This window comes from Helicoverpa armigera, chromosome 1, assembly GCF_030705265.1.
Source record: "Helicoverpa armigera isolate CAAS_96S chromosome 1, ASM3070526v1, whole genome shotgun sequence".
NCBI classification, from domain to species: Eukaryota; Metazoa; Arthropoda; class Insecta; order Lepidoptera; family Noctuidae; genus Helicoverpa; species Helicoverpa armigera.
In genome coordinates, this window is record NC_087120.1 from 160957 (window position 1) to 233045 (window position 72089).

At 38.2% G+C, this 72089-nt stretch overlaps 5 protein-coding genes across 6 annotated transcripts in view; 2 read left to right on the plus strand and 3 right to left on the minus strand.

Annotated features, from left to right (window-relative positions):
• The first annotated feature begins 9123 nt into the window (after window positions 1-9123).
• Window positions 9124-19963, plus strand: LOC110376558 (uncharacterized). Its single transcript, XM_021335058.3, has 4 exons — window positions 9124-9279; window positions 9621-9679; window positions 18781-19088; window positions 19352-19963. Exons 1-3 carry the CDS (start codon window positions 9262-9264, stop codon window positions 19058-19060), a joined length of 357 nt encoding a protein of 118 aa, XP_021190733.1. The 5' UTR covers window positions 9124-9261; the 3' UTR covers window positions 19061-19088; window positions 19352-19963.
• A 43-nt stretch (window positions 19964-20006) lies between these two features.
• Window positions 20007-23573, minus strand: LOC110376557 (mitochondrial thiamine pyrophosphate carrier). Its single transcript, XM_021335057.3, has 5 exons — window positions 23208-23573; window positions 22855-22949; window positions 22397-22592; window positions 21942-22163; window positions 20007-20622 (listed from the first exon to the last, which is right to left on the minus strand). Exons 1-5 carry the CDS (start codon window positions 23433-23435, stop codon window positions 20392-20394), a joined length of 972 nt encoding a protein of 323 aa, XP_021190732.1. The 5' UTR covers window positions 23436-23573; the 3' UTR covers window positions 20007-20391.
• A 4464-nt stretch (window positions 23574-28037) lies between these two features.
• On the plus strand, window positions 28038-44482 carry LOC110376563 (probable 3',5'-cyclic phosphodiesterase pde-5). 2 transcript variants are annotated; one of them, XM_064039527.1, is made up of 15 exons: window positions 28038-28111; window positions 32756-32858; window positions 33185-33310; window positions 35307-35354; window positions 35452-35579; window positions 35794-35871; window positions 36512-36658; window positions 36925-37092; window positions 37215-37435; window positions 38037-38321; window positions 38535-39099; window positions 41171-41329; window positions 41885-42060; window positions 42656-42848; window positions 43523-44482. In XM_064039527.1, the coding sequence occupies exons 1-15, from the start codon at window positions 28073-28075 to the stop codon at window positions 44069-44071; spliced, it is 2985 nt and encodes a 994-aa protein (XP_063895597.1). In that variant the 5' UTR covers window positions 28038-28072; the 3' UTR covers window positions 44072-44482. The 2 variants fall into 2 exon arrangements, with proteins under 2 accessions (XP_063895597.1, XP_063895905.1); XM_064039835.1 differs by having other exon boundaries at window positions 33188-33310.
• LOC110376561 (MIF-like protein mif-2) lies at window positions 44404-47619 on the minus strand. Its single transcript, XM_021335062.3, has 3 exons — window positions 47459-47619; window positions 46470-46645; window positions 44404-44659 (listed from the first exon to the last, which is right to left on the minus strand). Exons 1-3 carry the CDS (start codon window positions 47564-47566, stop codon window positions 44593-44595), a joined length of 351 nt encoding a protein of 116 aa, XP_021190737.1. The 5' UTR covers window positions 47567-47619; the 3' UTR covers window positions 44404-44592.
• Window positions 47620-69592: 21973 nt separating this feature from the next.
• The window catches only part of LOC110376560 (golgin subfamily A member 6-like protein 25), a 2543-nt gene continuing 46 nt past the window's right edge, over window positions 69593-72089 (minus strand). Inside the window, exons 1-2 of the mRNA XM_021335061.3 lie at window positions 72032-72089; window positions 69593-71259 (exon numbers count right to left, since the gene is read on the minus strand). The exon at window positions 72032-72089 is cut by the window's right edge and continues 46 nt beyond it. Coding sequence (XP_021190736.3) covers window positions 70363-71259; window positions 72032-72052 — 918 coding nt within the window. The 5' untranslated portion in view covers window positions 72053-72089 and the 3' untranslated portion in view covers window positions 69593-70362. The remainder of the gene's footprint in view (window positions 71260-72031) is intronic.

Below are 72089 nucleotides of genomic sequence, written 5' to 3' on the forward strand. Positions count from 1 at the left end.
CCCATTGCAAGGGACGAGTTATTGTTAAATTCCGTGCGTAGGTTATATTCTCCTAGGGTCAGGAAGGTAAGATTTATATATGTCACCGTAAGATTACAAACATCGTTAGATTACAATATATCTCGAGAGATAGACTATAATATAGCGAAAAATAATGCGTTAAATTGCAATCAGATGTTACGGTTCACAATAATTCGACAGTTTACAATCTCTCGAGATAGATTGTAATCTAACGATGTTTGTAATCTTACGGTGACATATATTTGTCCAGGCAAAGCTGCGTTTTTGAGATAAAGTTTTAGATGACACTTATCCTAAGGGCGTAGCTGATGTAGGGCAGTTTGAAACTGCTTATGTAGTCCATAGGTTTTATTAATTATATTTTGTTCCTAGATGGACAAATATTTAAATGTATTCTATAAAAAAAGGATTTGGTTTTTATACTGAAGTTGTCACTTCGCTTACAATATAAAATAACAAAAATCAAAGTTCTTAATGATTTTTAATTCGAATATCCGAGATCCAGTCCGTAGCACACACACGTAAACAGTACCGAGTGATTTGATGATGATATGAGAAAAATATGTTGCACTTTTGTTGGTATATGGTTAGCTAGACCCGCGCAAGTGTTAATCTTTCAGGATGTAATTCGGTCAATTGAACAACTTATCCCGACACGTCGGACTCTACTGCATCATTGGGTTTTCCTCTTTATGGGACCAGTCCCGGCTGTCTCGAGGAACAATATTCAAGATCGTTAGCAACAGCACAGTGAAAGTGAAACTATCACAATGGCCATTTCTGTAGCAGGCTGGATTCACACTGCAGATTGTATACTATTAAAAAATAAACATGTTAAGTAGTTCCATTTTTAAATAGTAACTTGTCGTGCCATGGCGGCATTAATATTTCCAGTGATAAGGCATGCATGTCCGGCTTTTCACTGAAACCTTCAATTTAGCAAACTTTGCAGTCGCTCTAGAATACTATGTGTGAGACGGTAATTTCCAATTATATCGCCATTACCAGCTAGACTTCCTCTTCTCAGTATTAATAATTATTGACGCGGAACTCACCACGCCATGACTTTTGCTTCTAGTCCAAATTGAAGCAATACCTTTAAGCCCCCAGTATTCTCATTGACATTCCACCTTAAGTCCAAGGCCGGAAGGTGCAAACTTACTGGCATCTTTGTGGTCCCCGTATCATGCAAAAATGACTTTTGGACTCTTGCAGGTGAGTTCTACTCTAAGGTGTTGCAATAAAGTCTGTATCGTGTTGGCAAGTAAACACTCTTTGACGGCATTAATTAATTTGATATTTTGTTTTAAAAACTTTGCAGGAAGACGCAGACGTCCCGTCGCGTCGCTCCAGACTCCTTTCTCAACTAATTTCCCAAAAAGGACGAGAAGGAGTTTTCAATGCGACTGTATATTTTGTTTGGACCAAAAAAAACATTTCTGTGTATGAATGAATGAAATGAATGAAAATATGTATTTCTACAGTATAGTATGAAAGCATAAAGCTGGTCTGATTTTATGGAGAAGACAGGGCATCGAGGGAAATACTAAAAGGTGTATCGTAGCTTCCTCGTGTTTGAGCTTACTTCCGCACTGACGAGGATGAAATCAAAATCAAAATCAAAATCAAAAGCCATTTATTCAAAGTAGGCTGAAAATCAGCACTTTTCGAACGTCAATACAAAAGACAGCCCCCAAAACGCCCGCCCTTCACCACTTCCTATGTGTTTTTGCTGGGAAGAAGAAGTGGTGGAACAAACTCCCCAGCAACACAATTCTGTCTGTATGGTTTGAAGAACCGTATACAAATATTTAAATATCACTATACAACATTGTGTACATAAATTTGTATATAAAATCAATTCAAATAGTTAATCATGTTGGCTAGTACACACCTTACCCATACCTATTACTCAAGCAGTTACAAAAGAAATCTATTAAAAAGAGTGAAAAATATAAAAATATAAAGCCTCCATTCAGTGAAGATAGATATAGTTTAGGGTGCACCCACCGACATGTCAAACAGTTTTATGAAAAATTAAAATAAAAATAAAATAACAACATAAACAATGAAAACGGTGAACTAGGACTACCGTTCAAACCAAAATCATATACATTAGGTATATTACGGGTGTACAAATATGTAGTCAGCAAGACGACCTGGTACCACAAGCAGCACCCGTTCACGAGCATAACGCGAGGATCAGCCATCGCCCCCTCGCACATTTTGAGGGAGGGAGGCAACCTGACCACCGACGCTACCGCAAGCAATACCGTCAAAGGGAGCATGACGACTTGCAGCTACACGACAAGAAAACAGTTAATACTAATAGATTCGCAGTCGCTAGTAGACCATTTACAAAATTAAGGAACAACTCATCGTAAAAACAGAACGATGATGGTAATTAGTCAGTATACATAAAAATAAAAAATGTCACGTATAAAATAATATAAATCACATCAACTCATAATGATAACTTTTGAAGCTGTCCAGTGTTTAACATGAGGACCAACTATTTTTATCGTTTATGTAGTCATTAACTGTATAATAAGCTTTCTTCGACAGAATAGATTTGACCTGCACTTTAAATTTATCAAAAGGCAATTCTAAAAACGACTGAGGAAGTTTATTATAAAATCGAATACCAAGCCCCATAAATGTTCCATGTACCTTGTGAAGCCTGTGAATGGGTACGCACAGTTTATGCTTGTTCCTAGTGTTGATACTGTGGACATCACTTTTCTTGGTGTAGTGATGAATATTCTGCCTAATGTTAGCAAGGATGAATTGCGATGCCACAGTAAGGATACCTATTTCTTTAAAAAGTTCCCTTAAGGAATGCTTGCTACCTAACTTATATATTGCACGAACAGCTCGTTTCTGTAATACGAAAATGTTTTCTATATCTGCAGCTTTGCCCCACAGTAGAATACCGTAGGACATAACGCAATGAAAATAACTAAAATAGACTAGTCGAGCTGTGTCTACGTCAGTGAATTGTCTTACTTTTCTGACGGCGTAGGCAGCAGAACTAAGCCTACCCGCGAGGCTAGATATATGTGAGCCCCACTGTAGCTTTGCATCAACTGTTATTCCCAGAAACACTGTTGACTTCACAGTTTCAAGAACTTCATTATTTAGGATTATCTTAGGTCCTAAGTGTTTTACATTAGGCAAAGTGAACTTAACACATTTGGTTTTTTTAGCATTAAGAACTAAATTATTTGCTGTAAACCAGTGCGTAACTAAGGAGAGTGCATTGTTCACGTCATCAAACTGCTGCCTATTCCTATCAACTTTGAAAATGAGAGATGTATCATCTGCAAATAATACTACATCACATATATTTTTTAAATGGAATGGTAAATCATTTATATACACTAAGAATAAGAAAGGACCTAGAATAGAACCCTGCGGCACGCCTAATTGAACTGGTAGGCCTGAAGATTTGACACCGTTGATGTCTACGCATTGCAATCTATGATTTAAATATGATTCTATGACGTTTAAAGCTCCGTTTTGAACGCCGTAATAACGTAACTTGCGTAAAAGTGTGTCATGTTGAACGCAATCAAATGCTTTGGAGAGGTCGCAAAAGACTCCAATTGCGTTTTGAGAGTTTTCCCATGCATTAAAAATATGTTTTAAAAGAGCAACACCAGCATTAGTAGTCGAACGACCTCTAGTAAAGCCATATTGTTCGCTATGGAGGAGGCAATTTACATTAAAATAACTGAGCAACTGCTTGAGTATTAACTTTTCAAATATTTTACTAAACGCAGGTAGAATTGAAATTGGTCTAAAGTTACCAATATCCGACTTGGTTCCTGATTTAAACAAGGGAACGACTTTACTTTGTTTCATGAGGTCCGGAAATACACCCGCATCAACGCATTTATTGAATGTAACAGCTAGATAGGGAGCAACAATGTCAATGATATTACTTAAAAGTTTAGTGGAAATACCCCAGTAATCACCGGTGTTTTTTGACTTAAGAGTTTTGAAGACATTGATGACGTCATGCGGCGTTACATGCTTAAACTTGAACAAGAAGTCACACTTGGGTACACTACTACGCAAAAGCTTCTCAGCATCAGTCGAAGAAGAATTTAAGGAGCGAGTTGTAGCTATGGGTATATCGGCAAAGAACTCGTTAAAGGCTTTTGCTACGTCGTCCGCATGACTAACAAGTTTGTTATCGACTAGGATTTCAAACTTCTTTTCATGACTGACCGATTTACCAGTTTCGTTATTTATTATTTTCCATGTAGTTTTAACTTTATTATTAGACTTTTTAATTGTGTCGCTTATGAATTTAGATTTTGCCATATTACAAACCTTTTTGAATAATTTTGAATATTGCTTAACATAACTAACAAACGCATCATCAAATTGAACTGTAGTGTCGGTGAGCGCAGCGGGTATTATGTGTAAACATAATTTATGAATTTCAACATTCGATTTAAATAATATGGAATAAATCATAATAAAAAACAGGAATTTTAAACAAAATGCGACCAGAACAGGAAGCAGAAGAATTTATAAGCTTACAGCACATTGTGCATTCTCTATTAATCATTGAAGCATTATGCAAACATAATATATTACCGGGAAGATTAGTCTGCTGAGCTACATGTAATGTGTTACGTAAGTTTGGCTAGGTCAGGTACAGTTGTAGTTACTAGACGATCAGTCCGTATTATTTTTGACCTTGGACTTATTCACAATAAGGTCTGTGGGTTTCCATCACTTGATTCATATGAAACATTCGCTACATAACATGTAGTCAAAATAAAAACTAGTTCTGGTATATTTGTAGACTATTTCTACACATATAACCACTTCCCACAACTAGGACACAGTAGTCTGATGTCTTTTGTCAGGCTCTGGAGCTATTTATCTGTCTGCCAATTTCATTTTAATTAGTTCAGTAGTGTTGGCTTGAAAGCGCGCTATGTACGTGTAGGTATAGACAGAATACGTTCAGATAGTTGTTTTCGCATTTATAATATTAAGTAATGATTAGGAGAGCTCTCGGGGGTCCAAAGTCCACTTGTTCTGATTGTTTCTATACAAGACGCGAGACGCTGCGTTGTTGAGCCATCGACAGTCCACGATTGAGAGCATAGCAGAGAGACATGCGGCCACCTTGCATTGCCGAGTTAAATCAGCACTAAATAGGAGTAACCTGTCCTACTCTTTAACATAATAATCATAAGCGATCTCAAACCACGGCAAGACATATGAACTCGGCTAAACCAGCCTTGTATAAGGACCTTAGTCTGTCGAGAAGTGCGAGCGTGTCTCATAAATGATGTATAGCGTATTGCATCAGGTGTGAGCGTGGGGCGTCCGTGCGTCTGTAGTGCGGCTGCACTGTCAGGTGCCAGGTGACGTAACCAGCAGGAAGCCATGCCGACGTGTTGGACACTGTCAGCACTGTAATAAAGGACTTTTTGTACTTTGGAGAGATTCAACCTAGTGTTAGAGGCGGTATTGTTGGCGCTCATTCTATTTTGTGTGGCGGAACTTGTCTTTATTGGGATCTATTAGGAATTTATATGATGATACACGAACTTGCATACATTTTTTTGGAATTTTATTGCGGCTGGGAAAAATACATGTTGTTGTCCAGAAACTATTTTGAGGTGGCCGGGATGCACCGGTGTATGGGCCAACAAGCCTCTGTGTTGAAGATCCGCCATTGAGCTTGTTAAGAACCTCATGTATGCAGCCAGTCTTTTCTAGAGTTGTTGTCAACCAATCTGTAACCAGAGTTGTTTATCACGATTTTTTTCGAAATTCCACCGAACGGATTGGTCTGTGTTCGGAATATTTATCAGAAGCTACCTGTGTACTACAACATGTGACGCCTTCCCATTATCATACAAAAGTACCGAAAAAGAAAACGTTCGAGTGAGCGCCGATGTTTCGCAAAGAAGCGTGATATCACTGTGTCGGGATTAGGCTTAGGGCTTTGCACTACAACTGTTGTATAAGTTAGTAGCTGCTAATAATTATACAGAGTAGCAACGTAAAGGCACAGCTACACGCGTCGCCAGACAATGATCTCAGTTCCAAATGAGGCTCAGAAACTACTGAACCGATTTGAAAAATGTAGTCTTTGTTGGAAAGCTACATTGTTTCAAGTGACATAGGCTGTATTTTACCCGGGTCGGTACGGGCGGAAGTTCGCCCGGGACGCGGGTGAAACCGCGGGAAAAAGCTAACATTAAAATTAAACTCTTCTTGACTGTTTCCTATCTACCGTCCCGTCCCGTACCGTCCGACTATCCGTCTTGGAAGCTTGGGACGTTAATAGGTAAATATTTTAAATCAGATAAGAAAGCTTTCGATTTGTAAAAAATCTAGAACGGTTCCTAGTACTTCAGCGCTAATCCGATAGTAATAGCATTATCAATACATTACACATATTAAAAATGCAAATAGGAGTATCACACACTCCCACCAACTACAAACATAACGAGTCGCGGAATTCGTTATATATTGTATTTATGTAGTTCGCGCCACGTAACTTCACAATTCTGACGTTCCATTTGACACCTTACGTATTTATTACAAACTAGCTTTCGCCCGCGGTTTCACCCGCGTCCCGTAGCCGGATGGTGACAAAAACTATCCTGAAACCTTCTCTCGGGTCTAAGTTACCTCCCCTCTAATTTTCAGTCAAATCGCTCAAGCCGTTTTCATGTTATGTCGTGACAACAGAAAGAGGGTTTCATTTTTATATGTATAGATGTGTAGGAAGCTTTAATTTTATAAGGTTGGCTACTATTAACTTCACAGTAGAAAAAAAACATGATGATAAAACTTCTGTGGATGCGTGATGCGTCAAATGGCTAACTTCAGAGTAGAACAGTGCAGAGGCGGTAACTGTATCTACCTAAATCGGCTTGAAAACAGAACAAGCTAGCTGCACATGCAACGCCTACGTATAGTCTCTAGCCAGTAGCTAGGGCCTAGGTGCTCAGATGCATCGCTCGCTCCGGACCTAAACAACATAGTGTGGGATCCGCCTACAACGTACACTGATAATCGGATAAAAAGCTTTTAATAATGCTTCGAAGAATTATGTAATGTTGTTTTTATTGCGGTGAAAATATTGTATAACTTGTACGGGATTGATCTTAATACCTATTTAATGATGGTCAAGCCAATAGGCATTTTGTGTTGTTCGCAACATACGCTGATTATATAATTAAATTACTATTCAAACGATCTCGCCATAAGTAATGTTGGTATGTTTTTGGCATATTAAGGGACTGAATGCCGAAATTGGCTTGTCTCAAACAATTTTTTGCCCAAATCTATACAGTTTTTGACGGCGAAAAAAAAAAATTAAACTTGAACATATTTCTGAGAACCCTATTAATTTCAAAACACGTTTTCGAAAAGTTTTTCTCGATAGAATTTTTTTTAAACTTACCTTAGCTAAAATGATCTTCAAACAAAAATATATGTAGGTATTTCTTATCGACGTACATTGATAAAATTTGTAACATTAACGAGTCCATAATGTAAATACAGAACTTGGTAAATTTTTATTTTTGATTAGTCATTTTAAAGCTATTAATTTATATATATGTTACGAACGTTACGAAGGTCGTGTCAATCGGGTTCCCTCTCTTTCTCTCTCGTACGACAATCCAGGGAAAGACAGTGTTTTGGGTGCATTCAGCCTCTTAACTAACTACTACTAATGTATCCTTCGTAGGTGTCTCATCCGCTCAAGAGAACAGCTGCCGTGGTCTACAGTCGGCTAGGGCATCATCATCATCGCTTTACACAGTTACAGCTATCATTAGAATCGTAATTCAAGTCATGGTGATTGGCATAGCTCGGGGCTTGACCATCAATTTATTCAGTTTAAAGAAAGTATTTGGTTAACGATTGCGGAAATACTACAAACCTATATAGGTATTATGGTTTAAATTGTGTGATGACGGTGACATTATATGGTCAGTAACCACTAGGCTATTAACTGCAGTTCACACCGACTGGTTTTGTCAGGAGAACAGGCTTGTGCACGTGCCTGAGCCTGCCATTTACGTACATCATGTGATACGCATGAATTATGCAACTGGGGTAACTTTTCATACAAGCCTGAAACTCTTTATTTGCAAATAAAATGTTTTGACTTTGCCTAGTTCTGTGGAAATCTGGTTATACTTACCTCTTTGTGCGTCCTAGAATAGTCTACGTGAAACAAAACAAACGCCAAAGATGTGTGCAATCGAAGAGATGAAAAAAAAACAATGGTACAATAAGAAAACGATTATAATGAAAACAAATAACATTCGCTTATAGCTTAGATTTGATATGTTCGCAGTGCATTCATTCTGTAATTTATTTAGAGGACACGAACCCGACGTGAGAACATGTTTACAGGCAAAACATAAATAATACAGAAAACAATAAACTTCCTCAAACGATATGTCTGAAAACAGATCCTTAAACTTATATAAACAAAAACATGAACCCACGATCATCATCTCATCATCATACAAATAACTATAAATAACACCAACATCAATATAATCATGTTCCACTTGTGAAATATTATTCACTCACAAATGTTTCATCTAACAATAAGCATTTTGCATAAGTACTAAACAATTACTAAAACACAATATTCTGAATAATCTCCTAGCACCTATACGTAAATTCTAACTAATAAATTGAATTAAATGCTACAAAACAATTATATTACGGTGCTATTTCAGGGTAGCAATGATAACACATAATATCATACACAGTAATGCTTACCGGGTAAATAACGTAATTTATCAAATTATTGAGAATATTTGTCGTTTAATACATGCTTACATCTAAAACAGAATGTGTTATTTTTTCCTATGATCGAGTACAACGGTAAAGTTTTAGCGACACTTATCGACACAGATAACTTCACTTTGTCACCTCAAAATACATAGAACTAAAGAAAAGTAACCGCTCCGCTCTCGATGTTTCACCCCACCTGAGGTAACCCCACCCGCATAAAAAGTCTCCTTTCTACGCCCAATGTTACTGTGTGAGCTACCTTTCTAAATGCGTCGGGTAAAACGGGCTAGTAGGGATGGACTAAGGGGCTAGATTATGCAATAATTGGAGTCGCAGACCAGCGAGTATATAAGCTTGTGATACGTTCCGAGGAGTAGAAAGTAAGCCAGTCTTGACAGGCAAAGTGTAACACGGAATCAGTCCAGCAACCCAAGCAACATGTACGCGAAACTCGCTGTGAGTTTATACAAAACAATATATTTTTAATGCATCTATCAAAAAAGTTTTCCCGCCTAATTAACTACTTATTAAAGTTTTTTGTTGACGCGTCCTGTGAAAAGTGTGCTCGTGTTAGATATTCTAATTGCCGTGTGTTTATTGTTCAAATATTTGAATACAGTATTTTTCAACAATATAAAATTATGTTTAACCCATTTTGAAAACATTGCTTTCTCAACACCACAGATTAAAAATGAGAGCAACTAAGAGACAAAGTGCCATTTCTTGAAAATAATATTAATTGAGCAGAGGAAGTTTTCCGTCAGTAATTGTAAACTAGAAACTGTTTTATTTGGCAGCTCATCTCCCTCGTGGCCGCAGTCGTCGTCGCCTCCCCGACTCCCGGCGGTGGCGGACAGTAAGTACTCACACATATTATTGACAACACTCATTGTTTATTTACTCTCCTAACATTTATTACAATAAAAAAACAAACACGCATTACGAATGAGTATTTAGGGAGTATATAAAATAAGAACAAAGTCACATTCCAATCGCGTAAAAAAGAAAACAAAACGCAAATTCGCAATGCATAACATGACGCAACGTACAAACTCAAGTTCAACGACAAAGCAATAAAATGAAAAAAGAGCGCTATTCGACGTTGTTTTTTAAAATAACCGTTTATTCATAGTTAGAGTGCAATTAGAATTGGTTCAGGTGGTCATTTCGTTGTGTCATATATTCAAGGTCGTAACGTAATGTTATATATTTTTATGAAACGTTTTAAAATAGTAATAGTCGTGAGACATGTAAGTGTTAGGTCAAGTCTACATTCTATACCTACTTACAGCATTAATTAGACAAAAAGAAATAAGGATAAATAAACAACCTATTCTATTGCCTGTACCAAAAGATGATGAGGTATAATAACAGTTTTAATTAAAGAATCGATCTAAAAACACGTAAAAAAGACGGGCGGAGTTTTTACACATATTGCAGGAAAACCATGTATAAAAATAGAAAAGATTTATACTTATATCCTTGGATTTTTTGTCAAAATTATTGTTTATTTGAAAATACGTCATTCTTTCTTCATTAATCATAATCATCCATGAAATGATTAATGAACATCGTAATTATCGAAATGTAAAAACTTTAACAAGTTATATTTTGCCCAACAAAAATTGAGAAAAACGCAGATCTCAATCATACACAAATCTGTTGTTATAACGTCATTACATCAAGTATCCAGCTGTTTATGACGTCATCTAGGAATCGATTCATCTCTAGATCAATCGGTAAATATTCTCATCATGTCCGCAGTTGCGTCACTACTACCCAATTAAGAGAGGGCTATTAACTTAAAAGTTACTTCCGACAGTGTGCTCAGACTATTGTAGTAAACCCTTACTGCGAAAACCTATCGGTGTACTAAACTGGTTTTATATTTGCATCTACTGCAAAAAATAAATAATGAGAAAATGCATTGGAGAGGGCCACCCGGATCTCTTCTTTAAAATATTTCTAAGCAAAACAATCTGCTTTCAATTCAGTCTAAACGAATATCCCGTTACAATCATGTTCTATTCTTGTACATCTTAATACAACAAACAAAGTAAGCACCTACTTACTTTTGCTGCTCAGCTTGACGCATCCGGTTTCTGCCGACATTTAATGCATGTCTTCTTCTTTCATACTTCACTGTTTGGAGTAACTTAACAACCAGGTCGTCTTTTATACAATCCATCCTTAGTTTCATTAGTCATTCCCTTCCTCTTTATCCATCCACATTCATGCTCAAGATTGTCCAACTCCTGGCGGCACCCTTTGTAAATATCTACCAGCTCACTGATAGTCTCTCCAAGTGATATTTTCTCAAGTATGTCGCTGACAAGTCTAGTGCGACGCTTCAAAGTGTTGCCTCCGCATTTCATTGCAAATTGCAATAATTATACAAGTGAGCTCCTTTAATTAAACGCACTTTGCTAGTGTTTGACTGGTTGATTGCTTTTGCTGTTATTGTCGCTACAAAGACTAAGCTTTCAATTTGTTTCCAATCAAAGTAGTTTCAAGTACAAAGTCTGTGCAAGGGCTGTTTAGATACGATGTTATTGGGGAATGCAATAGACGTCAATCTCTGAACTCCTCAAAATATTGTCACGACCGACCGTCCCATGTTTTGCTAAGAGAATAAAGCGCCTCAAAAACTTACTTATAAAATAATCGTGTAAAGTACAAGAAATACACAGAACCAATTACCTTTAAAGATAAACAGAAAACTAGTAATATGTAAGTAAGTACTCATTAGCTAAAGATGTCAATTATACTTTCAGTCTTAAAACGGAAACCGCATGAATGTGGTAGAAACGCGGTTAAAATAAAGAAAGGTTAACATACCTTCCAGTGATTTCGTGAACGGAACTACTTATTTTGCAAATTACGTAAAGCATACATAATATTTTGATTCGATCAATTACGTAAGGCTCATGAAAACGTCTGATTTTAATACACAAGTGGTATTTATAAGTAGTACTTGTAAGATTATAATAAAGGTGTTGATGTATTGCGTCGCCGCATCTGCACAGAGAGGCATGGACAAGCTGCGGTGTTCGAGTGCTCAATAATTCAGGCTCTGGGCGAATGTCCCAGATTTATCTAGCATTAGCGATTGGTCACTACTTCGGCCAGTATCGTGATTTTATTATGAGGCTCACGTGGATGCGGAATAAACAACGAGGTATTAGTTCAACATCATACTATGCTACGTTGTTAATGATGCTAATATTATACACATTTGCGAAATAGCCAATTATAATTAAATTTTAAGGGAGAGAAATAACTATTTATTTGCTGCGTGACCGGCAGGCTACGATTAAAAAGTCTTAGTGTGCGCTAGGCCTAAACCAGTACACAATGTTGGTATTAGTACCGAAGTTAGTATTACTATAATGTATCACTAAGTGCAGCGGCTGGTCGAGTGGCGTTACGTAACCAAACTGGACTTAGTATCCGACGCTTTCTGGAAGTTTCGCGATCCGATTTGTATAGTCTGTAATAATAAAGCGGAGCGAGTCATAGCCGAGTACAATCCTGTTAAAAATTGTTGTTTGTAAATACATACATCACATAAGTTTACAGACTTATTTTTTACCTACGTACCTGGTAGGTTACTACCTATTGCAATAACTTTATTTGTGATAAGTTTAATGATTGCAGTGTTATTCGATAGCTTTTGATCCAAACAAAGGGGTTTGTTTACCTGATGATATTTTCACAGTTTAAGCCTGAACTGATTTTGTTCATTTCGCACCGGAATCACACCCCAGGTATGAACATTATGCCCCCTGCCGTAAACTCTACGCGGGGGTCATGCGGTCCATGGCCCTTTACGGGGCCCCGGTATGGGCACGTTCGGTACGGCCGCGGGCTGTACACTACCTGAACGTGCCCCAAAGGGTGATAGCCATTAGGCTAATCCGGGGGTACCGCACGATCTCCCGCGAAGCAGCTGGCCTACTTGCTGGACTGCCACCGTGGGATCTGGAGGCGAGGGTCTTCTTGCGCCTGTACGACTGGCGCGAGGAGGCTCAGCGCCGGGGGGAAACTCCGCTACCGCGGCAAGTTGTCGCGCAGCGGGCGGAGCTCCGGCGCGATCTCATGGTGGCCTGGAGGGAGCGACTGTCGCAACCCAGTGCAGGGCACGCCACCATCGTGGCGGAAAGTCCCCTCTTTGAGGAGTGGCTCGGGAGGAGTCATGGCGCCCTCACGTACCGCATGACGCAGGTCCTCACCGGACACGGTTGTTTTCGGGAGGTACCTGCACCGAATCGGTCGTGAGGAGGCGCCCGGGTGTCACCATTGTGCGGACAGCCCCGAGGACACGGTGGACCACACAGTCCAGGTGTGCCCCGCATGGGAGGGGCACCGCCGGGTCCTCGTCGAGGCTTTGGGCGGCGGCGACCTCTCGCGTCCGGCCCTGGTTCAGGCCATGGTCCGGGGCGAGAGGGAATGGGATGCCGTCGCCTCCTTCTGCGAAGCGGTCATGCTCGAGAAGGAGGAGGCGGAACGCCAGAGAGTTCGCACCTCCCATCCCGGCCGCCGCGCTGGACCAGGTAGACACCATGGGCGCCGGGTGTCGCGAGATGACTCCCGGCCACCGTAGGCGTGGGTCTGTGGGCGGTGAGTTCGGGTGGCTCATCGACCCTCTGTCTTTCTAGACGACAGACCCGTGTCGACGGCGCGCGTTGTTCCACGCGCTCCTCAAAGAGATGTCAGCAACCCCAGCGGGGCCCAGAGGGGCCAAGGCCTGCCGGGGCTGCGGGTTGTTCGAAAGAGATACCGCGGCCCTGGTACATAAAAGGCCCATGACGGAACACGACGGTTTTTAGTCAGTAAGAGTCTGACACTCCCTCTCCGCTGCTAACCCACAGCGGAAGGGGTCATTTGATGATTTTTGACGTCGTTAAAAAAAAAAAAGGTATGAACATTATCCGTAACACATGAAAAACTTTCCTTTGAACTCAAGTGAGTCGTGTAAAACATCTGTAATTACGAGCGCAGTCATTTCCGAGCATCGATATATTGTAGTATCTGCATATATTGACTTTGTAAGTTCATTGTTCTCATTGACGCGGTACCGGATTTACGCAATAGTAAGTACACTCGGGTAAATCCGGATAAGCCGCCGGTCATCCCGGATGTCCGGAAGCAAATCCGACTCGAAATGAAGATGAAATTATCGAAAACTCCATCAGTTATTTTAATTAAAACCAGTGTTAATTTACGGTGTCTGCTTATTCGCAGTATTGCTCAAACGTTGCGCTTACATCACGTGTTTCATGCCCAGGGAATCGGAATTGCAAAGCTCATTTTAACTGCAGGTAGAATATTCCAGAACAAAGCTCCGATAACAATATTTTTTGCACTAAGTTTAAAATTCATCAAACAGGGATAATAGTAGAAACAGATGAATTTAATCATTGCTACTTAGGCCTAATTCTTACTCTCAACTGCACTTGCAGAATCTGAAACTTCAGATAGTCAAGCTCAATTGTTTTCAGTGCTCATAGGAGGCAGTAGAACTTTCCTCTGCAAACAAATACACACATAAAGTGATTATACTGAGCTGTACTAGAGGGCTATATCGTAAGCGATTAGCAAGAAAAAAAAATTGAAACTATCGCAGATACAAGTAAAAATCGATGGATAAAAATCGTTAACGATTCTCTGGAAAACAATCACCCAATTTGGGTAAAGCAATAGACAAACACAAAACTGGGGATGGTTCTAAACAACGGATGTTAGTTAAACTACATCAATCCATGATTCAGTACTAACATGTCTGAAGTGTACACAAATCTATTCATGGCAAGCCTACATTGCATTATGTACACGCGATATTTGTACTTCACCTGTTGCCAAAATAGTGGTCCAATAAGTAGGTATGTACGACACGACGCATATATTTATATACTGTTTTTGGCTACTACGTAGGGATACTAGCTACTCAAAACAAAACTAAGTATACTAGAAAATTACTTACAAATGCATTTGACCGCGTAATACCTAGACTTATAAAAAATGCAAGTTTCTGTAGTAGAATATGAACAAGTCGGTCTGGGCTATAAATAGCCTTCCTAATTAGTCACAGAGCATTAAGAAAATTATTAAAATGTTTTATGTAGAGTAGCCTGAGGTGACTGACTGCATCTTAGGTGGAAGACGACAAAAAGCGCGGGAATAAAGAAACCAACATGGCTACTCTGCAAGGAGGGTGCTTGTCATTGCGTAATTAGTAAATCGTCTAGCCTTTATACTATCTAAGATAACGTAGGTACCTGCTTAGTAGCTCGCCGTCTCAATATTTTCATTCGATAACAATCACTGCAAAAATAGGTTGTAAAATCTCATTTGACCTGTCCAGAAATAAGCCGCAACTACGTCATCTAGCAGTTCTATACTTATTTTTAAATTACTTACATGGTGCCGGGTTTTTTTGAATATATTGATGCAGTGAGGCCGCTATCAGCATGACCAGACCCTCACGTCTATTCTCTATTTGATTGAATACCATCGGAAAACAAAGAGAGCCCGTTTCCGCACAAAAACATTGCTCATATTAATGAAAATTCGTTAAAATTCCAAGTGCTGTTGGTAAATCTGTTCTATTGAATTGTATGTTTTATTGAATTCAGTTTTTAATTAATGTGTCATATTTTACAGTAAACTTGTTATACTTATTCATGACAAAAATCTTCGCATGATTACTCTCCCTTTCACATTGTTGTTTGTGTCCAGCGCACCGTCCGCGCACGCTTCACTCAGCTGTCTCACCCGACGAGGACCAATTATAACATACTATTAGTTGCACGCGGATTCACCCGTGTCCTGGGAGAACCAGCCTCCTATGTTATTGGCAAAAATATTTCAATAAAATCTGTAGTTCTACGGTAGAGGCAGCGTACCTATCCCTGAACAATTAATACCAATTTCACACTACATATGTATTATAACTTGTTACCTACCCAGTTCATATTTTGGAGCTCCTATCAATAATATTAGTTCGGATGTTATTACTTGTCCAGCAAATAAGTACCTAGTCTGAAGAATCTTGAATGTAGTTCATTCACAAGTAATCGATGAATTCAATTTTGATTGGACATGTTGAAGTTGCGCGTATAGATCTCCTTGTAGTAGTGAAAGGTCCGACAGTAGAGCCACTACTGAGATGACTTGTATCTTCTAATACAATTTAATGTCATGATTACATCGTAATATTTGATACTCATTATGAAAGTAAAGTTGAAAGTCACCGTCATTCTATTACGTTAGTCCATTTTACTTGTAATTAGGCCGACAGGGCTCTATAAGAAAGCCTTGTTAAAATTATCATGTCCCAGTAATCTCGACTCGCTCTATAATAAAGCGATAACTAGCAGTGAGCAGAGTTGCAACAGTATTAGTTCATTCACTACTAAGTGCTTAGTTATTATATTTTCGTAATAATCGTTAGTGATTATTTGTGGGTTAACCGCCAGCCTACATGTTACTGCTCTCGTTTTTACTTTGCGGTGTTGCGATGTTTCAACAAACTATCGATTATAATATAATTCATTCAAATACATTTTCTTAGAAATACTTAAATTCAGAAATATATATATATATATAAATACTTTAATTGTGCCCTATTGTTTGCATTTCAAAACATCTTGAAGTACCCACAAACTCAAAATAAAAGAAAAGTTTTCAGGGTCTTGGAAAATTTTCATACTTTTCTACTGTTTTTTTAACTTTTAGTTGTTTAAATGAGTATCTTTTGTGCTACTTACCTTGAGGGTATTCCCCGCTTAAACTGGTTCCAGGCATCAACCTTCTAACTTTTATTTATGAAAGAAAACATTTATATTCGCAACAATTTCTTATATTGTTATTAAAACTTTTTTAGGTTGTTAGAAACTAAGTATATTTTACTTTTGTACAAACTGCTATTTAATATTTTGGTTTGAAAGTAAATACTGCTTTATGTAGTTCTGTTGTTTAAGGTCCGCAAAGTTTTACAAACTTGGTTTTACCTAAAGAAGAAAAGCAAACAAACATTTTTGTTGTAAGTATAAATCTTCAATAAAGAGAAATTAGAAGAAGTTTTTTACGACTTGAGTGTTTATTTCCAGCAAAAACGAAACACCTGAAAAAATCGCAAAACACATTCATAGTTGATGAGTTGAACTGTTGAAGTTGGAAATAACTATACGTATAAGCTTCACTATTGGCTCGGATCAAAATCCGTTCTGTAGTTTTTATTATGAGAGTGCAACAAACATCCACACCCTTAATATTAAGCTGAGTGTATAGATGTACAGGTAGCACGACGGTAACCTTCACAATGCCTAGCCCAGTTACACACAACACTCGGGTTACACACATAATTGCGCTGAGCATCGGCCGCACAACATATCATTAACAATTACTCGGGAGCGCAACAACACGACGTGGCTAACTGTGGCCCATTCAGATATAATAATACTACGCCATCAGTATTGCATAAACCATTGTTGTAACTACCTTTGTACATATTTTGTATTTCAGTTAGTGGAGCATCATTTTTTAAATCATTTTGGCCTTACTACAAAAACTTTAAACCCTGTTTTACCATATATATCGATGTGTTTTACACTTGTCTAATAAAATTTTGGCTGCAAAATGAACCATATGTCAACGTCATAATTTGACATTTTTTTAGACAAGGCATAAACTGACGTTTAAAAGTTTTTGCGGTAAGACGGTTTATGTTTGAGTAGTGGCGTTCATGAATGTTTAAGGCTAAACGGTTTTTGAGTGAGATCTTATATGGATGCATCTATTTTAATAGTATTTTCGAAGCACATGGTTAAAAGAAATGAGTTGGTTTCCCAATTGCAGTCAAAACCATAATCCCGTAATGTGCAGAGTAAGCAAACAGTGTGTATTATATAAGGTGTCATTACTAAAGACAGGTGCACATTTACGTCACAAGTCGCACCCCAATTACGGTTGCATCATATAGAAATGGTGCGTTTTCCCTCGCATTATCCAATTTGCTTGGAGCAGGGAAAGCAAGTCATTTGTAAGCGTAGGACACAGTCGCAGCATGTGATTGGCTAATCTTGTTCATCATGAATACATTGATGTTGCAACTACTTTTTTGTATAAGTTTTATGCGAATCGTGTGTGCGTAGCTTTACTTGTCCGGAATTTGATTTCGTTTTATTGCGAATGGTGATAGAATGAAAATCATTACTTACTGCATTGCTTAGGCACTTGTTTTTGTTTAAGAATAGACAGTTGGGACTTGAATAAGTAAAGAGTATGATCTACGTGGAATTGTTTGATAGTTTTAGCAACATATACATATATTCAAACAAGTTGGTTCATGAATGATCTCGCAAATTAGTTAAGCAATTACGCAGTTATTGATGCGCAGATATGCATATGTTTTCAAGGCTAATTTCTTTCACAATTAAACATTATGCTTTACACCATTTGTGGCATTTTAACTATAAAATAATGCATGTAGGGTGATAGTTTGAATACAATGAATAATGCAAGTTTTCGTAACTTTCTGAACGCTCATTGGAATATATTTGTTTTATAATGTGAAAATCCACTTGCTTCATGATATAACATAGTTATGTAATTACAATTAGAATTCAGTTTACTTGCTATTACTAAGTATTACTAGTAAAGTAACGTATTTGTGTCATGAGGTCTTGGATGATTTATCTTAAAGAGGAAACGTAAAACAAATACATATCAAGTAGCCGTTACGTCCATGTTATGCATCAGCGACTTGTCACTTGTCATCTCAATAACAGACTTGTACCTTAGATTCTTTGTTACCTTCCTTGATCTAGTATAATCCACGAGCTCTTGATCTTGTGCTCACTACCACGTGCCAACACAAGTTACTACTAGGCTGTTCTTTATAAGTGTCCTTACATAGCACCGCCATGCAAGTGTAACTGTTGTAATGTTGTGCAGCCACAAGCACGTGACGATCCACGTGCCGTACAAGGTGCACACCATCCACCACCACCACGTGTCCAAGGTGCACGTCCCGGTGCACGTGCCGGTGGTCAAGGAGGTGCAGGTCGTCAAGGAGGTGCCGGTGATCCAGCACGTGCCCGTGCCCGTGTACAAGCACGTGCCGGTGCCGGTCGTCAAGCACGTCGAGGTCGAGAAGAAGGTGTACGTGCCCGTGCACCACGAGGAGCACCACGGCGGCTGGGAGGGCGAGGCGCTGTCGCATGGCTGGCACTGATTGGATACTCTTGTTTTTAGCTTTTAAGGTTGGTTTTGAAGTACTTCTAGTTTTTAGGTACAGAAAAAAATACAACAAAAGTCGTTCTATCTGCACGCGATATTGCATCTCTCAATCATATCTTAATTTATTTGTATTTAAAGCCTTGAGAAACAAAGGAGTTTGTAAGTGTAGATATCCCTCGCTAACAAAAGATTAAAGACATAAAATCTGGTTCACAATGTAATAAAACTATTCAGGTTTTGATATGACAGATAAGTATATTCACACACATTTTTAACTCTTTCGCAGGAATCTTAGAATAAGAAGCACACATCGAGGAAATAACAAGCAGCTCCTGTAGTCGCAGCAAGCTTGCGACGTGAACCGAACATAGCCGAACATTCACGAAGCTGCCCACACTTCACACACAACAAGATTTACAAGCACATCTAGCATACGCTACGTAATATGATGAAAGTAACTTTCGGCGTTGATAGAGGCTATTTTTAATTGCGCCCAAGACCTGGTAAACATTAACTTGGTAAAATATGAAAAAATATTAAGATCACGAATGTCAGTCAAGAGGGCTAAACTCACAGCAGAAGAAATGCTGAAGTTAATGGGGAACCACGTCTTGTCATGTAGCATAGTGCATGCTAAGTGTGTTTGTGTTGCCAATGTCATCATTCCGTGTTGATACATAAGTGCCTTTTCCTAAATATTACTTGTTCTTGTAAATAGTGTAAAAAGTATTAAGAAATGTCTTAGAGTGAATTCTGTACCATGTCACAGTATTTAAACACAGAAAATATGTTTAGCAACAGATTCAATCAAGAGTTTTAACATAGTTACCATAGATATAAACCTCTATTATGTAAGAACCAAAGAGAATAAAATTGATGTGTTATTTTTTTACGAAAACTTTGTTTCATTTACTTTTAATTTTATCCCTTATGGTAAGAATCGTCCAAGAAACAGCATACACTGTAAAACTGACACAAGTTCAAGTTTCAAGTACTATGTACCTAAGTATGTCTTCCAAAAGAACAGTAGAATCATGAACCATTCATGAATTATTAAAATGAAAGATAAATAAAACCATAGGATAGTACTTATTCTAAACTTATGTTTGATTCATTAAAATAATTTGTCAATAAACTTACAAAAATACAGTACAACACCAACGACCTCAATATAAACTAGTAAATATACCAAACTAAAGTTTGTTCAATGACATTACAATGGACTTTCACGATAACAACACGCTACATTTTACTTATCCGTGATAGCTTGAACATTACCGATGAATTATCATACAACGTAAACACAAAGACTGGAGGATGCAAGGCTCAGACGGCGAGCGAGTTGAGCTCCCGGGTCGCGTAGCAGATGAGCTCGTAGGTGGTGAAGGCGACGACGCTCGTCATCTGCGCCTTGTACACGGTGACCGTCCAGCCGCGGAACAGCCCGCGGATGCCCTCGTACTTGTACGCCAGCAGCAGGCACTCGAACAGTTTGGTGCACTTGATCAACTTCTGCGATTGCGTCGGCGTCTTGTACTTCGTGTTAGTTCTGTGGCTCTGGAAACGTTTAAACGCTAGTAACTCTCAGATTAAACTAACATGAGGCAGGAACTAAACAAAGCTGTACCTATTACCAAAACTACTTATATTTATCATCATCATAATTTAGTTCAGCAATGTTGAGGTTGGTCTCCACCTCTGAATGAATGCGGCTGACGACTGGGGCTTTGAGTGAGAGCCTCACTTCTACAACCGAGTGAAATCAACAATTACTCAATAGAAAGAATATTTCGCGTGGGTTGTGAAATATTTTGAGGAACCAAGTTACTAAGACATGGTTTCTAAGTCCAGCTATAACTGTTTAAATAAGAAATTAATGTCTCAACAATGGTGTTAACAAGACAACACAATAAAGCAGTAAATCCACCATTCTTACAGCACTTGATTGTGCATACAAAGCGTAGGAGTGCCCACTAGACCTGCTGCACTCTTGTAGCTACATACATGATTATCTCTGAAGCAGACAGTTGAAATCGCAGTGTTTATCAGCTAGGAAGTCCGGCGCTTACTGCCAATAATCACAATGTATGTGTAGCTGTCAATAATCTAGTCGGACATGTTTCACAAGATTGTCGTTACATCACAAGTTCCTGCTTCGACAAAAACCTCGAGTATTCGTGTTTAAGAGAAATGGGAGAAAACGGTCGTTTATCCGTTTGGAAAAGTTAATTACCTATGTAGTTTTTTGTAAAATCTATGATAGTATTTACCTAAGTATAACATTCAAAACTGTTTGTACGGACGTAGAATAACGAAGGTTGCATTCTATCACGGGAAACTGCTTTGTGTTAACATATTCTCTAAGACCAGATTTATAATTAGCGTCTATATTTTAAGCATTTACAACATGAGATTCAGCGCCTATGCAATATCCAACGAGTAAATAAGGCTCGCGTCTTAAAGTGGTAGAATGCTGAGAGACAGCTGTAGCGCCTACAATAAGTTCACTAGCATCGGAACAACGCGCGTCGGTGAGCGCACCACGCTAGGCGCTATTATTCAAAATGCTAACAATAATATAATACAAACAAAATGCTAATGTACTAAACGTGTACAGTCTCACTAGATAACCAACAAAAAACATTCAACCTAATACATACTTTGAAAAACAGCTTCCCAGCTCTAGCTAGACTGTTCAAAGCTGAGTTGTAGGCGGCTTGCAGTCTGCATACTAGGTACCTACTAACCGAGGACTGATGAGTACCTACTAGTGTATTCTCGCTGCCTATTTAACCTTCTCCACCCATTACCCAATCCTAACTCCTAGGCAATACGATATTCGTAACTATAACAAATATAGTACAATAGAAACAAACCCCAATCTGGAGCCTCCGCTTGGCCAGGTCGAAGGGGTAGGTCATGGACTTGGAGACGAAGCCGGCGGCGGAGCCCGCGATGGTGCTGGCCAGCATGATGTTCTGCGGGCGGTGCTTGTTGCCCTTGCTGCACTCCCCCGGGGGACACGGCGTGAACATGCGCAGGATCATAGGCTGCACGAAGTTGAACACCGAGAATGATATTCCAACTTGGGGACCCATCTGGAATTGCGCAAACAAAAATATGTTTTCTTTTTTAGCGAGTGAGTTGCAGGTTTGATGAAGTTACGAGTCCTCCAACTTGACGCATTATGTTTTTGAAACGCCTCCCACTTTGAACTACCATTTTATTTTTGTCAGATCAAGCTACAATGACTTATCCAATAGTTTCTAGCTGAATGTTGATGACACAAAGCTGTCATGTCCAGCAAGCACGCGTGAAGGTGTGAGCTCACCTGCAGCAGGGAAGCGCTGAGCCCCTCGTAGAAGGCGAAGATGCCGCCGTACCGGTAGACCGCGGCGGCGCCTCGCAGCACGCTGCGGTACTGGTCCTTGACCAACATCTGTCGAACGCGGATCACTTCCAGAGGTATCACTATAGTAGTACATACACACCCGGCGGCTACACCACAAATGAAGTGTTCTACATTTCTGAAAAAAAAAAATAACAAACTAAGCAACGATGATGAAAAAAAATATAAACTACTGATTCTTCAAAAAGTTCGCCTGAAATATGTTGTTTTTAAAAAGAGTAACCATGAAGTTTCTTGCCCGTTCTTCTTTATAGGGAACTACTTTTGGAATGGGCAACTAGAATCAAACTAAGTTATATTTTTGACGTTCAGAAGTGCTTGTAAAGGCCTAAATGAAACAAATAATTTGACTTTGACTTATGTTGGACATAAATAGTTACCGAAAGCGCAACTCATGCGCGGCCAAGCCGGCGACGAACTTTGTAGTGAGCTCGTACACGTAGAACTGACTGCTGACGGCCAGTATCGAATGGAACTGCAATGCAAACAAACGTACGTGCAAAGCATTTATGTAAACACTCACAACTCCTATCATCCTTGTCTGCTTTTTATTGTACCCCAAAACTATCCGTCATCCTCAACTCCCATTGATTTCTATCTGACATCTGCGTCACAACTGATAATATAACAATCAGGATTCCTCTCTTTGATCTAGAATCCGGATCCCAGCGGTAAAGGAAGGCGTTGTGGTACCTAACAATTTACTTTAGAAAATAAATAAAAAGTCGCATACCTGCCCCAATACATGGCCGTGCCAGAAGGCTGTGACTCCTTCCTCCCAGAATATCCTCCTGGCGACCCGGTACACCACGTTCTTGCGTTTGGGTTTCCTCTGCAGCTGGGATCTGATCTTGATGACATCCATAGGCTGGGTGATGAACCTGGTTGTGACCCCCGCAAAACAACCAGCGAACAGTTTCTCCTTCTGAGTCATAGAATCCTTTGCGCTGTACCCGACCATGTTAAATGTAACATGATGGGCTCTCCTGGGTATAAAGATCGCATCCTATTATCATGCCATTAATTTATTGAATTATTTAACTTGAACTTGACATAATTTTGACACAATGGTGGCAAAAATCAATTGACATATGTATATTCTAACGATAGACAAGAACATCGATACAAATTATTTGTCACCATACGTTATCTGTGACAAGTAGTCATACTCCTTGATGCTAATCGCAGAAGTGACGCGACTGGACGCGACGCTTTGACTCAGATTTAACTTTAACCCACTGGTGAAGCGTCAATGCCGTTTTTCAATTAAGATATATTCTAAATAATAAATAAATTTAATTATTTCGTTTTCCCTCATTACAAAATATTATTATTATGCCCCTGTGATAGCGCCGGTGCTCGAGCCGATAGTAATGCCCACAGCGTTGCCATCGTCTGCCATAGACGCAGCTAAACGAAGACAGGTTTCCGCCTGGACTAGAGAAGGTCTACCGTAGACCTGTCAAATATTCTAGCTAGGTACCTTTTTACACGCTTTTTATTAGCTTCACCTGTATGTTTGTAGGTTTGTAACCGACTTCTTTGGGCGCGATTTTGACCCACTTTAAACGGCCAGATTTCGTTCAAACTTTGTAGATTTATTGAGGACCGATGACAATACACTAATTTGATAAAATTATTCTATTTTTAACCGACTTCCCAAAAAGGAGGAGGTTACACATACACATCGATTACTCCGAGGTTTATAGACCGATTTACGTGATTCTTTTTTTGTTCGACTCGGAATAGCTGCCAGTTGGTCCCATAGTCATCAGGTCAGGATCTGATGATGGAAACCCTGAGAAATCGAGGGCAACCTTCAAAAGTTGTAGGCATACATAGGGTAAAAACTTGACACTCAGGTGTACGCCTAAAAGCACTATTCAACTGTGAAGATTTGGAGCTGACCTGATGATGGAGACCAGAGAGGGTCGAGGGAACTCGACAACTGAATATGTAAACTATCTCGTGTTTGGGCTTAAATTATTTGTATTGACAAGACCTTTGCAACAGTGAAGGTTTGGAGCTGACCTGATGATGGAGACCAGAGAAAGTCGAGGGAACTCGACAACTGAATATGTAAACTACCTCGTGTTTGGGCTTAAATTATTCGTATTGACAAGACCTATGCAACAGTGAAGGTTTGGAGCTGACCTGATGATGGAGACCAGAGAAAGTCGAGAGAACTCGACAACTGAATATGTAAAATACCTCGTTTGGACTTATTCTTTGTATTGATGAGAACTTCCCACTTGTATGGATAGTGACAACTATTCGTATCACTGAAAAGCTTTAAATAAATAACCTTTTTACAAAAAAATTAAACTGACTTCCCAAAACACTAAAAAGCAAAAAAAAAAAACTAATTTTAGGTGCATCGGCCTAGAAGTCGGTGGCAAAATTAACTTAGTAACATCCATTAGACACCGACTTCTAGGCTTTTCAAAAAAAAAAATATTTAAAAAAAGCGTGGGGTGCTTTCTAAGATATTATCGAAATGAAAATCACTGTACCCATATCTGTCAATAAAATATTTATAACTATTGACACCATGCACCCCACGCTTTTTTTTTAATATTTTTTTTTGGTATTCACACTATTATTAATTTATTATCACGCTTTTTTTTTAATATTTTTTTTTGTATTCACACTATTATTAATTTATATTCATTGACATTTTTAACACTGTTTTCTTAATTTAAATTCATTAAAATTTATTTTCTATTTTATAGTTCGTTTTTCTATAAAAAGCGTGTTTTTTTGTTTTTTTAAACTATTATTTTTTATCCTCCCATTCCGTTGAAAGATTGTGCATTAATCGCCAAGCTTGCTCAATGCGGGTTGGTGATTTCAGACTTGAAAGTCCAGGTTTCCTCGAGATGCTTTCCTTCATATTTAATCAGTCATTTTTTGTCCAAGATATAATAAGAAAATACATACAAACTTAGAAAAGTTGCATTGGTAACATGTTATTATGGTTATTTGGCCAGTGAATTCAGTATAGGTATTCAATTCTTTGTCCCACAGTGTTCATTTTACCGCTGTAATGATACTTTTAAAGATGTTCGAATAAGCATATTATTCTCCTAATTCCACTATCAATTGCTCGTGGATGGAATTGGAAAAACAAGCCAATTTGGGCTGTCAGCGCCTTAAGGAAGTTAATTGTCTAAACCTATTTAAACAGAAATTATTAATTTTACTTTTACAGAAATGTTATTATAGCGTGAAAGAGTATTTAAATGATAAAACTCTGTGATATATAATTGTACCTATAAGTAGCGAACTAATAGTTATGTACCTTGTTACGTTAGAGTAGATTTAAGTTAAATATTGTTATTAACAATAAGTACGCCTGCTCATGGCAGACTATGGTTAGAACTGGATAACTACAAACTTACAACTAAGTGCCTATATACAAATCAATGTTTGTTTCTTTCTTTATTAAATATTTTAAACATTTCTATCCAAATAAAATGCCGAAAATATTCGTTACAGTTGTTTGCAAACACATTTGTCATAGTTATCGATTTTTTGATTAGACAACAATGGAGCGACAGTTCATTAACGAACCTTTGATTACTTGCATTACAGATGGAGTTACTCTCTCTGCTTCTGCTGGGAACGAACACAATATGTGCAGTGACACGAGCTGCGCCTTGCATTGCCAACAACTATAAGGTGACATCGATACTTAACAATCAACCCATATAAGGCATTCTTGGCATATTTAAATACCTATGTAAATGTCTGTGTAAATATATAACATAACCCTGTATATGGTGTATAAGATTGTATATATTAGACTTACATTACATGTCAAAATTCGCATCCTTTTACGATCAGTTTTTCTATGAGAGTACAACGCTTAGCGGTTCATTTAAATAATAATGAAGCTAAAAATGAGTATTTGTTTGATATGTGATAAGCTGTGTGCAGTTAATCAATAAAGTTAGTTTTTATGATATCGGTATCAGTAATAGATTAGTCAACCTCCAAAGGATAAACTGAAATGTTTTTACTGCTTAAAGCTATACAAGTATATCTCTATATAAGTACAGAAATTATAACCAATACGCTGTATAGTATAGTCAAGTAATATTTTCTTTTAGTTCTTCTCGAGTTTTCAATGGTTTTCAATTAACAAAAAAAACTGTCATCATCATCCTCCGAGCCTTTTTCCCAAACTATGTTGGGGTCGGCTTCCAGTCTAACCGGATTCAGCTGAGTACCAGTGCTTTACAAGAAGCGACTGCCTATCTGACCTCCTCAACCCAGTTACCCGGGCAACCTGATACCCCTTGGTTAGACTGGTGTCAGACTTACTGGCTTCTGACTACCCGTAACGACTGCCAAGGATGTTCAATGACAGCCGACAAAAAAAACTGTCATATTATTTTTAAAAATATACTTATATAAATATTAACCTGTCAAGATTAACTTATAATTATTTTTATTGTTAACTTCTTAAAGAAGATGTACAAGTGATCGTATCATATTCATATTTTTTGTTGAAATTGCTTTTATTTTCTTTGTTTCTTTATGTAATAAATACCATCTTCTTAGTTTATAGTTTTTCTTTCCTTCACTCCTATTTCTTTCTTTCTTCTTTTTCCTTTATTCTTCTATCGTACCTATATTACTAGGTAGAGTTTAATTATTTGAATGCCTTATCTTTGTTTTTATTTTTTATTTTATTCTATTTTATCAATACTGTTTAATAATGTCGACTGGGAGTGGCAGCGCACACTTGACCCAATCTTTAAAATGGCATAAATTATGTAACTCCTGTTGGTGTTGTGTGACTCCTGTTGGCAATCCTGATAAATACATTTAAGACAACTAGATACTACTACTACTACCACGGACTCAACTTAAAAACTACTGTGATGAAGCTTCACTAATGTAGCCTAAACATTAGAATCATTATAGACTACGTCACGTCTTGGAAGTTGGCTTTGCGCGGAGACCGCGGGCATCAGCTAGTTTTAATATAAAGACAATAGATTAACTTACAAGGGGGTGTAATGCCACAAAATGGCCGTTATTCAATTATTATTGATTGTCGTAAATAAAGTACACAATAGTAATCTACTAGCCAGCTACGTTAATAGATTGCAAACTAATTTGATGGCGCTTTGTTATGAAGGCCGGCGAAAATGGCCCTTGTGTGTTTAGTCGAGTTTTTTTTATAAACTTTTGTCACAGTACGTAACATTATGAAAAATGTGCGTGAAATCATTTTGAAGAAGCTGACTGCGGTACACACTCAAACAAAATAAAGATTGAAGTATAGGTTCTGGCGGGTGGCGGCTGAAGCACGAGACGAGTACCTTTTTTAAACATTTAATAAGGGATCTTTTCATTAGTATAAAATATCAGGTACTTTTTCAGTGAACGCCCATAAATAGGTATACAGAGAACTGAATTGAAAGCCCCTCCATTTTTTAAATAGGTTAAAAAACCAATATGTTTTGTAAATGTTTCGATGTAGTCATTTTAGCAAACCCCCAATTCGCTATAGATAGCAGGAACATAATAAAGCAATAGTGGCATCGTTTCGGTGGGCATAGCGCTCGCGTCCACCGCGCGGTCAGCATGAGCGCCGCGCGAGCCACCCGCCGCGACACGGCGCAGGTAGGCCGCACTTGGATAGCACTGCACATCATACACCGCACACATTCACTGACGATTGCTTGCGTCTGCCTTCAAACAAACAGACACTTGTATGCTGTCGCAAATGAAGCATTGACTGCGTAAATGACTTAGTTATTAAAGGTGGTATACCCTTCCTATTTGCACATGTTATTAACTAGCGTTCCCTAGCGATGTTTAATGAATATTTTTTCTCTAAGTAATGTTACTTTAATAATTCAATAAATTAAATAAATGTTCAATATTGTAACACAACAGTAGCACTAACATGTTTATATAGAAGCACCTATTTATTGTTTTCTAAGTATGATAATACACACAATGCTTTTCTATGTTGTAATTTCAATGAAATAACTGTAAAATGTATGTACCTACCTACCTACCGCTGAAAATAATTCCTATGTGATGGCACGTTTCTGCGAATGTTCATATTTGAGAAGTTAATCTATGTGTTGTTCTGTGATCATAGTTATTGTGTCGCTCGGCGATGACGTGGATAGTGTTCGCGTACTTATATGTGACATGATATACTCATACGCACGCGGCATTGTCTGTATTACAGCAACAACATTACTAAGTATTGTGAAGAGTTAAGCTAAATATGCTTCTGCGTTGGCGCTAAGTATTACCGAATTAACGTTAATTAAATAATTACGAAATATTAGTTTTAAGTAAGTAAAATGTATGCCGTACGATTTTTAATAATAGTTTATCAAACGTATACAAACATCATGTCACATGGCTAGCACCTAAGTAACTTGTTTACACCAACTAAGCAATTTCGATCCGTCTCGGGAATCGAATCCACTGCTCCATGAAGAGCTGTCGCGCTAAGTGTTACTTGCATTAGACAGACTAGTATTAACGAGGGATAATCTCATACAATCTGAAACTGCTATAAAGTACCCAGCTCACGTACCGCGCCTACACGGCGTAATGATTCGTGCACCAAACCGGGAAGCGAACCCGTCACCTTGAACTGGGAATGTTACAATGTCAAACACAGTTACCCACTTTGGCACTAGCTACGTGACTATCATTTTGGGCTATATCTGGAAATAATAACAGGTATACAGGAACAAAGCCTTTTGTACCGTGGTACGTGTGGTGTAGGTAGGTAAAGGATACATCAACTACAGAGGCTCGTTATGAAACAGTACTAAGTATAGTTAATTCAAAATTGCAAGTGAAAATTGCTTTTTTTTGACGACGCCTCTATTTGTCCACCCTCACCTTCCGAGCGCTCACTGGAACTTAGCTAATTACTTGTCCTTGAATTAGCCAATTATGATGAGTACCTTATATTGTATGGCAAAATATAGATATTAATTAGGGTTTCAATAACGTTAAATAATGACCCTTGGCGTGATTGTATCATGAATCAGGGATAAGTTTGATTAGTTAGGCTCAGCTATAATTACAAACACTGTAAGCTTAAGCCATGGTTCAGCCTGATATCTCGTTAATTTGAAAACTAATTTCTGCTGAAGGTACATGCACACAAATGATATAACCAGTAGGAATTACAGCACACGTTATTAATACTGGGATTCTATGAATTTTATGATTTAGGAATTTCAAATCGAACTGCGCATCAAACGTTTTCGCTGTCAACTAATATTGGTCATAGAATTATTGATGAGTGTTCACTTGTAAACAGATTATTTGATGGATTTCCACAAAAAAATATTCCATCCGAAATCATTCGAATAGTTTCTTCTCTATTATGCGTAATACAACTGAGATTTCAAAATCTATTTTATTCCGTTCCTGTCCTAGATTGACGCTAAAGTGTAGATGTTCCCAAGTTTTGAGGCATCCACCTGCCTCTGCAGAGAACTTCATCATATCCTTATTGTTATCAAGTTGGAATGAGTAATCGGATCTCCGTATAGAAAGTTCATGATTAGAGTGAGTCAGTGCGGCTCCCCCTCGCGGCACAACTTCACCGGCAATATTAACAGGTGTACACAAATTGGACACCATGCCGGGCGCGGTATTGTGGCTTGGAAAACAAAAGAGCCTCGCCAACTAATAGCAGTTTGTAATGGCTGAATACAGCGCTAAGGCTGGCTCATTTGGCCTCCACTGTTATTATGTTCGGACGAATTTGGTGAGTAGGTTATGAGCCAAATTAATGTAAGTGCATCAATAGTAATTGGTAGCCTTAGTTACATGAATAGGTTACTATAACTGACTGTGCATAAAATGAAATGTGTTCTGTGTGTACGGCAAGTTTTAAGAAAAAAAGTTCAGCTACCAAGCGTTTAGTTAGGCGCCTCCATAATAAAGCAACGCTACACGTTAAGACTACTTAAAAGCATTTAAAACAGGCAGTGCCTCGCTTGCACTATTTGTCTTTATAAAAAGTTCATGAATAAATAGATATAAGTATAAACTGGTCCACACGCTGCGCTACACGACCGCTCGCCACAAGTGCCGGTGACGATGTACGAACAGTGTAGGCTCGTCTAGAGAACTCCTAGTAATGAGGGATTTTCTTTTCATTTTTTTAATTAGTTTCCTATCTGATGACTAGATGGCGCTGACCGAGACAGGTGAATGTAAGGGACGGAACGTCCTATCTAATCAAATTCATATAATTTTCAAATCGTATAACGAAACGTTTTGGTTATCAACAATGAAAAAAAAATAGTGAATAAAAGGAGAAAAGAAGTCAGTCAGATTATTATGACGAATGTCAAGAGAGACTTTGAAACAATTTGTCTAGAAATCTGATATTCTTGGGTCTCGGCTCAAAGGGCACGCTGTAACTTTTTTTTAACTTGACAAAGGCTCACTCACGTAGTAGGTGCAACGCCGTCTGACACTGATTTTGTTTTTTTACACGCTTTTTATTAGCTTCACCTGTATGTTTGTATGTTTGTTTGTAACCGACTTCATTGGGCGCGATTTTGACCCACTTTAAACGGCCAGATTTCGTTCAAACTTTGTAGATTTATTGAGGACCGATGACAATACACTAATTTGATAAAATTATTCCATTTTAACCGACTTCCCAAAAAGGAGGAGGTTACACATACACATCGATTACTCCGAGGTTTATTGACCGATTTACGTGATTCTTTTTTTGTTCAACTTGGAATAGCTGCCAGTTGGTCCCATATTCATCAGGTCAGGATCTGATGATGGAAACCCTGAGAAATTGAGGGCAACCTTCAAAACTTGTAGGCATAGATAGGGTAAAAACTTGACACTTGGGTGTACGCCTAAAAGCACTATTCAACTGTGAAGATTTGGAGCTGACCTGATGATGGAGACCAGAGAGGGTCGAGGGAACTCGACAACTGAATATGTAAACTACCTCGTGTTTGGGCTTAAATTATTTGTATTGACAAGACCTTTGCAACAGTGAAGGTTTGGAGCTGACCTGATGATGGAGACCAGAGAAAATGAAGGGAACTCGACAACTGAATATGTAAACTACCTCGTGTTTGGGCTTAAATTATTTGTATTGACAAGACCTTTGCAACAGTGAAGGTTTGGAGCTGACCTGATGATGGAGACCAGAGAAAATGAAGGGAACTCGACAACTGAATATGTAAACTACCTCGTGTTTGGGCTTAAATTATTCGTATTGACAAGACCTATGCAACAGTGAAGGTTTGGAGCTGACCTGATGATGGAGACCAGAGAAAGTCAAGGGAACTCGACAACTGAATATGTAAAATACCTCGTTTGGACTTATATTCTTTGTATTGATGAGAACTTCCCACTTGTATGGATAGTGACAACTATTCGTATCACTGAAAAGCTTTAAATAAATAACCTTTTTACAAAAAAATTAAACCGAGTTCCCAAAACACTAAAAAGCAAAAAAGAAACAAATTTTAGGTGCATCGGCCTAGAAGTCGGTGGCAAAATTAACTTAGTAACATCCATTAGACACCGACTTCTAGGCTTTTCAATTTGCAAAATATGATCTTTGTTAATTTATATAATTTTCATCTGTAGTCGACAAGGTAAGAAAATTAATTAAAATTTTCTAGAATTTTTCTCTACAGTCGATAAGGCAGGACTCGATGTTAATTTTTATTTCCAATAATCATCTTTAGCCGTTTTCTCTAATATTGACAAATGTTTGTATACTAAAGAGAATTTTAATTCTACAAAACAAATAATAGTTTGAAAACAAACTAAAAAGTAGAAAATAAATAATAGTTTAAAAAAACTAAAAAACACGCTTTTTATAGAAAAACGAACTAAAAATAGGAAATAAATTTTAATGAATTTAAATTAAGAAAACAGTGTTAAAAATTTCAATGAATATAAATTAATAATAGTGTGAATACAAAAAAAAATATTTAAAAAAAGCGTGGGGTGCTTTTTAAGATATCATCGAAATGAAAATCACTGTACTCATATCTGTCAATAAAATATTTATAACTATTGACACCATGCACCCCACGCTTTTTTTTTAATTTTTTTTTTTGTATTCACACTATTATTAATTTATATTCATTGAAATTTTTAACACTGTTTTCTTAATTTAAATTCATTAAAATTTATTTCCTATTTTTTAGTTCGTTTTTCTATAAAAAGCGTGTTTTTTAGTTTTTTTTTTAATTCTCAAAAAGAAAGCCTTCCATTGTTGTGACATTTCAGTCGCCTTCCTCGAGGCACAGCCAGTCCAGCAAGGCGCGGAGTCCTGAGGCTCGGTCTCCACATCTCCTGCCGCCGATCTACAACGGCACCGCGACTTCTTCAGGTAAACTAACTGCTTTCCTCAGTGCACAGTGCGCCACAGCCTCTAACGCGACAATACTTGTATACATTGGTTGGTAAACGCGGCCTGGCTGGTGGATAGGAAATAATATAAAACGGACGTCGCCAGAAAATAATGTCAAAAAGGGTTAACTGAATTATTCAATATGTAAAGTTTTGAAATTAAACCTATATAATTGTAAATAGAAGTGAAAACTATGAAAAGAGTATTGATATTGTAAAAAATTATAGTATTATAGACTTAACTTATAAAGAGACTTTAGATTTTGACAAATAGCTTAGAGTAAAATGTAATGAAATTTCCCGCAGCAGGACACAAGCTCCCGGTGTGTCAGCCGGCTCAAGACGGAGGATGGTCACGTTTCCACAGCGACTGTCGCCAGAAGCACTCCACGTACCTGGACTGGACTGCAGTGAGGACCGACACCAAAACTGGTTCGAAAATAAACACTATCGCAAAGAGTAACTATTATAGTAATCTGTGGTATAAGGCATATGGTAGAAGGCAACTTAGACGATCTAATGTATGAATAGGTAGGGAAAATGCTTGAGCATGGTTTTCGTATATTGCAGTTTTGGCAGTCGTCAAGGGTTCGCCTGTTGACGATAGTGAACGTAGAATAAAGTAAATTAATTATGTGTTACTTAAGTATAAGGAACTTGGAAGAACTGATCGTGGTTTAAAACACCGAAGGCAAAAGATCGCACGGACTTTTTCTAATATGGAGTAAAAGATTCGTCGTCTTCCGACCTGTACTTAGACTTAAGACGGATGGACAGAGACCGGTGGAGGCAAATCATCCTCTCCAGGTACTACCCTGCTGCTGACCGCCATCCTCCGATACGAGGGACCGACTCAGTTTTTGCAATGATTGAGGAATGTAATCTACCAATATGTAGATAGAACAAATTCACAGGTATTGTTGGTGCAACAAAGCCGGTTTTAATAATCCATTGCTTTTGTGCCGCGTAATAGAATTAGCGATACTTGACATCAAAGCACTCCACAATGGCACAGAATGAAAGCATTCGAGTATCGACAACAACACTCATTTGACAATACCTAAATGAATTGCAGAGAATGTTAGGCAGGAATGCTTCAAAGCTAATAAATGCAGTTCAATCAAACAAAATCGTTCTGTATTGTTTAGTTCTACGTTGTTCATATTGGAATGAGTTCTAATGAAAAAAATAAATCAAGGCACTAAAATGTATTTTGATGAATATTTCCTGGTAAACTATTTTCTTTCGTATGTACCAAAGAGCAAAACGTAAACGAATGTGTTGCCCTTAATACCCGCGTACTCTTGACGCAAACGCTCTAATTGCAATATATGAACGATAACAGTTAACTGCAACTGATATTTGATGCACTAATTGGACGTACCTGTAAGCTCGTAACGTCAATTAAACATTTTTCATTCTGTTAGGGTCGGCACACAACGTCAATTTTTAGGTTGCTGTTTTCTATTCATCATCAATCCTAAGAAATAAGCAGTGCCTTTGTACTCGATTGTTCTAATTTTCTTCTTGCCTTTGAATGGGGTAAGGTTTGTATAAAATATCGTATATCCTAAGAAATATGTTTCTACGTTCAAGTAATCTTTAGATTAGCATGAAGCTACACTAGTGCCGACGTCTGTGTCTGTCGATCCTGATGTCAGTGGATTATTGCGATATATACAAATAATGTTATCAGTGCGATGTACTGCATAGCCGAACTCCAACACTTGTGGTGACGACACGACGACGCAGGCTCTGGACGGAGGAAAGGATTCGTGTCCGCCGCGTCTTGTCTGACGGGGCGTCAGAAAATCGTCCGCAGTCGCAGTCTGACCGTGCCCTAACTGCAATATTCGAATGTTAATAAACTAATTCAATCATGCAATATGAAATTGTTAACTGAGATGGAAAAACTAAAGAATTTCAAGTTTCAACCAGTATCAGCAAATTGGAAAACCAAATAAATGATTTTTTTGATATTTGTAAGATTTTAATGAAAAGCTCGCATCTGTCGGATGCACGGAATGGAATGTTCAATATCAATTAGTTTCTAAAAATGAACCTGGTTAGTTGAGACCTCCCTATTCCATCTAATTGCAGGGAAAACAATTTGTATGTGTTAGTTAGGATGGACCTGACAACTGTACTGGAAAATATGCGTTCAATGGTATTTGAACATGCGGATCGTTTTAGAGAGTATTTTATTTAGATTTGATCTATGCGTTATTGGATTTGCACTCTTCAGACTATTTTTCGGTTGACTGAATAAACAAAAATATGTAGTGTAGTGTAGGTACTTGTTAATTGTGTTAGTGCATGATGTACCGACGAGTTGTAGATGTGCGGGTGTGAGCGGCTCGTCACCGGAAGGGGGCTCAGCCATCTCAGCGATAGCCTGATATGACTAAATGAATATGTCAACTTACAGGAAACATCCCAAAGCGAGAAAAAGCGAAATCCATGACGTCTTTTAAAGGTAAATAAGCAAGGAATCTTTTTGTAGACCACGATTTAAATATTTCGACATTTAGTAGGAAATATATACTTAAATAAAATATTTGATTGTACCACAGATGCAGAAGAACAAGAAGTGGCAGAATATTTGGAAAACAATAAAGATTTCTTGGAAGCCTATATTTTGGAGCGAGTGCCTGCTGAGGTACTTGAGAAATTGTTGCATAAGAAACTTAAGAAGACTTCCGTAAGTAAAGTGATTTCTAGTCATTTCATATATATTCCTTCACATTATGCTCAAAAATTACATAACTATATATTTTAGATATGTACACAGTTTTGCTTTTTTCTTAGTCTTAATACCAGGATATGTAACTTATAACATCATGATGATGATGATGATGATGTTATAAGTTTTCATGGGGGTCTCTTCTGTGTAAAATATTGCGTCTTTCTTTCAGGTGAAGCCATTGACGCCCAATCATACCCCAGTGATGCATTGCAGAAAACCGGATGCTTGCAAAAAGGAAATGTTTACTGTAAGCCTTCTTTAATAGATTTGTTCATTTAACATCCAAAGATTTCACCATTTCTATAATTATTGGTAAGTAATTTTTACTGAAACCAGGTAAATAAACCATTTATGCCGTGAATTCTGCAAACTGTTATTGAATTTTGATGTTTATCAGAGCAAGCTCCTTGCGTTGGAAATTGCCTAAATACACAGCACGGGTTCCCAGCGATTAGGCACTCAAAACCGTGTTTGCATCACGATTTCAAGCTGCATTTCCACTCGACGCGTGCAAGGGATGCTTGTTAATAACCAATAATAGTATCATCATCATCTGCCGAGCGTTTTCCCAACTACGTTGCTTACTTCCAGTTTGATGCAGTTTACCAAGAGTGTTTTACACGGATCGACTGCGTTTTCAACCCGCAATTCTCTTGGCTTCTAATTACTACTAGCCTTAATAAATTCCAAAAATTTACAAATAACAGAAAGGTCAAAACGAAAAATCCGAAAACAGCTGGAGCTTACACAGATGGTTACGAATTAGCCAGGAAACTCTTCGTAAACCAATAGAATGGTGTAACTTAAACCGGCTGTTCAATATGGGATATAATATATATATTGTTATGCATAGTGAATGAAGGTTTCAGATTGAAAGTACTGTCCAGGATCTGGTGCGAGTAGTGCAGGAGCAGCCGAGCGAGCACGCGGTGCTGTGGCGGCTGGCGCAGCACATGAGCCGCGCGCTGGGCGCCGACGCGCACCGCCTCTACAAGCTCTACCCTGATCACACCACCTTCGTGCAGTTCTTCGTGGTGGGTCCCACTCCACTCACGACACCTTACTTAGCGTCGCCCAACTGGCTTGTAGGGACGCAAAAATATTAAAGAATTAAGGGGTATCATCTTCTAATTTGATTTTTGTGGTTCGTAAAAAGCATTTCATCGTCACTTTTTATTACATAGTAGCTGTTCCTAATCCTTTGCACTAGTCATACAAAATTCTATCAAGATGTAGTTACTCTTCAAGAGGAGTAAGGAGACAAATACACTTGTAGTAAAATATATAAATTATATTATAGCAATCTCAAGACGACGTGCGGAGTTTGGTTCGAGCGTACACAGAGCAAGTACGTCTCGTACTAGAAGTGGCAAAAGCCGGTACATGTAGACGCGTATCGAGAGCTGAGAATCCGCGAATATTCCCGCAGACTCCAGTAGCACTGTTTAGATCTTTGGGGAAAAATGTGGTGAGTGAACTGGAAAAAACACTCATAACTTTTTTTTTAATATCTATGAGAGAATGTCTTGGTCTTGGGAGGAGTTAATCAGCTAATAAAGCAATGAATTAGGTAGCTTACTATAATTTTAGAAACAAGCCAACCACGTGATGTACCAGCCGATCCTGACGAAGACCGGTAAGACGGCCTACGTCCTGGAGATGTGGAGAGTGAAGGACAGGTTCAAGGATGTCGACGAGGAGATCAGCTCCAACTTCCTCGTGCTCGGCAGTGTGGCGCTGCACTACTGTAACTTGTACCTTGATAAGAAAAGGGAGAGAAATATGTCCGATTTCCTTTTGGACGTTGTGAAGTAAGTGAATCATCATCTATCCAGATGGCATTTTACCGTCTTAAAAAAATATAATATATTTATATCAGATTAGATATCAAATTTCAATAATACGTCAATTATGAAGTACTACTAATAGTTAAAGTTGAGAGTGAACAATTGGAGTCTAAATGACATATACACTTTGTAGTTATTGTAATTGCGTATATGCTTGTGTTTATGTGAGTGAGGATAAATCGAGTGTTGCATCAACAATGTATTTTTACAGACATTTCATGTAGATATGGTGATTTGTTGTATGGTGTTGTGCAGAAAATATAATATTTATCAAATGATACCTACCTAATTACAACAATCGTATAATAAAACACGTATCTAAACAAAATTATATACAAAGTTATAAGTAGTATATAATATAATGTAGTGGTATATAATTACTTCTAACGTTAGGCTAATAAATTAGAGCGGTCCCACGACACGACAAAATTTTGTTTAGTCTGACATGCTTTAGTTGGTACTTACGTAGTGTTCAAAGTATTTTTTGCTTTTTATAGGATATTCTGTGCTACCATTCTACCCCAAAGACGCCCACTAAGCCTAATGCATTTCTTGATAATTTCAGGGCGATATTCGAAGAAATGGACTCACTAGAAAAGCTAATTAAAAGGATTTTACAATTCGCCCAGCGCCTGGTCCGTGCAGATCGGGCGTCTCTATTCCTGGTGGACTACAGGAATTCTGAGCTGGTCTCCACTGTGTTCGACCTGAAGTACGAACCAGGTCAAGACCGGGATATGGAGAAGAAGGAAATCAGAATGCCAATCAACAGAGGTATCGCGGGACACGTGGCGCTGTCGGGGAAAACTATGAACATTCCAGATGCTTATTCTGATCATCGGTTTAACAAGTAAGTTAGAATAATAATTCATTAATGGGAATTGTTTTGTGAACATCGAATCACCGTGAGTTTTCACAGCTCCCGATAAATAACTACTGTTCCTCTGGAATAAGGATTAAAAAAAAAATACTGTTTCGAAGTTGTATCTAAATTGAGATATCTCAGTGACTTTTTCAGTATCTACAAAAATATGTCTGGCGCTGACTTCAAAATGTTTTACAGGGAGGTTGATGAAGCAACTGGCTACAAAACCACTAGCATACTGTGCATGCCGATCAAGGTGCGCGGCAGAGTCATCGGCGTCGTGCAGATGGTCAACAAGCGCAACGGCGACCCCTTCGATCGAGAAGATGAAGAATATTTCGAGCTATTCTCCACATTCTTCGGCTTGTCTCTTCACCAGGCCATGCTTTATGATACGATCAGGATGAAAGAGCAGAAGTACAGGGTCGCTCTGGAGGTCCTGAGCTACCACAACACGTGCAGAGATAACGAAGTGCTGGCAATGTTGGCAGACAAAGAGCCAATATCCATAAACCTTAATGACTACTACCTCAATCCTTACAAATTGAGCGAGTTCGAGAAGTGCAAGTCTGTCATCAAGATGTTCAGCGACTTGTTCGGTCTGGCCAACTTTGATATCGTGACGCTGACGAGGTTTGTGCTGACGGTGAAGAAGAACTACCGGACGGTGCCGTACCACAACTTCGACCACGGCTGGACGGTCGCGCACACGATGCATGTCATACTGGAGAACGATGAACAAAAGCGCTTCAACTGTAAAATGGTAAGTTCTTGATATTAATATTTCTATTTCTTGATATTAAATTGAAGCAGGTTTTAAGATGGGTTTTAGTTCCCTGCATGTTTTCTTGTTTTACATGTTTTGCCTATACCTTCATGGCTAAGGGAATACGTATTGTTGAAGAACGTTAGGGTTTATCCCACCCAAAACAAAAATGTGAAAGACTGCCAAGTTCGATAATATGGGAATGCTTCGCCTATAAAAGAAGTGAGATCTGAATAAGTACCAAGTTCCATACACATACCTCAGTTAAAAATAGTTACTTTTTAATGATGTCACTTGGCAAGTTTTCATACACCTTGTTATAAACCTACTAAACGCAATGAATCAAGTATTTAATTTTCTATTAAAACTTGCCAAGTAATCATCATTAAAAAGTAACTATTTTTAACTGAGGTATGTGTATGGAACTTGGTACTTATTCAGATCTCACTTCTTTTATAGGCGAAGCATTCCCATATTATCGAACTTGGCAGTCTTTCACATTTTTGTTTTGGGTGGGATTTCATTTATTTTTGTAAGGTTGTTTATTTTATTTTTTTCTTATGATGAAGTTAGTTAAAGAAATGTCTCATTTATACTATTTTTTAGATTTTTTAATATGCACTATGTTTCTTACAAAGAAATGAACTAGATTAACTAAATGGACTAGATTTACCAACTGACTGACATGACATGTTATCATATATTATGTTCGTGGATCAAAGTTACACATTCGTTATTTTCGAAAGTGATTCACACTTGGCCGTTTTCAGATTTTTACTTTACTTTGACTAAATACAAACCTTTGTACCATTCGAAGATATATTATATAAATATAAATAAATTTAGTTCGTTTTAGTTCCTTAGGGGTATAAATTTACACCGGGTATAAAACACCTCCATTATTTTGAAACCGACTCACACTTGGCCATTTTCAGATTTTTCCCTTTACCTTGACATAAAGACCTACCTCCATGCCAAATTTCAAGTCAATACGACCATTAGTTCCTTAGGGGTATAAATTTACACCGGGTATAAAACACCTCCATTATTTTGAAACCGACTCACACTTGGCCATTTTCAGATTTTTCCCTTTACCTTGACATAAAGACCTACCTCCATGCCAAATTTCAAGTCAATACGACCATTGGAAGTGGTCTAGGTTTTTGATGAGTGAGTCAGTGAATCAGTGAATCAGTGAATCAGTGAATCAGTCAGTGAGTGTATAGTAAAAATAGCGATTTTCTGACGTCAATATCTCAAGACCTACAATAGGTATATTAATGAAATTTTGTATTTTAGATAAGTGAAGGGGTCTCAACAGATACTAGAAATTTGATATGCGTATATAAAATAGATTTTGAGTTACAGGGGGGTCGAATTTGGCCCGAAATGGTTCGTGTAATATAACCCACGGCCGGTGTGTCGCTTTTTTTGCTCGAACTTGGCGGACACACTGCCGTGTGTCTAGATTTATTTTCATCCATACATAGGGGCTTGTAATTCATCCCAACTTTTACATAAAGGATACGTACGCGCCGCCCACTTCTTAGCACATTCTTGCAGATATGTAAACTTGTAAATCGGAATTGCAAAAAACACCTGTGTTAAAGCGAAGTTTGTTCGTCTTGTATCCCGATTTCGGGGTTGCTGTCTCATTGTGATTTTCTTTCGAACTTCTGACTATCAGCTAAGATTATATAAGTGTCAGCCGGGACTAGGGCTGCCATCTCGAATTTCGCCAAACCCGGACAAACATTAAAAAAACCCGGACATTTGGCGTAAATCGCATTTTTCCCCGAACGAGTACGATTTTTTTAAACAAAATAATACCTAATTTGTAATCCATTTACTTTTAACATATACTTAAATTCAATGAGGTGCTTGCTTACATGAAAAGTGTCCGGGTTTTCCCCGGACACTTCTTGAAACCCCGCCCGGACGGCCCCCGGACGGCCTCCAAACGAGGACAAATCCGGGGAAACCCGGACGGATGGCAGCCCTAGCCGGGACCCACAATTAAAATGCAAAAGTCATCACCATGATGATTATGTGTTTGTGTATGTTGCAGCGTTTGGCCCTGTTCGTGGCGTGCCTGTGCCACGACCTGGACCACCGCGGCTACACGAACCAGTACATGAGCGAGACGGCGTCCCCCCTCGCCGCCATGTACACCACCTCCACTCTGGAACACCATCACTTCAACATAACCGTCACCATCCTCCAACAGGTTAGTGCCCTCCTACGTATTTCGAAAACCTGCTTTTGAGATGGGACTAGAAGCTATGAAATTATACCCTAAGGGTCAATTCACACTGAAAGAGCAGCGGCCGGCAGCGGCGGCAGGGAAAGGTTGAGCGTGAGCGCGGCGCGCGGCGCGGCAGCATCGCGCCGCGCTCTTACATTTCCGTGCTCTTACGGTCGCTGCCGGCCGCTGCTCTTTCAGTGTGAATTGACCCTAAGGGTAGCAGCGGCCGGCAGCGGCCGTAAGAGCACGGAAAATGTAAGAGCGCGGCGCGATGCGGCGCCGCGCGGCGCCGCGCGGCCCGCCGCGCTCGCGCTCAATCACTTGTATTTACGGCCGCCGCCGGCCGCTGCCGGCCGCTGCTCTTTCAGTGGGAATTGACCCTGGAAAGATTATTAGATGATAAAAAACAGGTTTATTCGAACTTTTTGTACCAGAAAAAGAGCAACTAGTTCTGTTTGTTTGTTACTGATAAATTAACTTTGTTGCTTTCTAGGATAAGATGCTTGTTTAGCTAATAGGTTCACTTGTTTCATGCAGGATGGTCACAACATCTTCTCGCACATCTCCAGCGAGGACTACAAGGAGATCCTGGGCTACATCAAGCACTCGATCCTCGCGACCGACCTGGCAGCCTTCTTCCCCAACCTGGCCAAGATCAACCAGCTCCACGAAGGCGACACTCCTCAGTTTGACTGGGAGATACAGACTCATATGTAAGTCATGTATTAAATACTGTTTGTTAGTTTTTAATTACATTTATTTTTAATAGTCATGGTTCATTCCAAATAATGGAAATGATCAATTTACAGGTTTTGCAAAAAAATATGTTTCACTAAGTATATCCGCGATTCGATTGGAACTTTACTCTTAACTTTTTTTTAAAAGTAGCTTATTTTCGTCTATGAAGTACGGTTGATTACGTTGGAGTCGATTCAGTTTTAGCATCTCCGTGTGACAATGATTACACTGTCTTACAAGAAACAGTGCTGTTGCAGTACGCAGGTGCCCCATGTTGTTCTACATTTGCAGGTTATACATACTGTAACAAAGTAGTTTGATGTCGTTTCTGTCTCGAGCATTATTTAAGGTGTCCTCTTACAGTGAAAATCGAAATAACCTAGTCTTACTTTATTATTCAGATACAGTTAGAGTGAGATTTCACCAGAATGGTTCGCGTACACAATGTATACCTACGCGTTGGCGCGAGTTCACTGTCGGAATTGTGCGTGCACAATCTGTGATCAAGTAGATGAGGACAACCATTTATGTCGCTTATAATGCTGCTTACCTACCCCTTATCATTCCCAGGGAACTAGCGATGGCAATATCCATGACGGCCGCCGACCTGTCAGCATCTGCCAAGCCCTGGTGCATCCAGATCAAGACCGTGAATGTCATCTTCGAAGAATTCTACGATCAAGGAGACAAGGAGAGAGCTGCGGGGAGGGAACCCATCCCCATGATGGACCGGAATAAACCTGAGGAGCAGCCTTCTAGCCAGGTCATTATATACTTGTATATCAAGAATTTTCAGATTCCATCCATAAATAGCATTATCAAGAAATAAAGATTTTGAAAAGTATCTTTTCTATTAGATAATGTAACAGGGTAACAAATATATTTATTAAGTTCAAAGGCTAAATTATATCATTTCTCAAATCAGTGTCATGTGAAATAAGTCGATAGTATCCGTAAGTACCCAAAAATAAATAGGGGATATGGGCATTGTTTTATTAAATGAAGTTTTCCATATCAAAACAATGTGATGATACAGTTTTCTTTAGTTGTAAATTAGTTTTCCACCTGTGGTTTTTAGTGTGAACGAATATGCACCCGTCGAAGTATTTCATTAAAATCGGCAAAAACACCTTAGTAAATAAATTGCAGGAATACATGTTTCCCTCATATCATATTAAAAGCTGGTATAAAATAATAATTTAAGTACCTACCGTAATGATGTGCGCAAAGAGAATAAAAAAGTAGTTTTCAAGGAATACTAACTCGTGCACGGGTAATTTTACTGCGAAATGAATGACAGAAATATTGATGTATCGGAAACCGCATCAAACCACTCGAATGAAATACCTTTCGCTTAAGCTTACTGTAGGAATATAAACATGTAAACTACATTTTCAAGAATTAGTCGAGTGCACCATTACAATGTTCTCGTTGCAGGTGGGTTTCCTGAGTCAGATCTGCATTCCCTGCTACAGCATGCTGTGCCACATCCTGCCGCACACGCGCCCGATGTACGTCATGGCTCTCATAAACCTTGACAGATGGAAGGACAGGGCTGACAACATCAACAAATCAACATTAGAGTTTTCTCCTATTATGACTGACTTTGAAAACTCAGAAAACACCCGAGCTGGACACGAAAATGAGGAGAAGATAAAACCTGAGACAACGCGTGAAGGAATAAAACCAAAACTTAAGATAAGAAGTGAATTGTCTCCTGTAACCGAAGTCGTCCATGATTCTCTTATTTGGGAAGATGATGATGATGCAGAGGTAGCGCTCACAGAAGGTAACCAGCTGCATGCTGGCGGCATTTGGAAGGACATCGATGGCGATGATTGGATAGACGAGTGGATCAATGAAGAAGGAGTAGTAGTTCAGGGGAGGGATGTGAAACCTATTGTTGATAAGGACAATCGAAAGAAAGATGACGCAGCAATGGAGGTTACCTCGAAACCTTCGGTCGTCCGTCAATTATTTTCCTAGTAGCTAATTTTTGTAGAGTATTCTTCCTTCTTTAGATTAATTTATGTTTTTTTTTGCCATTTCGAAAGGCTTAGTAATAAATGCTAGTTTGAGTACTTATCTACTGGTATATTGCTGATCAGTGGTAACTTAATTTAAGCGCAGACCTCATTATAAGAGGTTGTTTTAATTTAATTGTTATTAGAATAGGATTTATGTATTGATTCATTTGTAAACATAAGTACGTACCATACATGGGCATGCAAGATAATTCGATAATGCACATATTATATGAATAGTACCTAAAGAGCCTTTTTAAGAATACTAGACACATCAATAAATTAACACACTGCTTAAAACTTCATATGTTATATTATGTGGATTAAAATAAATTACAGCAACAATTTAACAAATAAAATTACTCCAACATTTGCCCATTTTTTCATAATCACAACCAGTTCATTTAGGTTCATCTAGTCAACGTTTATCACAATATGAATAAATGCATTTCGATCTTTGGAGACAGAGCCAACAAGCATCAACTAAGCCAATGTCACTCCTCCTTTGCCAATATCCTGTCCCTTGAGATCGTAGAACGACAAGAAGAAGCTGAAACAATACACATTTACATGTTAAACAACATTAAAAATATACATATGTAAGTATAGGTATTCACCGATATTGGGATAAGGGCTCAAGCTTCTCGTGGCTAGGGCTCCAGAGAGTAGCCCATATCTGCCGTTTATTTGAATCAATATCGAGTTAAACTGACAAAGCAAACTCAACGAAACGGCATAAATCCGTCTTAATCAGTAGGCAGCCGAATAAAATGCAGCTACGTTAATAGACGGATAGTTGCGTGCACTTGAAACTGACGCTGCTGGTATTATCTACCCGGGTCCACGCCCCCTCGCTGCAACTGCTAACTATGTGTCGGTGCAAACGGGCGACTGATCGCAGCCCCCGGCGGCTGTCGCCCACATTCGTAAAAACATCAGCGTTATCTGCCTAGCATTTTTGCAACCATGATTTTATTTATTTGGCTAACTAACAATTGTTTACACGATAAAAATATTAAATGATAGATCTCATCATAATACCTCAGCATACTATGACAGATAGACTATTAACAGCGCCTACGTCAAAAGTTCTGTTCTCAATCTAAATGACAACTTGCTATAAATATTTCAAAAGGCGCTAATACTGTCGATATTAAACGTGTCTGACAATATTCATTTCAAATATACATTATTCCCTACTACATACGTAAAAACCGGCTAAGTGCGAGTCGGACAATAAAATTAGGTTTGTTGTATGGGAGCTCCCCCCCCCCAAAATATTTATTTAATTCTAGTTTTCAGTATTTGTTGTTATAGCGGCTACAAAAATACATCATCTGTGTAAATTGCAGCTCTCTAACTCATCACGGTTCATGAGATACAGCCTGGTGACAGACGGACGGACACAGAGGAGCGAAAACAATAGGGTTCCGTTTTAGTGTTTGGGTACGGAACCCTAAAAATCAGACCTCAGATTGTAAGTGAGGATTTTTCACCTAGCACCTGGTACCTGAGAATTGGCCCTCGGTCTAAGCTTGCAGGTATGTGTACGTGCGCTAAACACACTAATATTAACCTAGCATGTATGTTTTGTCCTTCAGAAAATAAGAAAGGTCTGGGGGGTCCTGGGATCTTGCTCTATTAAAGCTATTATGGGGTCGGCTTCCAGTCTAACTGATATTTTTGCCAACTGTGGTGGTTACAAGGCACGAGTCGTGGAAATTGCGGTAGTGAGTGGCGGCCATCGGCTGCACGTGAATATGTGCGTTTTTTTTAGGGCCTGATTTTACGGCGAAAACTGAAATATGGTACACACAGACAGATAGACAGACTGACAGCGGAGTCCATTAATAAGGGCTAGTTTACCCTTTTAGTAAGTACGTCATACCTATATAAAAATAAAAAAAAACTGGTCGTCGCTGGTCACTGCCTGTTGTGGCAGGTTATAGATTTGCGTCTCGTTTACGTCGAGCATTCGTCATGTGACGAGTAATAATCACCCTCTGCACTCATTAACTGCCAAGTACGACGGAATGAAACGAGAATTGGATGGTATGTGATTGACATTACCTATGACACAAAGAGTTCGCTCATCCATACGATTGTCAATCCGTTTGCACGAAGTATTGAATCATGGTCAGGTCAATCCTTACTCGAGCCACCAATTAACACGAAACTTGAGTTTATTTATTGATTGAAGTGCGCCAACAGCGAGTGAGTCTCCGAGTAAGATGCAGGCGTGACTAGTTTCAGACTAATTGTTAAACTACATGTAACATTGTTTAGGATATCTAACTTTGAAATCTTTGAAGTAGAAAACACGCAAGTTAGATTTGTATCGTTTGACATAATATACTTACTGATTTGGTGGTATTCCGAGTTCTTTCTCGATGAAAGCAGTGACTTCTCTGGTGATAACTTTGTTCTCCTCCAGTCCTAGATGGCCGATAGACTCGAGGGTGGCCACGGCGCTAGGAGTCGACGCCTGCCCGGCGAAGGAGATGTGGCAGTCACCTGACACCACGCATAGGAATTTCTAGAACAGCAATATAAATATATGATCATTGTAGGAGTCAACTGTAGGAATCAATTGAAGGAGCATATTGTGTGTACCTACTGCTATAACAAACTTATTAATAATCGGGGTGAGACTTTTTTTTTGTTTTATTTCCAAATAATATTCCGATAAGAAGTGCTTCCTGTACTATCGCTAGCAAGATCAAAATAGTGACATCTGACATAGTTTAGAATATACTTTTCCATAATAACAACCTCGTATGAAAAACCACAAATACGACACAACACTGTCTTCAATATGTTTCTACAGTTTATTTACATGAAATAAATAACAAATTCGCTTTCGTTCACAATCTTATCAGTGTGTTTACAATTTATATAGTTTCGTAATATTTACCTGACATCGCACAGCATTATATTATCTAACAATAAGTTATATAAAAAACCGGCCAAGTGCGAGTCGGATTCGCGCACGAAGTAATTCCGTATATTGTTTATAAAACGTTCCATAATTATAATACATTCCTTATTCGGCGAATATTTCAACTGTTGCCGTTTTAATATCGTGCAAAAATGAGCAAAATAATCAGGTTTGTTGTATGGGAGCCCCCCAAAATATTTATTTTAGTCTAGTTTTCAGTATTTTTTGTTATAGCAAACATAAATACATCGTCTGTGAAAATTTCAACTCTCTAATTATCACGTGCCTGCCTGATGACAGACAGACGGACGGAGTGCGGACGGAGTGCGGACGGACAGACAGAGGAGCGAAAACAAAAGGGTCCCGTTTTACCCTTTGGGTTCGGAACCCTAAAAATATAATAATACTTACATCCTCTGGTTTCCTGACAACTTTAGATAGCAAGGGCAGGATCTTGTTGACGAAATCCTTCGGAACTTGGCTGATAGGAATGTTAGTTAAGATCCTTAAGCAAGGCATGTTTGTGCGTGCTGTATGCTCGTATGTCCCGACGTTACTGGCGGCTCGGTGATACGAGTCACCGGTTTTATCAATGTGTTTCCAAGGGCACTCGCTTATCAGTGTAACGACAATTTCTTTTAGGGATGCGCTCGATATAATCTTTAATGATCGTTGTCCGTCATTTGTTGTTATTTCGTCCATACCACCAATTTTTGTTACTTTCTTTGGCAATATTAAAATAGTTTCAGTGATTTTATACTAACCTCTTGTTCTAGGGTGCTGTTATTTGACAAGAACAACAATGATTCACCTCAGGCATAGTTATTTTGCCACATCAAACAATATTCATTACTGTTCATGGAAAATCTGTATTTTTCTTAGGAACATCAAGAGGTGTGTGTAAGTTTTGCGTTTCAAATACATAATCTGTCCGACTGTCTGTCAAGTGACAAGTTAAAGATAAATTGTAACGTAAGATTACGTAGTATCACGTAGTTCAGTAACTTGTAGCACAGGCGTGTAGCGAACGTCATCTGTTACAACTATTGACCCTCTGCAACAGCAATCATATTTTTTTTGTACAAAATTAGTTATAAATTATGTACCTAATTACTCAGTTATTTCATAGTTATTTGTAATATATTTTGACTAGATATGTAGTATCCTCGATGAACTTTAAAAATACTGTCATTTTTTCCATAAATCAATCTAGGAAACATGATATGAATTCATTGGCTGACTTCAAAATCAGAGTGGTTTGTGAAGCTGGGAAGAAAACTTGCTTTGCACAGCCACGGTAACAATGTTCACATTTATTATTGGACAAATATTGATGAGTCATGCGTGGGGGGGGGGGAGTATCCTTATTCAAAACCGTAACCATAAAGTAATGAACAGAATTTTGAAACTATTTCATTATGAGTAAACTCGAATTTCCATAACATTCATCGCATCTATATAAAAAATATTTCTTCATATCACCATCCTTTTCATGCGAATAAAGGAATTTCCCAAAGCGATCCAGGTGTCCTCGAAAAATCGGGGAACAAACACAGAAAACTAATAAAAACACACAGTTGAATTGACAAGCTCCTTGTTTTTTGATATCGGCTGAAAATGTTCAATATTGGTCCATCGGCGCCTGTCCGCGGCGACTGGGGCGCGCTTCACAACGCACGCGGGAACGAATAAAGCTTTGACTGCAAACTAATTAAGTGGACGTCAGAAACAACATTCAAAATATCTCTTTGACAGGTAAATCTTCAATCAAAAATCTCCGTAGGGCTTTGATAGGGACGTGCTGACTCAATTAGGGCCCCTAAATGCACATGTCGGCCCCTCGCCACCCCAATAAGCTGGAAGCCCTCCTAAGCTTCAAACAATTTGATACTCGACTCACCTGTGCGTATTCATAATTTGCAGACTGCCAATTATGTCGAAATACGAGATCCTCGCTACTCCCGATGTTTATCTTGCTCCCCGACTACACGTCTGAGAAGTTTCTTTACTCTAACTTACTTCCAAATAATATGACTACGTATTCATTCTATGCATTATCAAGCGATTATAAGTAGCCGTTTGTATGTGATCGTGGAATATGCATAAGATGATGGAAGAATGAAAATACATGAGGTTCGATAAATAAATGGTAAAAACCTTACTTCAAGTATGTTCAAATTCAAATTCAAATTCAAATCTTTATTTGCATTCCATATGTAATACAGGTGGTATTTTTATAAAGTTTAAACAATATATTTGAAACAATATGGACCCGGTAGGGCACAGCATAAAGAGGTAGGAGAGGTTTGCAGTACTTATAATTATTACCTAGTTTAGTTTTATTAAATCTATACTTATTACTAAATAAAAATAAAACTGAAATATATTTACATGTTATATTCTTATCTTGTGTGTGTGTGTGTGTTTGTTGTGTATGTGTGTGTGCGTGAGAGTCTGTATGTAGGTACTTACTTATTATTTTTTTATTGACTTATCGTCCATGTACTCTTTTATTGTATAGTAGCATTTAGAGTGTAAAAATTTCTTTAGTTTACTTATAAACATAGTCGTTTTCGTTTCATCTTTGATCGTTTTAGGTAAGTTGTTATATATTTTTATTGACATTATTAGCGGACCGGAAGAATGTATTTTAAGGTGGGATGTAGGTAGGTTTAATCTATTCTTGTGTCGTAGGCTATATTTACTTTGAATATCTTGTCGGGTAGTATAGAATTCAGGGTGATGACGGACGAATTTGCATACTTCTAAGATGTATAAACAGGTAAGTGTGAGAATTTTATGCTTTTGGAAATGTGGTTTGCAGCTGTCTGTTTGTTCAATATTGGTTATTATCCGGATGAGTTTCTTTTGCAAGGTAAAAATGGTGTGCGAATCTGTACTATTACCCCATAATATGATGCCATAACTAAGCCACGCTTGGGCGTAGGCATAGTATGTGGCAAGTGTTGTTTGTAGGTTGGTAGTTTTTTTAATTTCGCGTAAGGCGTATAAGAATTTTGATAGTTTTGCTCGAATTTTTTGTATGTGTGCTTTCCAATTTACATGTGTATCTATTACTAAACCAAGGAGTGTGAATTCATTGACTTGTTCTAGTTTTGTGTTATTATAGGAGTAGTTTAATTTTATCGGGGCTTTTTGATGGGGGTGGAAGGTAATTAATTTAGTTTTTGAGAAGTTTATTTCTAAGTTATGGTTTTCCATCCAGCTAAAGGTTTAAGACTAGTTTAAGACTAGGGTTTAAACAGCATCAGACGCAGTTGAAGAAGTTGAATATCTATTAAACAATGAATAGACCGATCAATATTCTTATGAGGCACTTTGAATAGCGCGAAGACTGGTTCGATAGAGCCGCTTACGTTCCGCAAATGGCGAATGAACCTTCCAATGCGTCAATTAGCAGAATTGAAATACCATTAGCGCTAATTACTTAGAGATTAATTTGTTGCGCAGCCTAATTGCCGAAACAAGATAACGACCCCTGCAAGTAATTTAGTACATTTATGTATAGGAAATATTATGAGAAAGGGGGTTTATTTGCTATGCTTGTTATTATGGTAAATAATACTGTCTATAAGGAAGTACCTATGTAGTTCCGTAAATACCCAAGTGCAGAGTGGTCAATATCTATAAAGATCTTTCGACGTGCCTACTATATCTACTGAGCAAACTTGCGTCAAGTGTGAATTACATTTTCGCAAGGATTAAATAAAAATGCTTCAGTAGCTACTACTTCGTGACTATACTTTGAAGTATAGAGACATATACGCAGACAGTTTGAAGGTGATGGTAATAATACAAAGCTAAAAGAACATTCCAAATCAGTTGCTAAATGACGGAATTATGTCTCAATAAACACAAAGAGGTTAAAAACATCAACATACCTTCCAGACGATCCTGTGGGGTGACGGGACGAGGAGCGGGAGGGGGGGGGAAGGGAGGGAATGTTTGTCTGTCTCGACGAGACGTAAATAAAGGGCCTCTCCCCAAAATGCTCGAATTGACATTGAACCTTAACTATGTCAAGGGCAATTCCACGTTGCCTTGAAATTCGGGGATGGATGAAAACATTCGATTAGTTGAGAGGAACTCTGTTTGTTTGTGGTATTGCCTATGTTGTATGTCTTAACTTTAAAAAAGTCGCGGTGGCCTAGTGAGTAAAGGACCAACCTCTCAAGTATGAGAGCGTGGGTTCGAAATTCAGGTCAGGCAAGTATGAATGCAACTTTTCTAAGTTTGTATGTACTTTCTGAGTAAGTATCTTAGACAACAATGTCTGTGTTTCAGATGGCACGTTAAACTGTGGGCCGGATAACTGGGTTGAGGAAGTCAGATAGGCAGTCGCTTCTTGAAAATTGGTATTCAGCTGAATCTGGTTAGACTGGAAGCCAACCCCAACATAGTTGGGAAAAGTCTAGGTAGATGATGACGTATGTCTTAATTTCTTTATTTTTTATGTTGGAGATTTTCAATGTAACCTACATGAGTACATTGATTTTTGGAATATTGTGTTTAGTATGGATTAATTAATATATGATTCAAATGTTGAAAAACACTTAGTATAATTATGAATTACCCATGTTGTTCAGATTAGGAATGAGTAAACATTTTGCTTTTAAATTTAATCCCTATTTCCAATTTAAATTGAAAACTGCGGTAAGAATGTAAACGATTTTCCCAGTTAATTGATTTTACATAAACAAACAAAATGCAAACTTCAGAAACATTGAAAAGTGAAATTCAATTAATTTTGTATCGAAATGTGGTCGACGTTTTACAGTTTACTCTAGTTTGTGTAACCTGTTACAAGTTTGTCAGTTTACCAATTAATACAACTGTAACAACACACTGGGAATTGGGTTACCTACTGCGCTTTTAAAAACAACTCAATATTTTTGTGATTCATTTTTGTGCACGAGCTTGTATGAGAATGTTATTCCTACAGTTACATTGGCCTACGTTTCAAAAGAAAATTAATTACATTTCAGTTTCACTGTTTATTTGCTCTGCATGCGATGAAAAATATGTGAAAACAAGAACCAGTGTGCATCAATACTCCCAACTAACGAATGGAAGAGATAGACACAAGTTGAACAATCGCAGTTTCTACGGACCGCTTTTCTAGATAGAAGGTCAACTGCGATTGTTTGAGATTTGATGACTATGCGGAAAAGTCTGCCAATTTATTGCAACAAATGGAGAAAATTGACTAACACAAGCATGAACTGGACGCACACAGCAACACCAGTGTGTGCGAGGTAGCACGGCAGAGAGGCAGGCACGGCGATGGCGTCTCCGGTTAGTTGCCGCTCTAAGGTGTTAGGCAAGATGGCGCCAGACATCCGCGTTTTGTGGTCTGTGGTCATGTAGTTATTACTTCTGGACGAGGGTCTGACCACGTCGCGCCGTTGCAGGGGAGCGCGGGTCTCTATCTTAATAGTAATCATATAAGTATGGGAGAACGTAAATCTGTCAGATGTTCACGGGGAAATGGCAGATTGAGTTAACCATATTTATGTAATTGACATGAGATACCTATTACGTTGAATTCCCAGTAAGGACATTAGTGGTGCATAAGAGTAACCGCAGAATATTATGGTATCTATCTGGTAGTGTAGGTACCTTCATCTGTACCTAGTACCTGCAAATTGTTTTTGTAGGTACATGTCCTTTCAGTAGAAAAAAAAGTGCTTTCGTATTGAGAGTATTGATTTATATCGAACTTTCATGATTATTGTACCAAAAGACACACCGTGGACAATAACATTGCAGATTAGGCACGCGGGCCTTTTAACTAATTAATATGAGATACGTGCAGCAAGTCTGGGGGTCGCCGCGGGGTATGAAGCGCGGCGGGCAGGGGGAGGATACAGAGGGTCACAGCTACATATCAATTTACTTGTTTTTTTAATTGATGTTTGATTTGATTTGCCAGGGTGGCACGGTCCTACTTTTTTGTGAAGACTTATAGGTACCTATATTTGCCCACCAACTAACTGTTATTATAAAGCTAGAGAGTTTGTTTACTGGTTGACTCTGTAACTACTGGATGGAACCAACGATATGAAAAAAGTCATGGACAACTATGGGCGACTTTTTATGCGGGCGCAAGAAAACGTTAACGTGGATAAGTAGCGGAAAAATAGCTGGTTGCATGTTTATGATAGTGTAAAAAGCTATCATATATCTACTGATAAATAATATATAATAATAATAATATTTCAAAATTATTACGAAATGGGTTAGTAATAATTGTCTATTTATCATATTCAGGAACAAGTGCTTTTAGTGCAAAATGCTGTAAGCAGCTATGAAGTATTGTCATGTCATTGTGAAGTGAGTTATCAGATGGCTCGTTGAGAGAACATAACAACAAAACATATAATGCTATCTAGATAGGTAGGTATATAATATTTCTTTACACTTTTGACGTCAGCGCTTGGAACCCAAAACAGTCCACTACGAGTAAAAGTATGTCAATTGAGGGATGTCACGTAATAATCTCGAAAAGAAAACAAGGTAAGTATACAAGATATTTTTCACATGTGCTTGTTGTCTTAATTTGATTTTATTTTGGATAGGTTTTGTTCTGTAATTTGAAGACTGAACACTTTTGTGCTAGAGAATGAGGGGCCACTGATATCGAGAAATGGCTCATTAAAATTGAGTGCACTATGAGCATGTAAGATTATCAATATTTGTTGGTAGCAGCATCTTTTTACGTAGGTAAGTACATGGAGTCAGCGTTTTCGACTGTTACCCAGTGCACGTCGTTAAATTCCCGTCAGACGGATTCTGACATTAGGGCTTGTTAGTTGATAAGGAAAACAAAATAATACCTACTCTGTAAAATCTTTATGTAAAAAACACTGAAAACTAAAAAAAAAAAAATCTATGTGTAATGGATGTACCTGAGTTTATATCGGTCTAGGAGTCTTCGAGTAATCGGTGAACAAACATAAAAAAGATCCCCACGAATCGAGAGCCTTCTCCTTCTTAGAAAGTCGATTAAAAAGATTTTACAGAGTAGTAGACATGCGTGTATGATGTGCATGAAGCTGTGAGCAAGTCCCGTCATGACTGTAATCATATAAATGTCACGTGAGTAGCTGCAACCACAAATTGGTACACGTTAAACTTATATCTGTCAGATGATCTTATAGATATTTTCATACTAATGACCGGTGGAACCGGGTAGGCCTTATTGGCTTGCCATTATATCATCAGCCTAGCCTTTACCCAACTTTCCCTATGTGATCCCCTAGAGTGCTAACTATATGATCCCCCAGGTCCAATTATCACTGCAATACCATACTCATAACTATTGCATTGATGTACCTACGAATGAAGGGACCCACAATTTAACGTTCCTTCCCAAAAATGACATCGGTGGTCACCCGTCGACGATGATTTAAAGCATTAACTGCACAACCTACATGTATTGTGATTTGTAACCCCCTACACGTAATGCGAGAAGCTCACACACAACAGATCAGTGTTGGTCCCCTGGCGGCGGTAGGGCAGCACTCCGCTAGCCTCGAATGTCCGCAGACTGATTACTCTATTAGTCATTGCATCTCAGGTTGCATGTATAGGCTGCCCACACGTATTGCGAACCTGATATTCCCGCACTTTATTACATATATTAATATTGAAATCTAGACTCGTCCGATCGATCACAAACTGGCTGAGAAACTCCATGGTTCCCCGGTGCCCGGTGCCGAGGTGCCGATCCCCAGATAAATGGAAATGTTGTTTGGTTTTCCTATCTGAGATTATACTGTAGCTACAATTTTTTCATGTCTTTTTACTATTTATTTACTTTTTCCGATGAATTAAAACAATAACATGAACCGAACACGTGTAATGAGTTAATGACACAAAACTATCCTATGTACTTTCTCAAGTTTCAAACTATGTTTGTACCAAATTTCACACAAATCGGTTCAGTTGTTTAGGGTGAAGAAAAGACAGACAGACAGAAAGGCAGACAGAGTAGTTTCGTATTTATTATATTAGTTTGGATCTGTTTAGTATCCGTATAGTGGGATTAGATATATATATATCTCAGTGTAGTTGCAGATTGTAAACTATGTCATTCTCGTACGAATAATAACCGCGATGAATACGATAGAGTATCAGCGAGATAAGATGGTGTTTACACATGAGTTTCAATCGTTATGTAATACTTGAAACATGGTATGACAAAGCTACAGTAATCAATTTGTGCTGATATATATGTTCATAGATGATAAGTAAATGTTATCCGAATAGTATCAATAAGAGATAGACCTCCTAATCAAATATTTCGTGTAATACTGAATTTTAGCAGAAATAGTTTTCAGAAGGTGAATCAGCAAAATAAAATTGTATAGGCGCCTAAGGCGAACTGACTAAAAAACGAATTTGATTGTACGAAATAAGTTTGTTTTCTGTTATCAAAATGAGACGTTCAGACCACAACCGTTTATTAACATGGTCTTAATGAAACTCCTAAATAAATAGACGATGCAATCCTTGTAACATTAGGAACATTGCAACAACACTTTAGGCAGGCATTTATAAAAACTGCGCTATGTTTTCATGATGGTCGATACTTTTTAGTCGTGGAAAAATGTAATATGGTAGTACAGTTTTATTTACTCAAAGCAAATATAATATCGTTTATACATGCTTTTAAAAACAGACCACATGCAAACATGAAAGCTGGAAGCGGTTTCAAAAACTCATAAGTATAAATAAATAAAATGCAGTCCGGTTTTAACAGTTTTGGAAATAAATATCGATATGCTCAATATTTGACGAGGTGTATGTAAATAAACGAGTACAGATTGATTTGATCACGTCCCATGTCATGACTACTAACTGTCCCACGCGGTTTCGCCAAAACTGATTCCCGCAAATTGATATAAAGTAAAGTAGTCTATGTCCTTTCTCAGGGTTTATGTGAATGAACTTTAAGCTATTTGTTAAATGGCTTAAGCGAGAAATCGTGTTGTCTACACGATTTCAGTTCGACGAACTGTCGAACAGTAACTTTCATGTTTATGTTACAGCCAAAGTGATTAAATATATATTATTCATAATCACTGGTCATTATGTACAATACCCAAATTGACCTGACAATGTGATAAATTAATCACTTTATCTGGATACTAGCTTCTGCCCGCGACTTCGTACGCGGATAAAGTCCCTTATGCCAGCGACTACGGGGTCAGCAAAATCAAAGATCTGAACCGTCTGATATTGAATTTTAAGGGCCCGTTGACTTGAAAACAACGGAATACGCATAGCCATTAGAAACGTTCCATATATTTAATTTTTGTACTTCAACGGCAAAAGCACAGCAGACTAAACAAAACGCTGAGAACTGAACCGCAAAAGACGTGACCATAGGGATAAAAGTAGTGATTCTAATTAGTCCGCATTTAAGTTGTGTGTGGCAAAAATATTACACGTATTAATATGTTAAAAATCATTAAATGTTACTGAGATGACAAAGTCGTGATGACTTAGTGGAAGTCGTGGTGGTTTAGTGGGTAGAGAACCAATCTCTCAAGTATAAGCGTACGTCTTTGATTCCAGGTCTGGCAAGTACCTGCCAATGCAACTTTTCTAAGTTCGTATGTACTTTCTACGTGTATTTTGGATACCAATGAGCGTTATTTGGAGGGGATGTTAAACTGTAGGTTCCGGCTGTCATTGAACATTCTTGGCAGTCGTTATGGGTCGCAGATGCCAGTAAGTCTAACCAGTTTTACCAAGGGGTATTGGGTTGAGCGGGTAACTGGTTGTGGAGCTCAGATACGCAGTCGCTTCTTGTAAAACACTGGTACTCAGTTGCATCGTGACTGGAAGTCGACTCTAACATAATTGGGACAAAGGCTCTTGAGATAATAACGACAATAATAATGAGATATAAGCACCGCAGGACATCTGAGGCTGATGGCGGGGAGTAGCGACCCCGCGGGGCTATATATACTGAGTTCTCCAGGGAGAGTATACTGTCCCCCATCTCCAGCCGGTCGGAGTGAACCATGACGGGGGTAGGTCTCATGCCTCTGGCTTGGCTTGGCCGTCCAGAGTGGAGTCGCTAGAGCAGGGTTAGTAGCCTTGCTCGGAGGATAGGTGCCTTGTGGTAAGTGACCCACAGGGAGCGCGTAATCTGCGTTTAAAATCCGCCGAGGTATCCTCACACTTCAGCCGCTCATGTCCCTGTTGCCCTCTTGTTGCTATTCAGTGACTGATTCCCGGGGGCCCAGTAAGTGAGCTGGCGAGTCTTCACCTGCCATTTTTACCATTTCACCATTTTTACATGTATCTAATACATTGTCATCGGCAGGTACCATAGTACACATGCACAGCGCCATCTAATAGCGGTAGGCAGAACTTCTCAACATTTAGAACTAAACATTATTTTGTTCGTTCCATTACGTACTGATAGGTTCAAACTAATACATTTTACATCCTTCATCATCCCTTATTTTATCACCCGTGGGGGTTGAATGGGGGTTGAATTAATCAAAATCGTATTTAAGCGAACGTCATCATAAAATTCTGATTCGTCATCAGGACTTCTTCATAAAATCTAAGAAGATGTTTACAAACTTTCATCCCCTATTTTATCCCCTTAGGGATGGAATTTATCAAAATCCTTTCTTAAGGGTTGCCTACGCCATAGTAGCTTTATGCATGCAAAGTCTCAGTCCGATCGGTTTAAAATTGACAAAGTTTCATACAAACTTTCATCCCCTATTTTATCCCCTTGGGGGTAGAATTGATCAAAATCCTTTCTTAGCGGATGCCTACGTCATAACATCTACCTGCATGCCAAATTTCAGCCCGATCCGTCCAGTGGTTTCAGCTGTGCGTTGATAGATCACTATGTCAGTCAGTCAGTCAGTCAGTCACCTTTGAGTTTTATATATTTAGATTATTCATAATATTGGTCAAAGTTAGCCAAAGTAATAAATATGGTATAACCAACTTACTACTGACTAATTCTTAAAAACGGTTTAAGTTATTGTCGACTTTTTTATGATAAATCATCAAATGATTTCTCCCGCTGTGAGTTAGCAGCGTGAAGGAGTATCAGACTGTTAGTGACTTAAACCCAATGGGGTTTGCTGAATCTCTTCGTCGAGCGCGTGGAACAACGCGCGCGTTGCCGAGACCGGCCCGTGTCTTCTAAGAGACGGAAGGACGATGAGCCACCCGAAACTCACCGCCCACAGACCCACGCCTACGATGGCCGGGAGACGTCACTCGACACCCGGCGCCCGTGGTGCCTTCCACGTCCATGGCAGCAGCTGGGATGAGAGGTGTTAACTTCTCTAGCGTCTGCATGAGACGAAGGCAACCCTGTCACCCCGGACCATGGCTTGAACCAGGGCCGGGCACGAGAGGTCGCCGCTGCCTATTGCCTCGACGAGGACACGGCGGTGCCCTTCCCAGGCGGGGCACACCTGGACTGTGTGGTTCACCGTGTCTTTCGGGCCGTCCGTCGAGTGGCCCGAGCCACACCTCAAAGAGGGGACTTTTCCCTACTATTATGGTGTACCACCTGCACTGGGCTAACTGGCCTTTTTCGAATTATATTAAGGTCAGCTACCAGACACGTAGTTAACATGAAATAATAATGTTTACCTACTTGTTTTATTACATTATCTATGGAGATATTATTATAAGTCTATGGAGATATTATATAAAATTGCTAGTTAATGTGATTAATTCTGTGTCAATTATCACTTTATCCAAATTGAGTCGATATTACAAATAATAGCTAGATAATATATATAATATTCAGACTTATTACTTTGGCTGTAACATTTATATATAAAAGGAAGTTAAGAACAAAGGACGGTTGAGTATACCTTAATGAAGGAAGATTGATGACAGGCCCTAGCTATGAGCAGTTGTCTTTACCGACTAGTTGCGATTAGCTTAGGCCTTGCATATTAACATAGGTACTGTCAACTAAAAAATAACTAGCGAGTAGGTGCGACAACAGTGTCTTTATAGATATTATCATTTATTTCGACGGAGAACAATAGACAATGATTATATTTGTAATTGCTTCCCTCAAATTATGATTTTTGATTAATTTTAGGTAATACATAAAGACTAGTCTTCCTATTGTGTTTTTTTTTTGTTGAGATGACTAAATGATGATGATTTAAAAATAATAATTTATATTCAAAAATGCATACCTACTTCTGCTTTGTCAAAAATTATGGAATTAAAAACACAAAACGTAACGTACGTAACAAAAAATATATTTCGAATCGGTTAACGCATCTCCTAATGTAATGGGGAAACAAATTAAAAGAAAATATGATGACGATAAGAACTACTTATTTCACCACCTGCTTGGAACCCCATCGTAGAAACTATTCAATCCAAATCCAAGCCAAATACTGCTAGACCTAAGGATAGAGTGAGCTCGTTTTGCGAGAGTCGGATTGTCAATAATACTACAAAATGTAGGGTAACCGTGTGTTATAAAATATCAAGACGACCTTAGTCTCTGCCAGTTCCCATGGGTGCCGTAAAGGATCCGAAACGTCGGGATTAAAGAAAATTAATATAACCGTAAAACTAGTTTTATTTAAAACTAGCTTCTGCCCGCGACTTCGTACGCGGATAAAGTCCCTTATGCCAGCGACTACGGGGTCAGCAAAATCAAAGATCTGAACCGTCTGATATTGAATTTTAAGGGCCCGTTGACTTGAAAACAACGGAATACGCATAGCCATTAGAAACGTTCCATATATTTAATTTTTGTACTTCAACGGCAAAAGCACAGCAGACTAAACAAAACGCTGAGAACTGAACCGCAAAAGACGTGACCATAGGGATAAAAGTAGTGATTCTAATTAGTCCGCATTTAAGTTGTGTGTGGCAAAAATATTACACGTATTAATACGTTAAAAATCATTAAATGTTACTGAGATGACAAAGTCGTGATGACTTAGTGGAAGTCGTGGTGGTTTAGTGGGTAGAGAACCAATCTCTCAAGTATAAGCGTACGTCTTTGATTCCAGGTCTGGCAAGTACCTGCCAATGCAACTTTTCTAAGTTCGTATGTACTTTCTACGTGTATTTTGGATACCAATGAGCGTTATTTGGAGGGGATGTTAAACTGTAGGTTCCGGCTGTCATTGAACATTCTTGGCAGTCGTTATGGGTCGCAGATGCCAGTAAGTCTAACCAGTTTTACCAAGGGGTATTGGGTTGAGCGGGTAACTGGTTGTGGAGCTCAGATAGGCAGTCGCTCCTTGTAAAACACTGGTACTCAGTTGCATCGTGACTGGAAGTCGACTCTAACATAATTGGGACAAAGGCTCTTGAGATAATAACGACAATAATAATGAGATATAAGCACCGCAGGACATCTGAGGCTGATGACGGGGAGTAGCGACCCCGCGGGGCTATATATACTGAGTTCTCCAGGGAGAGTATACTGTCCCCCATCTCCGGCCGGTCGGAGTGAACCATGACGGGGGTAGGTCTCATGCCTCTGGCTTGGCTTGGCCGTCCAGAGTGGAGTCGCTAGAGCAGGGTTAGTAGCCTTGCTCGGAGGATAGGTGCCTTGTGGTAAGTGACCCACAGGGAGCGCGTAATCTGCGTTTAAAATCCGCCGAGGTATCCTCACACTTCAGCCGCTCATGTCCCTGTTGCCCTCTTGTTGCTATTCAGTGACTGATTCCCGGGGGCCCAGTAAGTGAGCTGGCGAGTCTTCACCTGCCATTTTTACCATTTCACCATTTTTACATGTATCTAATACATTGTCATCAGCAGGTACCATAGTACACATGCACAGCGCCATCTAATAGCGGTAGGCAGAACTTCTCAACATTTAGAACTAAACATTATTTTGTTCGTTCCATTACGTACTGATAGGTTCAAACTAATACATTTTACATCCTTCATCATCCTTTATTTTATCACCCGTGGGGGTTGAATGGGGGTTGAATTAATCAAAATCGTATTTAAGCGAACGTCATCATAAAATTCTGATTCGTCATCAGGACTTCTTCATAAAATCTAAGAAGATGTTTACAAACTTTCATCCCCTATTTTATCCCCTTAGGGATGGAATTTATCAAAATCCTTTCTTAAGGGTTGCCTACGCCATATTAGCTTTATGCATGCAAAGTCTCAGTCCGATCGGTTTAAAATTGACAAAGTTTCATACAAACTTTCATCCCCTATTTTATCCCCTTGGGGGTAGAATTGATAAAAATCCTTTCTTAGCGGATGCCTACGTCATAACATCTACCTGCATGCCAAATTTCAGCCCGATCCGTCCAGTGGTTTCAGCTGTGCGTTGATAGATCACTATGTCAGTCAGTCAGTCAGTCAGTCACCTTTGAGTTTTATATATTTAGATGCTGCACCTGCTACTGGTAGTTTGCCACCCTAAGGTGGACTTACAGAGAACTCCTAGGGTGGAAAGTCCGCCGTAGTACATTGTGTGAGAACTGTAAATAAATATAAACAAACCTACCTGTAAAGTATTAAAATCAGTGAACATGAATAAATGTTTTGAAAAAAACTAAAATCCTATTAGGTGAACCGCGTGCTGCAGCTTGCAATTTTTCACACGAATTTTTATATTTCAATAAAGTTGTGGAAACTGTTGAAACGTACCCAACCCGCTTATAAAACTATGAAAAACGGTGTTATTTCTAAAGATTTTTAAGGTTCAGTATCCAAAAATGTGTTGCTAAAGATCTTGATTTATTTCCGTGTGACTTGTATTGTGGATTGTAGTGGTACTGTGACTTACACCGCCATCTGCACATTGGGAAAAGACTCGAAGAAACAGTGTTCTCATGCAAGTTAACATCCATAGATCACCCATCACGACAAGTTTAGCCTAGTCCTCCACTCCGCCCTTAACTTGGAGGTATGGTGAGGAGCTCTACTGAGAGTAAGTAAATACTCTCAGTAGGAAAGTACGCAGCAATTCAAAAGAAATGGACACGATCCTTCCATTTCTTTTCATTTGCTTCGTAAGCTTGGAAGGACTCCGATCTTTTTGAATCTTTATTTTAATTTCGATAGTAATTCGATTTAAATTTAAATATGGATAGCAATTTCATTTTAGTTGCTGTTACTTCATTATTTTTACTCACTCCGTTGTGGGCACAATGCCTAAAATAAATTATTTTTATTTATTATATTTTGTTAAGTATAAAATATTAATAAAGACTGTCTTGTTAGTAACTTATTTATTATATTTTTAACTTAATATTAAGTAAGATTTTAAGAGTTTTCCTAATTTTAAATTTTAATTATTTAATATTTGTACGCCTAAGAGGCCAGACATGAATGGTTAGGTACGTTTATTATTTTGTATAACAACCTGCATAATTCTATCTACACCCAAGTTTATACAAATAAAGTATCTTGTAACGAAAGTATGTTTCGTTTCCACAGGCAAACCGTGTAAACGGTTTTGTGGAGCATGGATTAAGATACAGGCTATAAGAAAACTTGATTGTAACAATAAATAAAATTAAAAAATCTGGAGGAAACCTGGACTACCTGAAACCCGTGCGGGTGGTAACTTCAGACAAGTCACCAACCCGCATTGAGCAAGCGTGGTGATTAATGCTCAATCCTTCTCCATGTGAGAGGAGGCCTTTGCCCAGCAGTGGGACGATAAAAAGGCTGTAACATTAACGGCAGTAGAAGAACCATCTGTTCGCAAGTACGACACACACTTGTCAATTTGTGTGCAAGCGCTTGGAAAGTCTGCCCATACAATAACGCCCTGGGACAGTTGACACCTGTAAAAATTACTTAGTTTCGTTGAACAATACGACTTAAAGTATAAAATATTGGCAAACCGGTTATTTTATAAGTCGGTATAAAAACTGTTGCAACTAAAGTTTGACAAACAAAAGAATCGCGGAGTTCCAGGTGACTCCATCCCACGCGCACCGTTTAGAAGTGTTAATACTATTTTTATTAAGATTTTATCATTATTTTTTCAGAATACATTTTTATTTACTATAATTAAAAATTGAAACTATGCTAGTAAAAACTAAAAAGCATCAAAAAATTCGCCCCATCGCTGTCGACTGTGAGCGTACCCAAGAGGCTGGCAGCACTACACTATTCCTTTGTTTAATATGAATTTGAAAAATTCCCAAGTTTACCTCTGACCGTTTCTCCGCTAATCACAGCTTACCTACACCGCTAAGCCACCAAAGAAATGTCAATTCACATAATCGACGATATCTCTTGAACTGCTTCTCTGATTTCGATGTAACTTTCACTTGAAGATCGCACTTCTTCCCGGTTACTAGCTAGGTCAGGCGTTGTGTAAGGCAGGATTTCCTGTGGAAACCAGTCAGTTACACGGCGGTGACCTATGCACCTAGGTTTATGCGAAAGGTGTGTACTTAGTGCAGGTTGCAATTGTTCACCCCGACAGATAACACATCCTCTATACATGATGTAATTTCCTCTAACAGTAGTTATGTTAAACGGACGAAGTATTTTCGAAGCTCGTTGAAAAGATCAGGAGTAGACATTAGTGGAACGATTTTTTGGATAGTGGATCCCAGATTTGGCACAAGGGATATGACTTTATTTTAAGATATGGTGGTAGCTTCCAACTACCTCGTTCGACTAGTGGTCGCAAGCGCGGCTGCTATGCCCGATGTCTCGGGTTCGATTCCCGGGTCGGGCCGAAATCGCTTTCTAAAGCTTTCATAAAGCACGCTAAGACCAAAAGAAGTGGAGCACCAATGAAGAATGTTTCAAAATTGGGGGATATTTTCCTATATAACGCTGCGTGCGCTGCGGTTTACGCAGGTAAACCGTTAAAGTTTCGCAAAATCATGTATGACAGAATAGTTCCCCTTTAAAAGTTCAAAAAAAAGTCCGCGACAACATATGTCTATCTTTTAAGGTTAGCTCGCTATAACCTTTTTTATGCTAACCTGTTCTATAAAATTATGCATTATTTGCGAAGGTGTAATTAAACTAATGTTATTACCTACAGTCTACATAATATTAGATTATAAGACCCAGTATTTGCTTACCTTTACACATAAACTAAGTCGCAAGTTAATGTCAGCGTTAGCCCAAAGTAACTTGTCCAAGCGGGCTAAGTCGCGGGCGGAAGCTAATTTTTAAACAGAGGTATAAACTTAGAGGGCAAGTATAACTTTCAACTCCTTCTAATTTCAATCACGCGAATATAATAACCACACAAATACAATAATTTCTTGCAAATCACGCATAAGCGTGGAGTCACGATATCATTCGCAAGTGATCAGTTCGGCCATTGTCTCGACCTTCTGACGCATCGATCATTGCTCTACGTAAACGCGGCTAAAGCTTGCCGATCATAGAGTTGTGCAACCGTGTTTGTCATTTACTTACCCAATAGGCTGAGCAATAAATACGTGTTCGCAAGGACATTTTTATATCCTCAAAATGAGTATTTGTTTACATAGTTAAGATTGGTAATGTTTGATAAGTGGTGCATCGGGCTTGTTGTAATCACTGCAGTTTAAATACCTGCTAAGTGCTTATTAGCAAAGCTATATTGCAGCTGCTTGAATACTATTAAAATTAATAAATTCAATATCATGTAGTCCGAAAGCCGAAACCTTGATAATAAAATGATTGCAAAAGAATGGTTCTAAATAAAGAGAGGTGATTCTCTTACAAAGCTCTGTTCGAAGTGTGACAATGTGGGCCCATGAGATAGAATTTTTTTTTTTCAGTTTATTTGATGGCGGTACTCATCCTATTGAAATTTGTCGTCTGTTGATAAAGTGTCTTTTTGTTGCCGAGAGTATGTTTGGAGCAATACGTGTAATCAGTTATCCCACCCAAAACAAAAATGTGAAAGAATGCCAAGTTGGATAATATGGGAATGCTTCGCCTATAAAAGAAGTGAGATCTGAATAAGTACCAAGTTCCATACACATACCTCAGTTAAAAATAGTTACTTTTTAATGATGTTACTTGGCAAGTTTTCATACAACTTGTTATAAACCTACTAAACGCAATGAATCAAGTATTTAATTTTCTATTAAAACTTGCCAAGTAACATCATTAAAAAGTAACTATTTTTAACTGAGGTATGTGTATGGAACTTGGTACTTATTCAGATCTCACTTCTTTTATAGGCGAAGCATTCCCATATTATCGAACTTGGCATTCTTTCACATTTTTGTTTTGGGTGGGATTTCATTTATTTTTGTAAGGTTGTTTATTTTATTTTTTTCTTATGATGAAGTTAGTTAAAGAAATGTCTCATTTACACTATCTTTTAGATTTTTTTATTTGCACTTTGTTTCTTACAAAAAATGAACTAGATTAACTAAATGGACTAGATTTACCAACTGACTGACATGACATGTTATCATATATTATGTTCGTGGATCAAAGTTACACATTCGTTATTTTCGAAAGTGATTCACACTTGGCCGTTTTCAGATTTTTACTTTACTTTGACTTAATACAAACCTTTGTACCATTCGAAGATATATTATATAAATATAGATAAATTTAGGTCGTTTTAGTTCCTTAGGGGTATAATTTACACCGGGTATAAAACACCTTCATTATTTTGAAACCGACTCACACTTGGCCATTTTCAGATTTTTTCCTTTACCTTGACATAAAGACCTACCTCCATGCCAAATTTCAAGTCAATACGACCATTGGAAGTGGTCTAGGTTTTTGATGAGTGAGTCAGTCAGTCAGTCAGTCAGTCAGTGAGTGTATAGTAAAAATAGCGATTTTCTGACGTCAATATCTCAAGACCTACAATAGGTATATTAATGAAATTTTGTATTTTAGATAAGTGAGGAGGTCTCAACAGATACTAGAAATTTGATATGCGTAAATAAAATAGATTTTGAGTTACAGGGGGGTCGAATTTGGCCCGAAATGGTTCGTGTAATATAACCCACGGCCGGTGTGTCGCTTTTTTTTCTCGAACTTGGCGGACACACTGCCGTGTGTCTAGATATGTCTAGTGCTTCTCCATATTTTTTCAATTATCATCCTATAGTAATAGGTTCTATATAATAAGTTATATCGAAAATGTATTGTATAGTCCAAAAATAATAAATACGTGGTAAAATATTGTTACGATGCTAAGTACAGTGAAGTACAAAACTCTTATAATATTATCAAGTGGTGCTAATACTCAACTAATGAGAGACCTAGTGAATGTTCTTACAATTATATTATTACATAGCTACAACTAAGTAAGATCGCCTTGTCTATTTGTCCGTGATGCTAATTTTAAAAAAAGATTGTCTAATACATGTTTTTTTTATAGGGAGTTTTATTAATACTTATTCGAATTTAACAATGCGTCTAATGGTTGATCGAAAACTTGCTAGCAAGTCAAAAATACAAGGACATACTCCGTGTACTATTACTACTAGTTCTCATAAAAGACAGGTGAGTTCGTGATAAAAGCTAGTACTTACTAAATAATCAGGGATTTGAAAATAACCTGAAGTGAAGTCCTCAGAAAGTATTAAAATGTTCACAACGTTGAGGATCACTTGTCTTTGCCTTGCATTTTGTTAATGAATAATAAATGCTGTTAATTGCTCTTCTTCAGTAAGCATTGAAGAGGCAATAAGCTTATTAGTTGCAAATATTATTATTCAACTATTTTTACTTAATAACTTCTTATATAAAGAGTGTGACTTTATATATTTAGACAGCAAATAAATTGCTAGGTAAGTACAACGGAGAAAGCTTGAACGGTGAGAAAGGTTGATATAATTGTAATATAATTAAAAGTAAGTTAACGAAGTCAAGAAGTCGAAAAGCATCCTATCCTTGTATCCTTGTATACTAACCCCTTATATCTCAATACATACTACCCCTACGTATTCCCTTACGAATTTAATATATGTAAATTTCCAGTCATATGTTTTGTAAGTATTCAGTTTGTAATTGTACGAGTGCACAAGTTGCCGCCCAAATACACGATAAGCTTAAATGGAGCTTATTCTCGAAATATTATTTATTATGCAATAGTAATAATCCGTTCACACGTTATATTTTCAGTCCAATAAACGTACATACTTTACGAGGCGGCCTCATATTTATGGAAGTATATATCTCCTTTTTACTGCAAATTAATTTCAGTCAAGACTTTTTATGTTTTGTCCAATTTATTGATCCGCGTCACTGTTGGGTAACTTTTTATTACGCTTGTACTTTTGTGTGGGAATTGTGTATACCAAGGGGTTTTCGAACTTAATCATCATCCTCCGAGCTTTTCCCAACTATGTTTAGGTCGGCTTCCAGTCTAACCGGATGCAGCTGAGTATCAGTGTTTTAGAGCGACTGCCTATCTGAACACCTCAACCCAGTTACCCGGGCGACCAATACCCCTTGGTAAGACTGGCGTCAGATTTACTGGCTTCTGACTACCCGTAACGACTGTCAAGGATGTTCAATGACAGCCGGGACCTACAGTTTAACGTGCCATCCGAAACACAGTCATTGGTGTCTAAGATATATTTAGAAAGTACAGACAAACTCAGAAAACTTGCATTGGTACTTGCCTGACCTGGAATCGATTTTTTTTTTGTTATGTACTACAAATATTAATGATTTTTTTAATGGATAATTTGTACAAAGGATTTTAATTAAATGCTTGAAGTACCCCTTTTAGAATAAAATGCAAGTAAAATCACAGAAACCTTCAACATGCAGATAAATACATTTTCCAATATTACTAATTAGAAAAGAAAATTACTGTGTGATTTTTATCAGAAAGCAAAAAGAAAAAACTATTTCTCAGTACTTAGTCGAATCAAACCATAGATAAGTAACAGCTAATTAATAACATAAACCTGTTACATAATAGTAGCGAACAAGGCGGCTGCACTCAGCTAAATAGAAAAAGGGCTTTTATTACACAAAGCCGATTAAAAGGATCTGTTTTATTAGATCCGTGTGTACCGTGAAAGCCGTCGCCGGACAAAGCGCTGCAAGCATACGAACTGACAAACAATATCCGTGACAGACAGACAGACAGACCCCCAGGGTGCTATTGTGGCTCCCTAATAAAACATACCTGCACTTCAAGCCTTTGGCAGCAGTGGCAGCAGTGGTTTGCTCTTTTTGGAAAATCTTTTGAACAACACTTGCTTTGTCAGAGGGAATTACACGACTATTGTATTGAGTGTTGACTTCGAACTTGTAAAAGGTACCAAAGCAAACGACTTCTGTTCGTCTTATTGATATGGAATTGCTTGTATTTCATGCTCATATCGATATTTTCAGACAAGTTTTGTTAAGTACCTATTATGTCAAGATTTCAATATTTCATAAAAACACTCAAACTAAATAATATTGGAAACTGAATAGACTTTATAACGTAAAGGAAGAGTTATTAAAACCATAATTTGTGGTAAGTAATTAATCAAAGTATACTCAGATGTAAAATATCAAAGGAGATAAGTATCATTTCCTTATAAATGAGATGTGGAAGTGTTCAAGTTGAAAGTCCGAGACGAGACCAATAATGTACCTAATACTTTCCCTTTCTAATAGAAAATATATTATTCGAGATACTTACTTATTATTTTCATTTATGCAATCAAAAACATACTCTGTTGTCATTATCATAATGTCCAATCTCCTTAATTTATCTCGAGCTGAGAATCTTTTTCATGAAAAGGGCGTAAGTCCAATTTTCATTCATGATCTTTAGAAAAAGATTTTAATTGCAAGTAACGTTATGATCTTTAGCACTATTTTCAATAAATATTTGTCCACTGTACATCATTATTATTATAGCCTGTTTATAGGTCCACTGCTGGACTTCCCTAATGAACGACAAATATGAACAGAAACTTTATTTTATACGTACGTATATACTTACTGCTCATCCTGCTAACATACAACATTCCGTGAAGTTTCTCCACTGATGGTATCATCACACAAGCATGAACCCGGAACTGATGCATATCACACACATTTGCTTCGCAAGGGACTCGAACCCGCGTCACGCAACACCTGCTTTCATCACAATTTGTTGTGTTTTTAGGATTTGTTTCTTAACTCTAATAGTTCAAATTGAGCTTGCATCATACAGGCTGTTTATTAAATTGTTTCACTAAAGCTGTGTGTCTAAACCGGTTTAAGTGAAATTTATAGATTTTTTAATGTGAATCCTCATTTATTAAAAAAGCTTATGTCAAGTACTTTGGTGAAGTGGTTGACAGATCTTTTGATTTAATTAATTAAGATACTTATCGTTGTAATAAGTTTCAGTAAAGAAAAGCGAACTGCTTTTATGTTTTGAGAAACTGCGAATAAAATGAAATATGGTGGTCGACATAATTATTTTTAAAAGATAAAAACCTTTTATTACTATATTAGTTTGGCTTTGAATGTAGCTATACAAAAATACCATCTGTGTCGTATAGGTAGAAGTAAATAAAGTACTTTATCTGCACTGATTTGTGATTTTCCCTGACTTTACTAAAAAAGGGTGAAAATAAAATTCAAAAATTTTAATACTCAATAACTCGTGTATTACTTAAACTTAAAAACAAAACAAACTTGTACTTAACTCAGCCGAGACTCGAACTTGCACCCGGTAACTTTTAGCGAACGAACTAACATTAAAATACTCACAATACTGTTTAAATCATTATTTTTCATTCAAGAAAAACATTTAAAATATATTTTAATTTAGGTGTTAAAAAAGATATTTTAATGTTAGTCCGATTCAATTTTTTCTGCTGATTAAAATTGCATACTTCACTACGACAGCACCAGTTGACGATATTAAAAAAAAAACAATTGAAATCAGCAAAAGTCTCAATCAAATAAAACATTGTCTTTGAACAGACAAAACAACAATAAAAATAAAGCCTCTTTTACCACTTTAGAAGAATACAAACGCGATTTGTGTGACATCTGCAGGTTGTATCGTTTCGAAAGTGTTAAACTTACATAGATGTACATGAGTGAACCGACCATGGGATGGAACCCATTGTCGGCCCAAAACAATGGACGTGAAGACGGAAGTGTACTGCGTTAAAACGAACCAAACTATTATGTAAAAATCACTTGTTAAGGCGCACGCAAAGCCAAATACAACACATTCGCAATTTTGGAAATTAAAACAATTTTGGACACTCGCTTGAAGCATTCGCCTTCGCGCACGCCTTGCACTTATCAAAGATAAAAAATATTTACAAAAATTGGTATATGACGGTAACAAATAGTTAACAAATGACTAAAAAATATTTACAATGAATGGTGGTTACCTAATCTTAGTCCCATCCGTGGTGTTCGTGCTCATGGTGGATAGGTACCCACACCTTCTCCCACACGGGCTTCCATACCTTTTTCCACGCTGGGACTTCAATGGACTTCCATACAGGGACCTGCACTTGCTTCCACTTCTCTACCCAGATCTTCTTCTGGACGGGTACCCAGACTTCCTTCTTAACAGTCTTCCAGATTTGTACTTTCTCTTCTACCCATTCCTGTTTCTTCTCGGTGACCCACGCTTGCTTCTTCTCAGTTCTCCATATTTGTTTCCATTCCTCTTTCCATTCGAGTTTCTTCTCAGTGACCCATTCTTGTTTGTGCTCTGTCTTCCAGACTTTCTTCCACACTGGCTTCCAGATCATCTTCTTCCTCCACAGGTCGTGGCTGGTGTACTCCCATCCTTGGTGATCCTTGCCGAGGTATTTCTCTCCGGGTACTCCTTCCTTAACCCATTCAGGGACGTGGATTTGTTTCCATGCAGGCACCTGTACTTCCTTGGTATGTGGGACTTGGATTTCCTTCCAAACTGGTTTCCATACTTTTTTCCAGTCTGGAACCTGAACTTCCTTCCAGATGGGCACCTGCACTTCCTTCCAGATTGGTTTCTGGACTACTTTCCATGCAGGCACTTGTTCTTCTTTCCACTGTTGTATTTTCTCAGTTTTCCAAGCTGGTACTTTTTCTTTTTTCCATTCAGTTTTCCAGACCAGTTTCTTTTCTGTTTTCCAGATTTGCTTCCACTCCTCTTTCCATACGAGTTTCTTCTTCCACACTCCCTCTGGTGGTGGAGAGTGCCAACCTCCGGGGGAGCGCTTGTCCCGAGACAACTCGGTGTCCTTGGCCGTCTCCTGCAGCGGCACGGCCAGGGCTGCGGCGCACGCCAGCACCGCCCATATCTGCAACAAGCGAACAACAATTAACAATAAGACTCGTATTTAAACGCTCGATGTATTTCAACCGGTTTCACTTTTTAACGAATAATTTTAAATTTTTTATTGTATTGCATCTTACGCTCGTTATGTAAGCTGTGTATGTAAATACGCAGGTTTATTGTACATTCGTTAATTATAATTCACGTGAGAGACTACAATTACCTACGTTTGAATTTTAATCAGTTTAAATCCCATGTTAAGTATAATTTTAATTCATCAACTAAAAGTGCTTTTGACTTTAAAGTTTCTTTGCCGTAAATCGGTAACTAAGTAAATCGTCGTAGAGCTTTTATAAGTTAAAGTTATCGCGTTAAGTGTGAATGATCGGCGGGTACGCGTAAGCTCGTTAAGTGTATATCGAGGCTCGGCTCAATTATGCGGATTATTGCAATTATTTACGGAGCACACAAGCTTCTATATTTATTGTTTGTTTCTTTAAACACTTTAATTTATTTTTAATTGCTTGTGAAATATTATTTTATATTGGAAGTTTTCGTAATAATTTTCGACACCGATACAATTTTTTTAATTCGTTATTCCGCAATCTTGAAAACGAACTATAAAGCTTTTAATAAAAAAAGAATTAAATCACCAAATAAAAAAGACCCGTAATTCTAATTTCGGAAAACTGAATTTTCGCGAACACTTTTCCCGACCGTATGTATGTTAGGGCAAAAAGTCACTATTTTTTCGAAAAAATATCACGATTAAAGTTCACTTCACACACTGCACCCACCGTAAAAGTCAGCGTCCTCATTTTGATATGATGCTCGCCGCGACTGACGGAGGAGCGC

Bases quoted from the DNA above. Each gene is read 5' to 3' on its own strand.
- LOC110376558 (XM_021335058.3), top strand. The intron at 9,680-18,780 runs GTAAGTACTCAC...AATGTTGTGCAG, and splicing joins ACTCCCGGCGGTGGCGGACA to CCACAAGCACGTGACGATCC.
- LOC110376557 (XM_021335057.3), bottom strand. From the start codon at position 23,435: ATGGTCGGGTACAGCGCAAAGGATTCTATGACTCAGAAGGAGAAACTG. The intron at 22,593-22,854 runs GTAACTATTTAT...TTTTTTTTTCAG, and splicing joins GCGCATGAGTTGCGCTTTCG to AAATGTAGAACACTTCATTT. The intron at 22,164-22,396 runs GTGAGCTCACAC...GCGCAATTCCAG, and splicing joins TCAGCGCTTCCCTGCTGCAG to ATGGGTCCCCAAGTTGGAAT.
- LOC110376563 (XM_064039527.1), top strand. From the start codon at position 28,073: ATGAGCGCCGCGCGAGCCACCCGCCGCGACACGGCGCAG. The intron at 36,659-36,924 runs GTGGGTCCCACT...ATTATATTATAG, and splicing joins CCTTCGTGCAGTTCTTCGTG to CAATCTCAAGACGACGTGCG. The intron at 42,061-42,655 runs GTAAGTCATGTA...TATCATTCCCAG, and splicing joins TGGGAGATACAGACTCATAT to GGAACTAGCGATGGCAATAT.
- LOC110376561 (XM_021335062.3), bottom strand. From the start codon at position 47,566: ATGCCTTGCTTAAGGATCTTAACTAACATTCCTATCAGCCAAGTTCCG. The intron at 46,646-47,458 runs GTAAGTATTATT...TTGCTGTTCTAG, and splicing joins TTGTCAGGAAACCAGAGGAT to AAATTCCTATGCGTGGTGTC. The intron at 44,660-46,469 runs GTAAGTATATTA...GTATTGTTTCAG, and splicing joins CTCGGAATACCACCAAATCA to CTTCTTCTTGTCGTTCTACG.